This window comes from Cupressus sempervirens, chromosome 7 (genome assembly GCF_028749045.1).
Source record: "Cupressus sempervirens isolate cs-2001-9-10 chromosome 7, ASM2874904v1, whole genome shotgun sequence".
In the NCBI taxonomy this organism is placed as follows: Eukaryota; Viridiplantae; Streptophyta; class Pinopsida; order Cupressales; family Cupressaceae; genus Cupressus; species Cupressus sempervirens.
The window spans coordinates 418,312,849-418,384,937 of NC_143124.1; the positions used below are offsets into that span (position 1 = coordinate 418,312,849).

A 72,089-nucleotide genomic window follows, 5' to 3' on the forward strand; every position below is an offset into this window, starting at 1 on the left:
TACATGTGTGACTCACTTAAAAGTTAAGAGCCTAGTTGACTATGTTGATTTCTCAAGCATGTTGGCATGATCCAAGCTATCATCAACACACCTTGCTTGAGCTTCATTGGATTAAGACATTCTAAATTTATCCATGTCCCATTACTATACTATCTAAAGGATTTACAGGTTTGAGTTCACCCTCTAAAGGAGAAACACACCCTTTAGACAGACCCCACCAAAAACAATTAACCAACCTAATTTTTCTCTTCACCCAAGACCCACAAAGGTGAGGGGAGTAGATACATATATCGATTGTTCACTTTTTTTCACTTATATTATTATAACTTATTCTAAACATATAGCTCAAAAATAAGTTATGAGAAAAAAACTCCTTCAAACACATCATACACATGAGTTCTTTCCAAAATGAACCTAGTTAGGAAAAAAATAGATTTTCTTACTAGCATAGAATACTTCCATAAAACAATAAAGTCTTTAAAGCATTCAATATTTCTATACTTTCTCAAAACAAGAAACTATATCTGTTCATTTAATTAACATGCATTCCACACATTCCTTTAAGGTATTCATTCTAAGGAAAATGTATTTATTAATTCATTAAGGCATTGCAGACATCATTTGTTTAATTTCCCATAGGCACCCAAGATTAAATTTGACTATTTTCCTTGGGCATTCAAGATTGACTTTCGATAACTTTTACTTTATTGCACCATATATTCTAAGATTATATTCAATACATTCAAGTTAATTCCCCCAAAATAACCAAACTGCAAGGAAAACTTGTTAGACACACAATTAGTTGTTTCTAGAGAACTCCACTCTGCAATGCTGCTAAAAAACTAACTTGATTAGCAACACCAACATCTACAAAATAAAATTTCATTGTAACAAGGTGGAGACACATGAAGGTTACAATCAATGGTCCTCTTGAATGATGTTAGAGACAATATGTTGATTCTTGAAATTAAGTCTGAAATTTCTTTAAAACTCTAAAAAATTAGAATCTTTATCTTAACTCCTATGAAGCTTAGATCACTCTGAAACATACTAAAAGTATATACATAAAATATAAATTAAGTCCCAATGCTAAAATTGGTCAATTGGGACTTGCAATGCTACAAAAGACCAAATATTAGTAACACAATTTTCTACAAAGAATTTCTTGTCATAGGTTGCATATGACATTTATAGGTCACAAATGATGATTTGTACATATGAAAATTTGTGTAGATGGCAATGACCAAAAATGATAGTCAAAGAGAAAACATACCAATCTTTTAGTAGTGTGCCTGCAATAGTTAGAGACATTGATTTGCACACATGACAACTAAAGGCCACACATGCCTATGTGTAAATTAGAGACACCAATGCATGACTAGGCTTGCAAAATGATTTTTTTTAAAGTTTGAAAATCTTCAGTAATGCGAGTCCGACCAGGTGTTCCAAAATATATGTGTGAAAATTTAACCCATTTTTTCATGATTAAACATGTCAAACGTTAGTGGGTTAGCAATAAACAAACTAAATTATGTATAGAAAAACCAAACAAATACAAAAGACTTCACACAACCTTTGATGGAGTCAAAACAAGCACATCCAAAGCTTGTTCGATTTTCTCTTTTGGGAGATGTGGGTGTGCTCTTCTAAACCCAATAATAAGATCCCCAAATGATGCAAGCTTTCAAAGATGGACTATGAAGCCTGAATGTAAAACTAATGGAGATCAAGAAGAATTCAAACTAGTACGAGGAATTGGTTGTAAACAATGATTCGAGATAAAAGAAGTATGTAGCTAGCATAAAATGCAACTATCAAACTTACATGGATTAAAGATTAAACTAACATGCTATGAAGATTCAAAGCTAAGAAAACAAACTAATGTGATATTGCTAAAATGATCTAAAATACTTCAAAGTAAAACTAGAATTAGCATTTTACATATGAAAGATGGATGAAATGTGAGGAGTGAGGCATCTGATTCATAGATTTTAAGATGGAAGGATTGGAAATGGGATGAGATGTCACCTGCATAGCTCATCCACATAGGAGACACATGGGCTTGGACAAGCTATGCAAAAGCGAGAGTTGCTTATGCGTGTGAGAAATATGGGATATGATGGGTGAATAATATGTAAGTGTAATTGTGTAAGAGTGTAAGAGATGTAAAAGAGAAAAGGCCAATCAATACTTTTATATAGTCTAAGAGGTGTGCAAGAGCTCCTTGTTTGAGGGAAATAAGGTAGTGATTAGAAAGATCATTCCTTGGGAAAGTTGCCGACAATTGCATTAACAAATTTAATTAGAGATTATAGGTTTGGAATCCTAAAATTAGCCTACATAACTTTAGTTAATTAGTGCCTAAATCTATTGTGATGAAAAAGATGGGCTTTTGGTAGGATCTAGGTTGAGATTAGAGTTAAACTAGATTAAATCAAGGTTTTTGAAGTAAAAGGTAAATGGTGGGACTTAAATAAATTGAAATTTTATTCAAAGGGGGATTTCTAGAGGGACATGTATTAAATTATATTCAACACACTAAAGAGGGATGCATTTTTATTAAATCTAAATACCTTACACAAATTAACCTATTTACTTAAATAAATAGGTGAATATGAAAAATATAATAAATTAATTAAATTTAACTATACTTTCAAGGGGATATTAATTCAAATTAAACTTAATTAATAAGTGTGCAAGGACAAGTTTGGACGTCTACATGTTATTGAATTTTTCCTCACTTTAACTACTTACCAGTAACATTCATCATGAATCATATTTTTAGTAAAACAAATTAGTAATCAAGCACATACAAAATTTATTAAGATTTTTCACAAAAATCTTAATTATTTAGATCATAGATACAATAATAATTTAATATCAATAAACAACAACATCTAACTTCTTGCCATTTACTAATTTCTAATGTCTTAAGAACAAAGTCTTGATATATTCCTAGTTACATTTATAAACAATTATTTCTACTTCTTTATTTGTATTACTCACACAATTATAACCCTTAAATATGAATGTTGTCACGACCTATAAAGGTAAGAAACACATGTTAAAGGGAGAGTGTGAGGTTTGAACATTATATGATCTGAAAAATAAACATATTACCCAAAATTAATTTGGGATAGGCTAATCTCCATCCAAAAAGACAAAACAAAGTCAATTTTTTTAAAAAAAATTCTAGATTCACAAAAATATAGTGAATTTTTTCCAATTTTTTTGTTTTTGGTAACTACAAACTATGTAGATCATGAAGATCAAATGCTAAGATTTTCAAAAAAATCCATGATGTTTTCAATTTTTTGAAAATTGGTCAACTATACAATTTGGATGGAGGATAGTTGCATCCAACTAATTTGAGGTTTCATTGAAGATAAGTCTTGATATTATGTAAAGATTCAATGATTTAAGTTTGACTAAATTGAATGATGTTTATAGTTTTATTGAGGACACATTATTCAACTCTAATGTCTTGGACAAAATAGGGGATAGAATATATTCTCTCTCAAATTTATTAAAGTTATTTTAGAATTTTTAATTGAATTAAAGTAGTTTTCTTAAATATATTTTTCAAATAAAATTTTAAGCAATTTTTTGAAGTGTAAGCTTGAAATTTTGATCGTAATAAAAGTGAGCTTTTGAGATGTAGAGATTCCTTTCAAAAAAGTTTGAAAATTTTTATAAGGAATTTTTAAAAAATTAAATTTATGTGAAAATTAGGCAAGAGCCTACAACGCAATGGTAAATTATAAGCCTCTTATTTGGGAGGTCTTGGGTTTGAATCCACTCAAGATTAATAAATAATAATAGTAATTAATCTTGGCTTTAGCATTAAAAAAAAATATTATGTGAAAATTTAAATGTTAAAATGTTAATAAAATTTAAAATATCTTTAAATAAGTTTTTATTAGTCTATTTATGAAATAACAACAATTTTTTTAAATCATCATTTTTTTTTAGAGTATACAAATATGAATGTAAAATATTTGATTAAAAATTTATAATATATTTATATAAATAATAGTATACTATGAAATTAAGAGCACATAGATAGGTGTAATAGATAAATAACACCAAAACTTACAAATCAATGATATATGATTTATAAATACAAATCTATATTTTACAATAATTAAGTTTATTCTTTCCCTCTGAGACCTTAAAGAGGCAGTTTACTCCATGGCGGATGACAAATCCCCTGGGTGTGATGGATTTCCCTGTGAATTTTATAAACATCTTTGGGAGCAAATTGGTCCTAATCTGCACAAAGTCTATCTTGAAGCATATCATTCTAAAAGCTTAGGAGCGATCATAAATAAAGGCAATATTAAATTCATACCTAAAGCTGGTGATCATGAGGACATATGCAACTAGAGGCCCATCACCCTCCTGAATGTGTCTTATAAGATCATTGCCAAGGTGCTCTCTCTCAAAATCTGCCATATGCTACCTTTAATTGTGCGGCCTGAACAAACTGGCTTCATCAAATCCAGATATATTCTTGACAACATCATTGCTGTCTAGGAAGGTATGGAATGGGCCTGTAAGTCCAAGCAGCAGGCTATCTTTTTAAAGATAGATTTTGCTAAAGCCTATGATCGCATTGAATGGCCTTTCTGTAATGTCTCTTTACTGATTTTTTTATGATATTTCCAGCCTCAAATCAGAACTTTAAAATCAAACAACCAATATTACAAAGATCTGCCAATTTCCCAATAAAACCCAAATCGGGTATGTCCAAATTAGTGCCAAAAACTTCACAACTTCACAAATTATTAATAAATCTGAAAATGGACATTTTTACAGAAATTTCAGTAGCATAACAGCCTACAAAATGACATTTCCAGATTTGTATAGCCTTTACACAACAGCTCACAAATGTAGGGCAAAACTATGCTCAATCGGGCTCCCGAAATTAACACAAAAAATGCCCGGAAACACCACAAAACACTCATAAACTATCTCAGAAGTTTAATCACGATCCAATACATATATTCAGCCCTATTTTAACATCATAAAGTCTGAAATACAGCAGCAAACCAAACTGATATGAAGCACTCAACTGAAAACCCAAACTCAAACAAAAAATAACCCCGAAAACACCCAAATCGGCACTATTCAGCACAAAGGAAAACTCTGTATGAGCATGCAAATGGAATGGCTTCAAACTCCCATCCTTAGCCTTCCTAAAAACTTCCAAACTCCTGTTCTTGGGTCTCCTTCTCCACAGGTTTGGCAGCCTCTGAAGAACAACAAGAAAATTAGCAAGAATCAAGATGTAGAATGAGCCCAAAATGCCTCCAAACCCCTTTTAAAGAGGGCATAACCCTAACTCACATCCAAGAGGGGTTAATAAAATATAATTTAATAATAATTTTTGTTTATTAGTCCATTGGTTTCCAAAGATTAGCCCCTTTTTCCGAAATTTCACCTTTTTGGAGCCTGCTTGCCTTAACAAAGTTTTTTTTTTTTTAAATTATTTGAATAGGGGACATGACACTTTCATTTTGGCTATGTTTAAGGCTTTTGGTTTTGGTCCTAATTTCCTTCAGTCCGTGGATATGCTCTTTGGTGACGCTAATGCTTGCATCACCATCAATAATTCACAATTTGAAGCTTTTGGACTTTTTCGCTCCATCAGGCAAGGTTGTCCGCTAGCTCCAGCGCTTTATGTCCTTGCTGCTAAAGGTTTTAGTTATTTACTTGCTCACTCTGTGTCTTCAGGACTGGTCCATGGCATTTCCTTGCCTGATTCTTCCTCCCAGTTAGTCAATGGTCATTTTGCTGATGATTCTTTTCTTACTCTTCTTGAAGATGAAGAAAACATCAAAAATGCTTTAAATTGTCTGGACACTTTTTGTCAAGCCTCTGGCTCTACCATTCAATGGCATAAAACACTCTGTTACCACAAGTCTTTCTTGCCAGCTCCACCTTGGCTCAGCCAATTTTAATGGAAATGGGTTACTCATGGAGAAATCTTCCACTTTCTTGGCATTCCCTTTGCTTTCCAAGCTTCCCCTATGGAACTTTGGAATGCTGTGCTTGCAAAGATTAGCAAAAAGCTGTATTATTGGATCACTAAGCCGCTTTCTCTTGATGGTAAATTCCAAATTTGTTCTAAGATTCTGGCTACCACCCATGTGTACTATTCTTCTTGTTGGGCTCCCTCCAAAGCTTCCTATCTCAAACTAGAACGTTTGCTCAGAGATTTTCTTTGGGCCTCTGGTTCTAACCATCATGGTTTTCATAGAGTTGCTTGGGATTTCTGTTGTCTCCCAAGGGAATCTGGGGGTCTTGGCCTACTTTCCACTTGGAAGCAGGGCCTTGCCCTCTGTGCTAGATGGATTATCAAAGCTATTTCTGGAGATGAAACTTGGAAGATACTAGTAAGGCATTGCATTTCTTTCGGCTTCCCTATTAACAGACCGGTGTGGAAGGGGATTGGTTTTCAGACCCTTCTCACTATGCATGAACCAGTGGTCATATAGGGCTCTTTTGTTATAAAGAGCATCTAGAAAGCCTTGGAAGCTGTTAAACCTTGGCTTCGTTGGGATGGTGATGAGTTTCGCAATGGGCTATCCTTAAATCAACAGAACATTTGGTGGTGTCCCCTGTTTGCCATCCAGGGTACTCCTCTTGCCAAGACTCAAGGTGCCAGTGCTTTGCGTTTCTTTAAACGTGGCATCCGTAATACCAAGGATATTTTTTCAAGAGTCACCATGAATTTTAGGTCATGGGAGGATATGCAAGTTCAGTACTGCCTTGTTAATTTCGATTGCCAGACTTATGACCTTTTGTTGTCTTCCATCCTTGTGCACTTAGTTCATAAAGTGGGAATTCAATCTATTCGTCCTTGGTGGCATGATTGGAAGTGGTATCCTACCACTCCATTTACCAATTATAAGCCCAATATGGGGTACAAATGGCTTTCACCCCACCTTCCAATGGTGGACACGCTTAATCAACGGTGGCATTTGCAATCTTCCCTTTCTCAATGGAGAAAACGTTTCGACACCATTTGGAGTGCCATTACAGAACCTAAGATTGCCCACTTTTCTTGGTGCCTTGCCTTCCAAGGTCTTCCCCTAGGGCCTCGGCTCAAGCACATTGGGGTTCCTGATCCCAGATGCCCCTTCTGTGATCAACCTGAGTCCTTTTTGCATATTTTTTGGTTTTGCAAGCGTGCTCAGAATTATTGGCACTAGATTCGTGATGTTTTCAAGCCTTTCGGGCCCGAACCTTTTTCATGGCACATGATCCTGTAGGGTGATTCCCCCAAAATTCCTTGGCAGTTCTCCCAGATTTGGCATACCTTCAGGATGGAAATTTTGTTTTCTCTGTGGAAAGATAGGAATCCAGTTTTATTCACTCACAATTTTTTGGATGTTAACATTGCAATGTACACTAAGGCATGCATTTGTAACAATTTCATTATGCAAATACAGGTGCGAGCTAATAAAGTTGTCCTGGAAGTTGCGCACTTACAGGAATTGCTAAATCATTGGGGCAATGCTCCATGCACCATTGCTAGAGTGCCTTCGAATGCCTCGGTCGATGCCTCTTCGTCTCAAGGTCGCCATTCTCGACGCTAGTCCTCTGGCCGCCATTCACACACGTCGCGCTCCCAAGGTCCCTGCCACCGCTCTCCTAGCGGTGGACATGGCAATTGGAGGCGTCGCTCTGCTTCCCCATCGCGTGGTGGTTCTAGCTGGTCCCCGGCTCCTGCCCCTGGGTGGGCTTCTGGCCGGTCCCTGGCTCCTCCCCCTGGACGGGTGCACTCTGGCAAGTTTCCTCGGCTGGCCTTGGCAATTTCTCCTCCGCGACCAAACAAGAAGGATGCGGAGACTGCAACTACCCCAGATCCTGCTGATGCTGCTGACGGCTGGACTAGTCCACCCCACAATCCCATTGATGCATGGGGATTTCCTGATAAAGATGATCCTCCCTCTTCTGGTACTGCTTTGGCAGCCTGAGGTTGTTAAAAGTTTTTTTTTTGATGAATAGTGAATAGTTTATGGCTGAGGCCATGTTGTTTTTTTCGGCTTCGGCCATGTGAACTCATTCGCGGGGTGATCTTGTATCCCTCTACCCCTTTTTTGTGAATTGTAATCTTAGTACATTTTATTAACTAAAAAGGACTATTCATCACAAAAATAATTAAGTTTATTAAAATAGAAAATAATCATTTATAATTAATGAAAAATTTATACACATGTAGATGGATAGCTACATACAAACAATATATATACACATGGATTAATAATTAAGTTTATTGAAATAGAAAAAAAATAATGATTTATGAATGATGAAACAAATTTACGTTATTAAATTTTTTATGTATGTAGATAGATACATACAAACACTATATATACATATGCCTTAATAATTAAGTTTATTTAAATAGAAAAAATAATCTTTTATGATTGATGAAAAAAGAAGCTAGCACATATTAATAAATTCTAAAATACTTAATTTGATTGGTAATTATGTGAGAGACATTCACAAATTCAAATCCAAGCACGGGAAAAAAAAGATTCTTGTTACAAATATTTAATTCAATATAAATTAATAAAAAATAAAACAAAAGGTAAGAGCCTACCACACAATGGTAAATTGTGAGTCTCTTATCGAAGAGGTCTTGGGTTCGAATCTACTTGAGATCGCACTTAATAAATAATAATAATAATAATTAATTACAACGCATAATAATTAATCTTGGCTTCAGCCTCTTACCAATCAAAAAAAAAAAAAAAACAAAAGAAAATCCCTAAAATGATAGTTGGCTAAAATAATAGGAAGAGAAATGACAAGGCTGAAATAATAACCCATAAAATAGGACTCGAAAAATTAGGACCCAAAAAATAGGGCCGAAATAATTGGCCTGAAAAAATAGGGTCTAAAAAACATGGCCGGAAAAATAGGGAGGGCCAAAATATATATTTTAAAAACTTTCGATTATGAAACATTTTTTTCTTTGTTAAATATATTTTTACATGCATATTCATTCTTATTTTTTGTGAAGAGTAGGAGAATTTGAAACAAGTTCATAGAATGTCAAGGGACATCCATTCCGAGATATGAGGAGCCTCTCACAAGTTATAAGTACATTGAAGTTTTGGAGAAAGTTTTTTGCAAGTGAGATTTGTATTTTTTTATTTAGATTTAGTGCTTCATTTAGATTTAATTTTAGTTATGCATTTAGATTTAGATGTAGATTTAGTTTCAAATTAATTGTGGTGTTCTACTTTGATTTATGTTTCAATTTCAATTAGTTTCATTTAGATTTATAATTGCATTTAAAATCTACTTGTGATAATATTTTTCATTTGCATATTTTTAATGTGCATATTTCATATTAGTTTTAGATTTGCATGTTTCATGTTAGCTTTAGATTTTCATATTTCAAAATGGTTTTAGTTTTAATGTTTTAGATTTTTATGTTTCATAATTGCTTTACATTTGCATGTTTCAAATTATTTATATTTGCACGTTTCATATTTAATCTTTTCATTAATGTGGATGGCAATACTGCCATGTTAAAGAAATTTATATATTTTTTAAGTTGATGATTTGTTTAAAATAGACTAATCATATATCTAGTTTACATTTTGACATTATTTAATTTGATTAGGTATTTTTTTATTTTAGTATTTTTCATAATGTGTGTGTGGAAGGAACTTCTGCCATATTTCAAATATTACAATCTAAATATTTCATTTAAAATAATTTTGATTTTAATTTATCTTATTGTGAGCATTATTCATTTCAAAACATTTATGCTAATTACTAATACATTTTATTTCTCATTATTTCTATATGTTGACGTTTGTTTATAAGTTAGTAGATTAATATTTGAGCTATGGATGCCTCAAACAAAGAATTAAATATTATTGATACTATCTTGACTACTTTAGTGGCCTCAACTAATTTCTTTGAAACTGAGTTTGACAAGCGCCTATGGACATTTGAAGAGTCGTGCACAATTATAATTAAAGTTGTGGAGAAATTAACATTGTCATTTGACTCTATTGAGGAAAATAAAATGGTGCAGATGGAAGATGTCGCAAAGTACATGTATGACGCATAAATGCAAAAGTGGATGGGTTTTCCTCAATGATAAAATAAGTATTTCATGATCACTAGACAAATAAAGGTATCAATACAATCCTAATCATTAAATTAATATGTCATATATTTACAACATTATGGATAAATATTGTGTATAGATTTCATTTTCATCTTTGGTTTAAGAGTTTTGCTTCTTCTAATTAGTTGTATTGGGAGTTGTGTTTCCACATTGTTCTTTGTAAGTTTCATAAAGAAAAAAGACAAGACAAAAATAATTTGTAGTTGCAAAAGATGTCTTCAAAAGATGTGTCTAATAAATATGTCAATTAAAAAGGGCATCTCAAATATATATGTTATATGCTAATTTAGTATAAACCCCATATTCTAATTATAGGCAACATTTTTTTCATAAGTGTAACCCTTATTCCACTAATTTAATAGAAAATTATATCTTTGCATTGATGTCCTTCATGATAGGCATATTTATTGAATACAATTCTTAATCATTAAAATATAACTTGCCTTAGCATTATTAAACATTTAACAATATATAATATTGTTTTCAGATCATAATGGAGAAATTTTTTCCATACTGTTGATTCCTTTATGTTCTTCCACACTTTTTACATATCTAAATAGTTGTGTTGGGACTTACAAATACTGTCATGTCTCCTTTTCAAATAATTAAAAAATAATAATCTTTGCTAAGGCAAGCAAGCCCAAGAAAGTGAAGTTTCAGAAAAAGAGGGTTAATCTTTGGAAACCGTTGGACTAATAAATGAAAATTATTATTAAAATATGTTTCATTAACCTCTCTTGGACATGAGTTATAGTTATGCCCTCTTTTAAGGGGTTTGGAGGCATTTTGGGCACATTCGAGAACTTGATTTTGCTCATTCTTTGTTATTCTTCAGAGGCTGCCAAACCTGTGGAGAAGGAGACCCAAGAACAGGAGTTTGCAGGTTTCCAGGGAGACCCAAGAATGGGAGTTTGTAGGTTTCTAGGAAGGCTAAGGATGGGAGTTTGAAGCCATTCTATGTGCATGCTCATACAGAGTTTGCCTTTGTGCTGAACAGTGCAGATTTGTGGGTTTTCGGATGTGTTTTTTGTATGAGTTTGGTGTTTTCAGTTGAGTATTTCATACCAGTTTGGGTTGCTGCTGTATATCAGACTTTTAAATGTTAAAATAGAGCTGAATATATGTATTGGGACGTGATTAAACTTTTGAGATAGATTATTAGTGTTTTTGTGGTGTTTTTGGGCATTTTTGTGTTAATTTCGGGAGCCCGATGAGCATAGTTTTTGTCCTACATTTGAGAACTGTTGTGTAAAGGCTATATGGATCTAGAAATTTCATTTTGTAGGCTGTTGTGCTGCTGAAATTTCTGTAAAAATTTCCACTTTCAAAATTATTAATAATAGGTGAAGCTGTGAAGCTTTTGGCACAATTTCTGGCATACCCGATTTGGGGTTTCTTGAGAAATTTGGTGGGTCTTTGTGATATTAGTTGTTTGATCTTGAAAATCTGATTAGAGGTGTGAAATATCATATAAAATTAGAAAAGGGACATTTCAGTGGTATCAGAGCCATGATCTTGCCAGCCTGAGGGTTTGTAGAAGCTTGCATGTCAGTTTTGACAACTACCCAGATCTTGCATGTCATAATTTATGATTGCATGTTGCTTCTAATCAGTTGCATGTCAAAATTTATGGTTGCACGCTACTTCTAATCATTTTCATGTTAGTTCTTGGTGAATTTGGTGGTTTTAGAAGTTTGCATGTCAGTTTTGACAACTACCCAGATCTTGCATGTCAGTTTTGACAACTACCCAGATCTTGCATGTTAGTTTTAACAACTACCCAGATCTTGCATGTCATAATTTATGATTGCATGTTGCTTCTAATCAGCTACATGTTAAAATTTATGGTTGCATGCTACTTCTAATCATTTGCATGATAGTTCTTGGTGAATTTGCTGGTTGCATGTTGCTTCTAATCAGTTGCATGTCAAAATCTATGGTTTCATGCTACTTCTAATCATTTGCATGTTAGTTCTTGGTGTTTGAAGAAGTTATATCCTATTGGGGTTACACTCTACTTTATCCAGAATGGACAAGTATAGTACAGAGTCTCAAAGGACACGATCTTGGACAATTGATATCTAGAGTCAAAATAGTAGAAATGATGGTTATTTAGACATTCGAGATAAATTTATGAAAATAAGCCATGGCATGTCTGAACAGTTGGTTGAGCACCACCGTATAATGAATGACATGTTTTTCGACCCAGCTAAGGTGGATAAGTTGACTGAATTTCTATTTGGCATATTTTCTCATAGGACAGATGACACAATTCCCAAGAAGTTGCATGAGGAGTTTGAGAAACTAGTTGATAGCCAGGTAGAGGTCTCAAATTCTACTCTGCCACAGGAGGTGGTGGGAAAGGATATTACACAGATTGATAGTAACGATCAACTTGATACTTAGATTGAGACAATTGTTTACAGGTCGTCAAAGGGTGATGCCACAGGTATTCAGGATGGTATAGTTACAACAGGCAGTGACTACAGTGTAGTGGGTTCAGATGATGATCATGAGGATGTTGTTGTGTAGGATGGTGAGATACCTAGTAGAGATGAGCAGACATTGAGCATTCATGACTTTGCTGAGAAAGAGTACCAGGCACAGTTAGATGCTTCATCACATGAGGTTGAGGCTGGTAGTACTTCACATGATTTGTCCAGCCAGCTGAAGGTGAATAAAGATAGTATTGTGACTTCATTATCTCATCATGACAGGTATGTGGAGTTAGTCGGTATTGGTCATATTACTCAGGTGAGGAGTTTTCTTGAGTTACCAGTTGATTCTAGTTTACGGATATGGACTCGAGATTGTTATATTGGTGTTTGGGATTCAGTTGACTGGAGATCTTTAACACTTTTTGGTAGCAGTGTTTGTTTGGGTGCTATCATGGAGTTGATTAGCAGATTACACGGTGTTGTCTTTTCTTGTGCCAGTATCTTGTCTGATGTTGGTATTAGTTTTTATACACCGATGTTGGGCTTTGTTCATATATCTAGTCGACCATACTTGCTGGAATGTGTTGATGATATTTCATATTTGGCAGTGTGTATAGATGAGTCCCAGGATCATATTGGCATTGATGAAATCCAGGAGGATGCAGTGGGCAATTTTGAAGACTTAGTTTCCTTGGGTATAGAGGAGTTGGACAGCAATGTTAATGTTTTTGATACTCCGTATGTTGATATGAGCTTCAGATTTGATTCACATGATATGGATGGTAATACTCTAGAGACTAGTAACTTTAAGGATACTCTTTTAGACAATGCATCAGAGGAGGTTTGTAGGAGACAGTCAAGCCAACACCATCATGTGTCTAATCAGTTGAGAGTTAGTGACCGAGACATTGCTATCACTTGCCAGCATTTCGATGCTGCTCGTCAGTTGTTAGCAGTTTATGGATGGGGTTCTCCTGCTAGTGATGAGCAGGAAGGCAATTATCTTTCCTTGACAGAGATCCACTCTTTATGGGAGGCTATTCAGATTTTGAGACATAATTATATGCAGTTGCTAGCCGATAGAGATTATCTTATGGAGTGGGGCAGTACAACATATGATGCATTGTTGGCCAAGGAAGATGAGGTGAGTGAGCTTACTGAGCAGCTTGAGGTGACTTCTGAGATTCTTGAGAGTACACAGTTGGCTTTCAAGGAGTCATAGTTTCATTTGGCTAAGGTGACCATGGAGTTAGAGTGACTACAGTCTTTACCTGATTCTATACAGTCACAAGCTGTGGTGTTTGGTGATCCGAGGATGTCCATGGTCGAGATTGTCAGAGATAGTGGAGATGAGGATGTATCCATCCTTGATACTAACATTGGCATATCAGGTTCATTCCCACTAGAGTCAGGTTCAGTTGAGTTGGGTGTTGTAGCAGATTGTTGTATGCCTGACATGGTGGTGGCCTCTAGTACTGATGGCACAGAGACTAGAGATGTATCAAAGATCGTGTGTGATGTTGGTGAGTTGACAGTTGGCATGGTTCCTGCTAGTAATACTACTCCCTTGGTGATATCTTCGGAGGTAGTAGTTAGTTCCAACATGGTTAATGATCAATTGCAGTTAGTTTCATCTGGATTACAGTCTCAGCCATTGACTGAGATTGGCGCATTCTATCGGCATTACACTATGAGGTACGCTCATCCATTTACCTTTGATGACCATGTTGATGAGATGATGATACAAAGATGTACTTTGGTTCCTAGTGCTTGTCATCAGTTATGGGATAGTTTGACGTCTCAGCATGAGAGTTGTGATGGGAATGACATGGTGATAGGTTCTACAGTTGACAGCTTGATAATACATGACTTAGAGCAAGAGTTTCAGAGTGATGCTTCAGCGGGTGTTGTTATTGATTCTACTCCTTTGGCTATGACATCTCTTGACTTAGCTGGTGATCAGTCACAGTGGGTTGTATCACTTGTTCATGGTGATTTGTTGACTGAGGTTGGTTTTTTTTATCAACTTTATATTGCAAGGTATGTACATCAGTTAGCATTTGATCCTTGTGTTGAGGAGTTGATGGCAGGAAAATTTGGTTTGGGTTCCAATTCTTGCTATTTATCTTGTGATGGCTTTTCACCATTAGGGGTGCATGGTAGTTATGGTTATGAGATAGTGGTTGGTGATCTACAAAGTTGTGTTGACTGCAGGCATTGTATAATGTGTGGATTCTTCATACTTGGTACAGTTTCATTTGGGAGCATTCACCATTGTTGCAGAGTTGGATTGTACATTCCGTATAGGCCAGTGGAATGCATTGATGGTATTTACTGTGTTGGTAGTCCACTTTACTTGGATTTTGATGTTCTAAGAGTTTGTGTCTCATGGGTTTTTGACTGTGGAAGTTGTGATTTTGGAGTTTGGTTGATCTATAATTGTCAGTTTGATTATGGATTCCTCTTGGTCATATTGCAGAGGATATTGCAGGAGCCTGTGTTAATTGGTAGTAGTATAGTTCATGACTACATTTGGGATCCAGGTGGATTGATTGGTTTATTGTTCAGCCATTGCTTGAGGACAAGCAATGTTTGGGAGGGGAGGACTTGTCATGTCCCCTTTTCAAATAATTAAAAAATAATAATCTTTGCTAAGGCAAGCAGGCCCAAGAAAGTGAAGTTTCAGAAAAAGAGGGTTAATCTTTGGAAACCGTTGGACTAATAAATGAAAATTATTATTAAAATATGTTTCATTAACCTCTCTTGGATGTGAGTTACAGTTATGCCCTCTTTTAAGGGGTTTGGAGGCATTTTGGGCACATTCGAGAACTTGATTTTGCTCATTCTTTGTTATTCTTCAGAGGCTGCCAAACCTGTGGAGAAGGAGACCCAAGAATGGGAGTTTGCAGGTTTCCAGGGAGACCCAAGAACGGGAGTTTGCAGGTTTCCAAGAAGGCTAAGGATAGGAGTTTGAAGCCATTCCATGTGCATGCTCATACAGAGTTTGCCTTTGTGCTGAACAGTGCAGATTTGTGGGTTTTCGGTTGTGTTTTTTTGTATGAGTTTGGTGTTTTCAGTTGAGTATTTCATACCAGTTTGGGTTGCTGTTGTATATCATACTTTTAAATGTTAAAATAGAGCTGAATATATGTATTGGGACGTGATTAAACTTCTGAGATAGATTATTAGTGTTTTTGTGGTGTTTTTGGGCATTTTTGTGTTAATTTCGGGAGCCCGATGAGCATAGTTTTTGTCCTACATTTGAGAACTATTCTGTAAAGGCTATATGGATCTAGAAATGTCATTTTGTAGGCTGTTGTGCTGCTTAAATTTCTGTAAAAATTTCCACTTTCAGAATTATTAATAATAGGTGAAGCTGTGAAGCTTTTGGCACAATTTCTGGCATACCCGATTTGGGGTTTCTCGAGAAATTTGGTGGATCTTTGTGATATTAGTTGTTTGATCTTGAAAATATGATTAGAGGTGTGAAATATCATATAAAATCAGAAAAGGGACATTTCAAATACCTTTTCATGAACAATATTCAATTAAATTTGTTTCACAATTCAAGTCATGTTTAAAACCTATATATCAAATTTGACCATAATTCTATGCCAAATATTGCAACAATACACCTAAATCTCATATTTATCTTAACCACATTCTTATTTTAGTAAAACACTAAATCATTTATCAACCCTAACCATAACACTACGGGTCCTCTAAATAACATTTTAAACCTTCAATCTTAACTCTAACCTTAACTCTATATGTGATGGTACTAAGCATTTAGTAAATTACATACCTAACCTTAATCCAATCCGTAATTATAGTACTTACTAGCAATAATATTATATTTTTGATAGTAAAGAGAGAGAGAGAGAGAGAGAGAGAGAGAGAGAGAGAGAGAGAGAGAGAGGAGCATATCTAGAGATAAGAGAGGGCTCATATTATGTTTTTATGGACACATTTTTACAAGAGAGATATATATTAGAGTTAAAAGTAGATATAGGCATATGATAGTAAGAGAGACAGGGGGAGAAATATTAGGCGATGTATCGAGAGAGAGAGAGAGAGAGAGAGAGAGAGAGAGAGAGAGAGAGAGAGAGAGAGAGAGAGAGAGAGAGAGAGAGAGAGAGAGAGAGAGAGAGAGAGAGTGCCTTTTAAAAAAAAAAATTATCATAGGTGTCACAATAACATTAATCATATATGTTATAATAGCACTAACCACATAAAAATAAACCTTACAATTAACTCAACACTAACCTAAAGTGCAATAATAGCATTAATGTTAACTGCAATAGGAGCAATAACTCTAAAAATAACCTTGACCACAATAATAACTCAAACCCTAGCAAGCTTCTTAAATAAAACCTAGGAATTCCCCTAACAATAATGTTAGGCATAATAATAACACTAACACTAACACTAACTATAGGTTTCAAAATAACAGTAACTTACATAAAAAAAACCTAGCAATTAATCTAACACTAACCTTTAGTATAATAATAACAATAATGTTCACTGTAATATGAAAAATAACCCTAAAAATAACCTTAACTATAGCAATAACATAAACCTAACAAAATGATTAAATATAGCATAACAGTTCCCCTAACACCAACCTTTGGTATATGAATAATACTAACACCAACCATAGGTATCGCAATAACAATAAGCGATATAAAAAAAATCTCATAATTACACTAACACTAACCTTAATTATAATAGAGCACTAAGATTAACTGTAAGAGGGGTAGTAACCTAACAATGACCTTAATTGTAATAATATAATGACCTATAAAAAAAATTCTCAAATGTAACCTAATATCCCCACTAAGACTAACCTTAGTTGTGTAACAATAGCACTCCCACTAACCATAGGTGTCATAATAGCATATTAAGTGTTATTATAACATTAATTATAATCCTAACATTTATCTCGTCATAATTGGGTTCCTAACCATAACTCCATATCTAACCATAAATCAATGAGTAATCCTTATCCTAACCCTAATATATGTCTAACCTTTTGTGTATCTTATGTCTAACCCTTTGTGTATCTTATGTCTGACCATATTCCTAATCACAACCCTAACCCCTAACCCTACTTCTAATCATAAGTTTAACTCTTACCCTAACCATGTACTACTAAATGTAACACTTTTTTGCAATTGTAATTCTTAAGCCTTAACCTTAAGCTTAACCCTAATCCTAAGCCTATTAATCATAAGTCTAACTCTAACCCTAACCCTCCTACTAAATGTAACCCTTTCCCTAGTCGTAACTCATAAGCCTTAAATATAACCCTAACTCAATTAGTATTTCTTGATCCCAACCCTAATCTTATGCCTAACCCTTCACTTATCCTAAGTCTCAAACCCTAACTGCACCACTAATTATAATCTTGACAACTTCCCTATTATAAGTGTCCCCCTAACCATAACTCTATATCTAACCCCAACTCAATGAGTAATCTTGGTCCTAATCCTAATCCTATGTCTAACCCTTTAGTTATCCAATGTTTGACCCTAATCCTAACCCTACTCCTAGTCACCAGTCTAACTTTGACCCTAACCACACCAATAAATGTAACCATTTCTCCAACTATAATTTCTAAGCCTTAAATCTAACCCTAACCCTAACCTTATTCCTTAAATTGACCCCAATTGTAAATCTAACTCCTTCCTTATTATAACTTTGCCACTAACTTTAACTTGAAGCCTTATTACAAACCTAACCATAACTTTGTGCCTTACCGTAATCCTAACCCTAACTATAACTATACCCTAACTCTAACCCTAAATGTAATCATGTCTTTAAGCTTAACACCAACTCTAACCATAGGTATAGTCCTATCCATTACAATACTCTTAATCCTAAGTCTTTCCCTAAGTCGTATAAAAAGCTCAACTATAATAGTAAATATAATCTAAAACCCTAACCCTAATTTTACTCCTATCTATAATTATAATTATAATCCTACACACCTATATATCTGACCCTTATCCTAATTATAATGCTAATTCTAACCCTACTCCTAATCCTACTTTGTATAAATGCTAATCCTACTTCTAAACATAACCCTTTCCCCAATCATAATTCCCAAGCCTTAAATCTATCCCTAAATATATCAATGATCCTGGACCTAACCCTAATCATATTCCTACCCCTTTCACTTCTCATAAGTATGAAACTCTAACCCTAACCCTTTTTAAAGCATCACACTAATTATATTCCTAACAAGTGACCTATCATAAGTAAAACCTTCACTTATACTAAGTTTGAAACCCTAACCCTAAGTCTACTACTAAGTAGCAAGACGTGGCACACCCAATCCCATTCCAACCTTGATGCATCAGTGAAACCATCTTGCACCATATGATACCGAATCCAGGCAGAATCAAAATATACACCTCTGGATGGCTGAAGAACCAAGGGGGATGCTGGTATAAGATCTAATCATGTTCCTAACCCTAATACTTTGTCTAAAGCTTCACTTATCCTATGTCCCACCCTAATCATAATCATAACCCTAATCCTAACTCTAGTCCTAATCATATTTGTAATGTTGCCTCTAATTGTAACCCTATCTATAAGCCCACTTCTAACCCTAAGAAAAACCCTAACCCTAAAAATAAGCCTACCTATCACCTTAAGAATTACCTTAATGTATCCCTGACTCTAAGCATAACTCTAACCCTACCCATGTCCGTAAAACTAACTGTAACTGTAACCCTTATAATATTTCCAATTCTACGTCTAACTATAATCCTTTTCATAACTCTACTCCTAACCTTAAACATTTTTCATAACAATATACTTAAAATAAAAAATTTAAAGTTACAAACATTAAACACGACATATAGAATTATAAATAAATTTATACTAACTTTAATAAAATAGACAACTCCAATTAAAAATTAATTAATAATTTGATACTAAATTTATCAACATAAACAAATAATAAAATATTTTTCCTCTTGCGCTGGCACCTATTTTCATCAATCCCGACTTCGAAAAAGTAAGGATTTAATGAAAATAAGTGTCTCAAAAATTGTCGACCTATTGTATATAAGTATAATTAAGCTAATTGATAAAAAGATTGCATTATCTTACCAATAATATGAACTAATAAGTACCTCCAAAAATTTGAAAACATTTGTCATCTCAATATAGATGAGTACCTCCTTAAAAATAGATTACCCACTTAAAAATAGATTATATGGGCATATCACTAAACAGAATAGAAAACGGGCTTTCAAAACCTACATTTTCTCCGTGGTAAATGTGGCGCCTTATCATTACCATATTTACCTATATAATTTCAAGTAACTATTTTTAAAAAATGTATATATAAACTAAAAGGAAAATAGTATTCAATGAAAAAACCAGTTGGAAGAGGTATTCGCAGACCAATAACAGGGCAAAGAATGCAGCCGTCACCGGAGATTTTGAATTTTGGAATCTCTCTCTCTTTCCCAAACCCCTATCCTTTTCACTACTGCTTTTTTCTTTCCTGACAGGAACCGTGACATACCTACTCGGGAAAGGACAATTAATGTCTCTCTAAAATTAAGGATAACCAAAATTAAATAACAAAACCTCCCACTTCAAACCCCAGGAGCTTGCAAAGTTTGAAGCTGGTATTGTAGGAAACAGCCAGGGTTTCTAATCGTAGACGCGAAGTGAAGCTGCAGATTTTGTCTTGCAGAAGCCAAAACTCAAAATGTGGCAGCTCTTCTTAGTTGCTGTTATAGGTGCAGGGACAGGATATGTTGCAGGACGTATCAAGCAGAACAAGAAAGCGACACGGAATTGTGTTCCTGAAAAGAAAGAAGAAGTTAAGTTTGGTCTTATAAAGTCATCCGCCAACTCAGATAAAGAGGAGCCTAAAATTGTTAACGAGCACTGCCAGCAACGCCAAGGTAATATGGTTCTCATCTGATTTGATTTGATTTTTATTAGATCTGTAAAACTATTAATTGTTTTTGGCTCTTTTATATCAATGCATTGATCTCTTTGGGTTTGAGTTGGAATAGGCTTGGTCTGTTGGACATTGTTGTGACTTGACGACAATGCCTCATAGCCAAGATCCCGTCAGATTGTTGGGTTTGTGGGTTCTGGGTTGAATACAATCAATCAAACCCCAGCTTGCATTAACACAAGGAGGGCATTTGCACATCTTTAAAGCGGTTTGGATGTCTGATTTGAAATACTTTACTCGAAACGTGTTTATGTTCTATACATTAGACGACTTGTTGCACTGAAATGTGTAGTTTTTCTTTGTTTTTTCTCACCTTAAGTTCTTGGTCTGGACACAAATGCCTGATATCGAGCTCTTCAGCATGCAGGATGTGATATCGATAGTGACTATGGCCATGTGCATGCCCTGAGTGAATTTAAGAGAATTGTTAATCCCCCAGTACTTTGTTGCTTTTATTTCATTGTGAAAATGGGCGTCCATCTCTGCTATCCGGGAGGCGTCTACATTACATCACAGTGATCTTGCGAGTACGGTGAAGCAGGCGTCCACCTCTAGTATCCAGCAGGCTCCCACTCTGCAGACCAGTCCTCGACAATCTATTGTAGCGGGCGTCACAGCAGAGAGGCTCGTGGTGTCTAACTTAGCGCAATTTTCTCCGCACAAGCTCTTGTATCCACATGCTCATGCTGCAGTGCATCATCTGAATTCTCGTGCTTCTGTGCCTTTGGCTTCTCAACCCGGTGACATTCCTGTAAGCTGTGATCGGCTTGGCTTCCCCACGCAGGCTGAGGTTTCCCAACGGCTAGCTCCTTCCAACGGCTCTTCCCTGGATGTCCTAGGTACGTCGTCTACCAAAGTGCCCTCCTCATTTTGCATTTATGGTGATCTTGATGTCTCTGAGGTGGTTGCTCCACCTCGAGCCCCTCTTAGCGCAGAACCTCATCCTTTGTCCAATGCTGATGTGACCCTCACATCTTGTCTTTCCATCCCCCCCAATTTTTCTTTGTTAGAGGCAAATATTGACCACGTGGCCAATAATCCCCCCATTGTCTCCACTCGTGCGCTTGTTTCCCATTTAGACCCCGGCTCCCCCTACTCGCTGATTAGGATTAGGAAGATGGGGACCGAGGCTAATCATCCAACCGTGCCATCTCTTGCCTTGGTGGCGTCTTTGCCCGTTCCTTCTAGACTGTCCTCGATTGTCCTCTCTCGAGCCTTGTCCTCTCTTGTGCCGCCTTGACCCACCTGTCACTCCCAATTTTGTACCCAATTGGGATTGCAAATTGGTTGTCAACCTATTCGACTCCACTCTCGACCCCCTTTTTTTTAACTTCTTGAAGCGGGGTCTCAATTTTGCGATGACGCCTCACATCATCCCACGACTTGACTTCCTCGTAGAAATTGAGAATGCAATCCGCTCTCTCTCCAATGATGTTGCTGAAGTTATCAGGCAAGATTGTGCAGTCGCCCTCAGACATGCCAAACCGCCTAGGCGCAACATCCCCAAGGCTGAGCTTTTCGCTTTCAAAAATTTTATGCATCATTATGACCTAGCAATCATCAAAGCTGACAAGGGCAATGCTACCGTCATTATGAATCAGCAAGACTATGTCTCCAAGATGTTAGACCTTCTCTCTGACTCGCATAGTTATAAATCCTTATCTCGTAACCCTTGTGGCAAAATCATGAAAAAAATCAAAGCGAGTGTCTTGACCTTGTCCTTTGATGATGACATCAAGAAAAAGGTTGGTCCCTTCCAAGGAAGTCACTCCTCGTATCTATGGGGTCCCAAAAATCCACAAGAGGGGCATCTCGCTTAGGCCTATAGTTGACACCATAGGCTCCCCTACCTATCCCTTGGCTGCTCATCTGGCCAAGTTAATCTCCTCGTTGGTAGGTAATTTTGACTCCTTTGTTAAAGACTCGACCCACTTCGTCCATTTCATTAAGGACACCCATCTGGATAACAATGATGTCCTGGTAAGCTTCGACGTGGTCTCGCTCTTCACCAAGGTCCCTATTCTTGATTCCATTGAGCTAGTTAAGCACAAGACCAATGCGGAGATTGCTAGTTTGGTTGAGTTATGCCTCAGATCAACCTTTTTCTCCTTCCAAGGAGTCATCTACGAGCAAGTTGATGGAGTGGCCATGAGCTCCCCTCTCTCCCCTATCATTGCCAACCTTTACATGGAGCATTTTGAAGAGGTGGCCTTGCGTTCGTTCCCTCTTTAGCCTAAGTGGTGGAAAAGATATGTTGATGATACTAATGTTTGTTGGCCTCATGGGTTGGACAAACTAAAAGAGTTCCACCAACACATCAACAACATAACGCCTTCTATTTCATTCACCAAGGAGCTCGAGTCTGGCAACCAATTACCGTTACTTGATGTTCTGCTCATCAAGAAGTCGGATGGCTCCCTTGGTCGCCATGTGTTTAGAAAGGCCACCCATACTGACCTGTACATTCACTCATCCTCCCACCATCATCCTAGCCATAAATTGGACATTCTTAAGACCCTGGCTTTGAGGGCCCATAGGATTTGTGATGATGATCACCTAAACCTTGAGCTTAACCATCTCCGCTAGGTCTTTAGGCTTAATGGCTGTTCTTCAAGGCAAATTTCTAGGGCCCTCAAGCAAGCCAGGTCCCTCCACCTTGCCCCCTTGAATCCTAACCCTTTGCTTCTCCCACCTCGTGTTTTGCATGCCTCCCTCCCTTTTGTGGAAGGCATCTCCCAAAAAATTGCCAAGATCCTATCTAAAAATGGTTTGCGTGTTGCCTTCAGACCCCTCTCCAAGATCGGGAATCATGTCCCACCTATCAAAGACCCCAGAGATATGTATTCCAACTCAGGGGTCTACAAAGTGGTATGCTCTTGTGGCGCACCCTATATAGGTGAAACGGGTCACTCCTTCCACACTCGTATCAAAGAGCATGTGGCAGACATCAGTCACGATAGGGTTTACAAATCAGCATTAGCCGAACACTCTTTTTCTACCAAACATCACATATGTTTGGAGAATACACAAATCATTTCCAATGAGGACAACTATTTCAAAAGAAAGCTTAAAGAAGCCATCGAAATCAACAACCACCCCATCAACCTTAATCGTGATGATGGTTGGATCCTCAACCCCTCTTGGCTTCCCATGTTGTTCTCTAGGGACAGACACCCTCGTTGTATGGGTTAGTTCCCCTTTCCCTCCTTCCCTCCTGCTTGGCTGCTCTCCCTCGCCTTGTTTCTTGTCCTCTTTCCTCATTTCCTTCCTTCTTGGGTTACTCTCCCGTGCCTTGTTTCTGGTCTTCTCTCCCCTCCTTCTCTTGTCAGGTGTGTTGCACCCTCCACCTCTCTCTTTCACCTTCTTCATTGCTCTTTTGTCCTAGGTTCTCCTTTTAGTGTTCTTCCTTTCCTTTTGTGTCTTTTTGTTTTTGTTTCCTTTCTATATTTTTATTGTTGTCCTAATGTTATGCATACACACGCACACACTTACACACTTTTGTGTGTGTGTGTGTGTCTATATATATATAGGTAATTGCATTTTGTTGCTGTCGCTTACTCTTTTATTTTTCTTTAGAGGTTTGTATCTCTTATATAGATAGGGCTCGTGTATCTTTTTGTTTCTGTTCTTTTCTTTGTCGTCTGTGTGCAATGTTGGGTGCATATATTCATATAGGTGCAGGTATGTATGTATATATATTTGTAGGTATACATATCTATACATGCATACACAGTTATATCATACATACCTATATATATGTAATGTATATTCGCTTGTTTCAATTGGTTTTTCTTTCTATATATATATATATATATATATATATATATATATATATAATACATATATTAAATATATATATGTCATATACTTTGTTTGACTTATTTGCAAAATATTCAAGCATATTTTAAAGATATATTTAATATTTGCTTACTTAAATATATCATTCATATTCAAGTATATATTATACATACTATATATATGTTTAACATATACTTATATATGCTTAATGCATATAACTATATATCATAAACATATTATTTATTTGTATTATAGATAAGTAGATTAGTAGATAAGTATATATATATCGCGTTAAAAAATATATGTCCATACCACATATATATATAATAAATTCTTATATATATGTAATATAGATATATATATGTTACGTATATATATATATATATATATATATATATATATATATATATATATATATATATATATATATGCTTATTTTTATATGTAATATGTGTATTACATATATATATTAAGTATATATTATAAATATAATATATGCTTATTTATATGTATTAGGTGTATTGCATATATACGTGTATTGCATATATATATATATATATTATATGCTTATTTATATGTAATACATGTATTACATATATATATTAGGTATATATTATAAATATAATATATGCTTATTTATATGTATTAGAGGTATTAAGTGTATGACATATGTGCATGGATAAGTTTATATATATATATATATATATATATATATATATATATATATATATATATATATATATATATATATATATATATATATATATAAAAAACTTATATAGGTATTTATATTCTTGGTTATCTTATTTTTATTTTTATATTCTTGTTTACCTTATTCTTGTGTGAAGTCCTTTTGTTTAGTCATTCACCCCAATTGTTTTGTTTTGTTTTTATTTTTATATTTATTATTGTGTGGTTCAGCTTCGGGGTTTGTGCATTCCTTTTTTTCTGTTCTCCTTTATTTGGTGAGTCTTTGCTAAATCTGCTACTTACTTTGTTTGACATCTCTTGCTCTCTCATCCTGATGATGGATCACGTAGTGTGATTCGAAACGTTGATGGTAAAAATCTCCACACAATCTAATCCAAAAATTGATTTATATAACTATGATGGATTGTGAAAATTTGATCGCATTAATGGGGAACATGTTAATGTCCACCTACAGTAGTTAAGATTAACTTGCTAAAAGTGAGAGAGTGTAAAACATATAGTTTTCATGCTGGTAAAAGGGTGTCAATTCATGGTGAGATTCATGTGTATACGTTACTGCATGTGGCTAGTTAAGAATGTGATCAGTTATTGTTTGACATTAGTGAAATATGACTACTCAAAACCTAGTGGTCCAAGTGCTACAAGGTTACAAAGATTTACCAAGTGAAAATATAGACATAATATATCTTCTGAAATGGCAGAGAGGAATTTACAAGCGCATGGGAGAAAGTAATTTACTTGAACATTATTAGATGTAGTGTATATATGGATATGGAGTGATTATGGAAAAGGGGATTCTGTCTAATGCTTGTTATTCTTGCTAATTTTTGCTGATAGTTGAATTAAGTGTTTAAAAACTTTCTGCACTTACGTATTTTGTCATGTAATAGTTTTAATCCTATTTTTTAATGCTATGTCATTGTCCAATGTGTACATTGGGTTGAGGCAAAATTGTTGAGATCATAGTTGGAAAATTTGCCAAGGCCAACAACTCGCCAAGCCCCTAAAAGTTTATTTTGGCCAATTTTTTTAAAAACTCAGGGAACCTAAAGAAATTGTTAAAACTTCAATGAGAAAATGCATTTAATGAGTTAATTAAGGAGAACACAAAAGTAACAAGCAGAGTTTAGTTATATATAAATGCATAGTGGGTACAATATCATATTCTCATGAAGAATGTTGATGGCGGTAAGCAAAATAGTAAATAGTTTTTGTCAAACTAAAAGTCTAGAAATAAATACTAAATAGTAAATACATCAATACAATCACATCTTCCTCTTTCCAGCTTTGCTAGCAAAAAAGAGAGGGGGTCTCGTCCTCAAAGAGGTGCCCCTCACTGGGATTGGGCATGAGCTGCGTGATTGTGAAGTCTATGGCTGTACCTCCTCGCTTGGCATCCCTATTGACTGGCTCTGCGTCTTGGAAGTGGATGTATCTCCTCCTATGTGTGGCATTGGTAATGCCTCCTCCTTTGAGTCTGAATCCTCATCGTCCTCGTCCTCGTCCTTAATGTCATCCATTGTGAAATGAAAATCTGTTCCAGCACCCCCCTCCATGGCCTACCTTTCCAAATCAGCAACCTCCTCTGCTGAAAACAATGGACGTGGCTCTTGTGCCGTCCAATTAAAATCTCTCTCATCCAGATCAAGTGGACCAGGTACTCCTGAACTCTGTGCCCTTTTTATGCTCAACTTAAGGTTATAGTTCACATAAACAAGGTCATTGATCCTTTTTCAAGTCAATCTATTTCTTTTCTTTGTGTGGATGGACTCAAATAAGCTCTAATTGTGCTCACAATGGGTGTGCTACAAGGTTGACACAAGCTTCCGAGAGCAACATTCTTTAAGTTGGGGGTATTTCCACCCCAAGTTGATCACCAACCATTTGCACCACAAAATATAATAAGTTATAAAGCAATGAAAAAAGATAATAAAAAAACACAACTTATCAATTTGCAAAAGTTTTGAAGTTTAAACTTTTATGGTTTGCTTGGGGCTTGAGTGCCTCTTGCTCTCCTTGCTATTGTAGAAGAGATCAAGCTACCCCTTGATTCCACATAGACTTGTTGTTCGGTCACAACAAGGTCTCTCTCTGCTTTATTGGATATCATCCTCTCAATGCATCTAGATAGACCCTCCATGACCTCTCCATTAGGATTCAAATAGGAATCCCCAACCCTAAAACAAATAGAAAATGAAATCAAGTGTTAGTATACAATTTCAAAAAATAAAGTAAAAATGAAGTTTTAGTAAAATCTCAAGGAGAATCATAGTACCTGAATTTGGGGTTGAGGAAGTAGCCTGTTGTATGAATGAATTGGCAGAGCATATTATTCCACCTATCAATTATTTTCCAAATGGGGTCAAATTTGAGTTTGTTTGCATGGTAGTAATTTCTAACAACATCTTTGGCCTTATCCATGGCATCATAAAGACATCCCGTTGGGGATTGTTGCTCATCACATATGCAAGACTCTGACCAGGACATATGCAAGACTCTAACCAGGGGCTTGGACATCTACATTTGAAATTTGAAAAATACAAATTAGTTACTAACATAGTAAGTTACAAATTAATAATGAAACTTGAATCAGCTAAAAAAATAATGTTTTGATTCTTGAACTTACCTCCACAATCTCAGTAGCCTTTTCAAAAAATCTATCATCAAAGACTATTCATGCCACAACTTCTCCTTTAGGCTTCTTTGAGTACAGTGAAGCAACCCAATTAGCCCACACAAACATTCATTTCAGAGGCAATATTGTGTCGATAATACTTTGCAACGTCAAAAACACCGTTGCAAACCTTGTCATAGTGGGTCTCACAAAATCTTTGTCTTTGGTGATCCTTCTCATCAACTTAAGAACCCATGGGTGATTATAGATATATTTGGTGACTCCATGTGCATCTTCCACAATTGGACTCACCCATTCAAGTTTTCCTATGTCCTCCAAAATAAGGTCAAGGACATGTGTTGCACAAGGTGAACAAAAAAGTGTTTGGAGGATTCTATCTAAATGATTAGTAAAAAGTCATTAATTAGTTACTAACTTTCCATATTCACATCAAATCTAAATTGAATAATACCATTGCATTACATTCACGATTCACATTGAACATAAAAATTTAAATTTACCTACTACCACATATGCTGCTGCATTATCTGTGATGATTTGCACCACATTTTCTACCCCCACCTCCATGACAACATTATCCAACATTAAAGCCAATGTGTATTCATTTTTCACTTTATTGGAGGCATCAACAGATTTTCAAAACACCACATCATTTTTGCAAGCAACTAAGAAATTAATAATAGTGCTACTTCTTCCATCTGTCCACCCATCATATAAAATGGTGCAGCCATATTTCTTCCACTCTTTCTTTTGATTTTCTATCAATACTCTTGCCCTATCAACTACATTGTCAAGCAACCTGCAAAATTCAGGTGTAATAAAGTGTTAGTAAAAAGTAGGAAATACCAATTAAGATTTAAAATATAACAATGAACTCAAGTGGATTTCAATAAGTTACAATTACTAGATTGTAAAATACTAACCTTCCACTCAAATTCTTGCAAGAAGGGGGCTTGTACCCTTTGCTTGATATTGAAATTGCGTTCACCAAATTCAACCAATAGGGACTATCAACCACATACATTGAAATATTGTTGAAAAACCAAAAATCAGCTGCTGCAATATCGGTTTGCTCATGCACCTCTTTGTTCCATCCATTGCCCTCTAGTGATGGTTGTGATCCAGTTGTGTTCTTGGACACAAAATAACTCCCTTTGATGTAGATGGTAATGAAGAACTAGGTAATGTAGGAGTGGAACCGGCAAAAGAGGCACTTTGTTTGCGGATATACGGGCCACGAAGAGATCCCACTATGTTCTCAAGTGTTTCTTCTTTTTCGTGAGTATCAATAGGAGCTCCTTGAGATTCAGCTATGGCTGCCCTAATAGCTAATTTCCTCCTCTCCTTATTCAATTTTCTCTTCAACAATTGCAAGTAGGGCATTGATGAAATTTTTTTCTTTATTGGTTACCTTGAGACAAGGAGTTGAATCATGTTTCTTTATGCATGCAAGGTGGTACTTGAAGCGGTTTATCCCTCCAAAATTAAGTTTTTCACATGGAATGCATATAACCTTCCCAATATCATTTGGAGCTTCATAGGCATGCTGCCATGCCTTTTCTCTTATATTTCTAGGCCAAGTGCCTATATATCTAGAAGGGCATGGAGTTTGTCGCCACTCTTCCTGTGAACTTGTCATGTTTTGTAAAAAATTAAATGTTTAACTGCTGCCCTACACATAAAATTTTATAGAAAAATGAATACACAAAGTTAGAAGTTAGAACTTAGTGTGTCACAAAAGTCTGCACCCTTGTCCAAAGTTTTTACCTAAGGACAACCTTGTGAAACATTGAAACAACTTCCAAGCTGTGGGACTTGAACTATGAGGTCGAGTCTCTGGAGAAGTCTGACCTCCTTTACTACCAGGATGCACCTAACTACTCTTGGAGAGGAAAAGGGAGATGCAAGAATCAAACTACGTAATCTATCCTAAGGGGGTGATGCACCAAAATAGAGTGTTCAAACCAATCTCTACTCATACACGCACTTCTGAACCATCATGACACCAAAGATATACAAATTCAGACTTGCTTTAACCAAACAATCACATGTAGATCAGAAAACTAGAATAAATGACACAAGGAAAATGAGATTCACTTATATATCATTCATAGGTCAAAGAGATACAGTCATGCAAAATTGTAGATATTCACAATACACCAATGAGAGGCAAATAGGTTTTGCACAATACATCAATGGCTGGAAATGATAAGATAGAGTGTCACACAGTCTTGAGACAAAGGGGATTTAGACTAGCATGCCAAAGAAATAGAGAGGGTTTGACCTTAACAAAATTTACCAAAACTGCCTTTATAGCTTAGGCATAACTAAGATACCTTGCCCTAGAAGCCAAACTCAATCACTACACTCAACAATTATTGCAAATCCGGAAGAAATCTGATCATGGAACAATCCAAGATGCAGCATAATCATTAAAACCCTAGTTGGAAGGATCCTGCAGGTCACAGAAATGATGCCACTCAATGTAAAAAACCCCAAAATGGGCAATCAGACAATGGAAAAGTGACCTTCGCGTCATTTTGGCCTTGCATTCATTTGGAAGTGGTTGGGATTGATCAAGAAAATCAGATCAAACAAGAAAACCCAATTCCCATCGTTTTTGGCATATGAATCAGCAAAGTCAGCAGGTCAACTGAGTCCTGCAATCAGAAAAAGTCACGTGGACCAACCATGTTATTTTGTTTTGCCACCTAGCGAAGTCTTCAAGTACTTGACCGTATTATTTAACTAACTTTGCCATCCCTAAACTTAACCGCAACGGCTTACAATACTGCAAGGTTGCATGGGTACGTGGGTATGAGAACGGGAACGGGTACGGGTACGTGTATTTTTCAAAATAGGGGATGGGGGTACATGTGTATGCCTAATTTTTTCTATATAATTAATATTTTATAGAAAATATAAAAAACAAAATATTTGTCATGAGTCATGACATTGAGCATTCAAAACAAGAAATTTGAAAATATGAGCCATAAGTCAAAATAAAATAAAATAAAATAAATATATGTATGTATGTATGTATGTATATATATATATATGCTATTGCTGAATGTTTAAAGTATTTTTCATAATAGGGGAGGGAGGTACTTGGGTATCTCAAACTTTTATATTTATAAAAAATCTGAAATTACGAGTCATGACAATGGTTTTTCAAAACAAGAACAGTGATAAAGTTTGCAAATGTAATGTACTGTTTTCAGTTTCAGATTTGCTATATGTTTCAAATAATAATACATGATAAATGCTTAGATGCATAACAAAGAAGGCCGACTTAAAACATGAACAAGAAGATCCTAAACCATATGACAATGACATATTGCAAATGATAAACTTATGACTTGAACAGAGATAAAGTTTATTGTTAATGAGTATCAAAGTTTCAAACTGATTTGGTATTGAATTAAGTTTGATAAACAACAAGCTAATACAAAAACAAAAAGCCAAAAAAAATCAGAATCTTAATCAAGGTCCTTAGCTATGATGCTCTCCACCGAGTACCCAATACGCGGGATATGTGTACCCGGTAGTTGGGTACATGGGTACGAGTACCATGGGTGTGGGTACAAGTACCCATGCAACCTTGCAATACTGTCAACCCTAACTGTGATGTTAACTTAATTGCGCCTTCCTTTCTAATTGGCCCGGTGGGACGTGGCAGTTTGTCGCTTTCTCGCATTGTCTAAAGATCGAACAAGTCCATAATGCGAAAAAGCAACGATTGTTGATCTGAGAAGATCAAATGACCATGAAAGACCTTAATTAATATTGCACCACCTTTGACCTTTTTGGGCCCACTGAACACTCGACATCCACCTGATCAAAACATGTAGATTCTCGACCAATCAAAGCCTGCCGACCAGCCATGCTACTCTGACATATCCACATTGTCCTGACAAGTCTTAGTTTTTCGGCCCACCAAGGGGAATGATGTCACGTAGTCCATGTGTCACAATGTCGCTTTCTCACATTCCATAAAAACCTTGCAACTTCATAAAGAGACAAAGCGATGATCGTAGATCGTCTTGATCTAACGGTGAAGGTAGAAACTAGGACCATGCGGGCTACCCAGCTGAGCATGTTAGAGACTCGGCCAATGAAGTGCCCATCGTATGCCACCTCAGTCCGACTCATCACCTTGTTACATTGCAGCCCACATGATGGAAATGGACCCATAGTTACCACATGGCAGAAAGTCGCTTTCCTCATCGTACAATATTTTGACAATTATCAGAATGCAGGGAAGCGCTAGTTGTTGATTTGGGAAGATTCAATGACGGATAAAATATGGGCCCATAAGATACAAAGCGCAACCAAACAATATAACATAAGGTTTTAAAATAAAGTATTTTCGTGCCCCATTTATTTGAATTTTCAAATATGTGAACGTTTCTACGTTTGAATTCAAAATATGACAATTTTGGCGAGAAGGCAAAAATGACCAACACTTAGATCTATGAGTATGAACTAAACAAACTAAACGAATAGCTAGGGTTTGTTTTTAAAATATCTTACATATTCTTCCAAAAAGTTTGTCAAACATAGAGTTGAATGGCTTTCAAATGATTCTAACATAAAGTTGAAATGTTTTCAAATGATTTGAATTCATTTACAAGTACTGTTACACCGGCGCGGGGGTGTGGCAGTGCGGGGGGACGTCGGGACTATATATAACTGAAAATGCTAATTATGATATAATACTTCAATATAACATACCAAATATAGTTGAATATAAAAAATTGAAATGCGATTCACGAACCATAAGTTCAAACTTGAAACTTGAAACTTGAAACTTCATAACCATTACCAATGACCATTGAACTTAGTAAAATGCTAACACTTTTAAACATAATGATAAATGAAAAATATAAACCACATGTAGTTCCATGTAAGTCAACCATTGACTATCAATTTATCAAATGACAAAGATGAAAGATTCAAAATTCATTGTTTAAATATGAACATAAAAAATGAAATTGACCTCATGGGATGCACACCAAACTAGGGTTCCCTTGCTAAATAAAATAATAAAAAACAATTGCAATTTTTTTTTTTGACTTTTTAGCCAACATGTTGGCTGCACCCTGCGCGCACTCTAGCCGCACCTTGCACGCACCCAAGTGCACACCCCTGCACCCTGGACGCACCCGCATCTCCGTGTCCCACCTAGGTGCTCCGATCGGTGTGGTTGCACTTTTTGCATGGTGGGGGTACTCTGGTGCGTGACATACCCACATCGGGGATGTCCCACACCTGGTGCCTTGGGATTTTGACCAACACTGTTTACAAGTAACCACGCGCGCACCCTTGCACCCTAGATGCACCTGCATCCTCGTATCTCACCCGGGTGCTCCGATCAGTGCGGCCGTGCTTTTTGCGTGGTGGGGGTACTTGGGTGCGTGATGTACCCACACCGGGGATGTACTTGCACCCGGTGCGTTGGGTTTTTGACACACTGTTTACAAGTAACAAGAAAACAATAGAACATTTTTTAAAACTATAAAAACAATCTCAGCAAACCTACTTAGGAAAGAGATTTGTCTTCTAAAACTGGTTGGAATCCTCTAAATCCACTCAAATTCGCCTTCAATAGCTTGCAATCACCTAAGAATGTCTTGGAACTCTTCTTCTCTCCACTCCCCAAGCCTCTAAAACACACAAATGGAACTGGTGAAGAAAAAATCTATTTTTTTGGCCTATATCACTGGTCTGTGTGTGTGGATGAGTTTTTCATTAAAATTGGCCGAGTAATCGGCGATTAATCAGCGAATTTTTGCTGGTGGCCGAGTTTTTACATCCACAAGTTTTTGTTGGAAAAACTTGCCCGTCTACAAAACTCGGCGAGTAAACTGCGAATATGCCAACTATGGTTGAGATAATGCTCTTGCACGGGAAGTCCCATTTTGCATAGTTGAATGTTGCTCTCTCATGGTGAAGTCTTTTTGCAGGGAGCCCTGCATTGTTGTTTAAATGATATTGATTATACCAAGAGCCATGTAAAGAAAAGGTGAATCTGATGAAGTAAATATCCCTTAATGCTTAGGTGCTTCAAAGCCATTGACAAACAGTACAGGGGCACATTACACTTAACCCACTTTTAGTTGTTTTAGTATTGCAATTTTCTGTTGTGCTTTGGACTAGCTAAAGGCATGCCAAATTTGTGATCAGTCTCTCTCTGGAAAACCCCCTTTTGTATTCATATTTTATTAACAAGTGCAGTTTCTATTAATGCATTCACAGCCTGAGCGCGCTTAACTACAGAGTTTCCTCCATGGTTAAACCCAAAGCTTGCAAAGCACCGGGACTTCCCGGCATTTGCAAGCTTTGGGTTTAACCATGGAGGAAACTCTGTAGTTAAGTGCGCTCAGGCTGGAGTAGTACTGGGATGGGTGACCTCCCGGGAAGTCCCGGTGCTTCACCCCTGTGAGCATCACCTAGATCCAATGAGTGCTAAGTGTTCCATTTATTCTCATGAGAGATGGATTCAGGTTGAATCACTACTCATGAAACATGGGTCAATGAGTTTGACTCAAAAATCACACAGTTAAATTCTGCTAGCAATATCACAATTTGACTTGCTGTGGAAATTATCTCCTACTTATCAGTTTATTATTTTGTCAAATAAAAACATTGATCCAGTTAAATTCTTGTTCTTTTTTATTTTATCAGTGAGTGGGCTATCATTAGCCTGACTTACGTCAGGTGGGGTTAGAACTGGGAAGCTCATTGCTGATATGAACATTCAGCATAAATGCAAATAGTCCATATCTATGAGCAGATCAGTCCAATGAGGGTATGGAGCACAGAAATACATGCATGAATTCCTGTAATATCAACTCCTGATAAATGTTATTAGAATCAATATGAAGGTTTAAAATCTTGGTGAGAGTTCTTACAGGCTTACAAACAAATGTAGCAGATATGATTATTTATTCAAATTTTCCATTTTCACAAGTCCTTAAAACTTTTACTTTGGTTGTGTTGTATTTGCAGGTGATTTATGGCTAAGTTATGGAGTAGGGATTGGGGTTATGGTCATGATTTCCACTGGAAAACAGAAAATTGACGAGTTGTCTTTACTACTTAGTCAGACAGCAGACTTGCTTCAGGAATTCAAAGGACAGCTGAATGCCAATAAGAACTATATGGAAAATGCTGATGTATTCAGGACTGTTTGCCACCAAAACATTCTCACATTTCAAGAAGACAAACTAGGGATGGATGCAAATTGCCATGCAAACAGAGGATCTGGCTCTGTTGGAACTCCATCCGAAGAGAATGCATCTACTGGAAGTGTTATCACTGATGAATTTGTGCATCAGTTTGGTGGGATGGCTGAGGTTGACAAAGGATATCATGCTACGCAAGAGAACACACAAACAAAGTTTCTTGAACCAAATTTCTCAAACCATCAAAGAAACATGTTAGATCTTAGTGAGGTGAGCTGTCCATGACCTTCACAATTTGCGTACGCCATTTGTTTCCTTTTCTAGAAAGTACTATTTCATTGGTTAATTCAATAACAGGTCAAGTTTCAATCTGCTATATTTTCTTTGGCTTGAAACGTATGTGAAATTTTCAAGCTTTACCGTGATAAAAATAGATTGAAGTTTTTATTAACTACTCACAATAAATTCACGCACTCTTCTAAAGATTGAATTATGGCAGACTAATTTACAGGATGTTTGTAACATGTCAGAGGAACGATCATTTTGATCAGTTGATAAGTAGGAGATGATTTCCACAGCTAGTCAAATTGTGATGTGAATATCAGGATTTAACTGTTAAATCCTGATATTCACATCACATTTTGATCAGTTTCTGTAATGTTCATTTTCTTCTTTAGCAGCTCTAGATACATTTTGATTTATGTCTGACATCTTTCTTAGAGCTTAAACCTTGTTAATTGCACACATGTTTTGTATCGTTATGAAAGGCAGCCAAGTCTTTTTCTTTACAAAAAGTGGAGGTCTCAAAAATGTTCTTTTTTTCTATCTTGAATTTACTTCGTTCCAAGGAAGCAAAAATAAATAAATAAATAAATAAATATATATATATATATATAGTTCTGTTAGAAATTCAGACTTGTCTTATATATTTCATCTTATATATTTCACCTCTTAGATGAGAGGCTCACAACTTACCGTTGTATTATAGATTATTTTTGCTTTCATATGCTTTTTGAATTCAGGTGGAGGGGAGCACTAAGTAGACGGTCCTACATCTATTTATATATATATATTTGACAAAGATAGAGCGAACTGGGATATAATGGGAATCAAGTATTTGAGATTTTAACTAAAGTGATAATTTGAACTTTCAAGTATCAAAACTTTGGCTATCCTCATCAGAGTGGTTGCCTTGGTTTAAGTTGGGTTGTTGTGGCAAAGCTGTTTTTTCTGATGGACAAACATTCAAATCTAAGCTAGGTGATTGTTGGTTGTAACTTTGTTGTTTTTTTGGGTGACTTGCTGCTTAATTATCTAATATCACAATATTTTTTAGTTGTTGCTAGAAGTCAAGCTAAGATATCAAGAAAAAGATCAGTTTAAATATCAGCAGCAAAAGCTTCTTCTCTGTGGGTGTTTTGCTTGAATCTTAGCAACTGTTTTTTTTTGGATGCTCGTTTGCTTTGTAGTTTATACTTACATGAATTATGTCTGATGCAATCATACCTGATATACATTTTGTTTTTATTAAAAAAGAAAAATCTTGTAATTTTGTAGGCATACATCATATATCTTGGTTCTAGGCTTGTACTAATTTTTTTCTCTTGGTCTATCATTTTGCAGTCCTCAATTGCTATAGTAGAGGGCGGGCTTTGTGCTAATGGTTTGTCAGGCCACTATAGTAGTTCTGAAAACAAGACTCCAGTGGCACAATTAAAGATTTCTGATGCGGATAACTATGGTGTGTCACCGTATGAGTTAGATAGGCACCTACGTGATCTTTTGGAAAAACAGCAAGAAGAAAAAATTTCAGAGCTTGACATGCAATTGAAGTCAATGGAGGTGATGTTGTGTGCTAAAGAAAGAGAGCTTCAACAATGGAAGGATCGTGTTCGATGTCTCGCTGAACAATCATTTGGTGACACTTCAGGCATTGGCCATAATGCTCACCTTGCTTTAAATTGTTTCCCTTTTTAAAGTAGATAGTGTCATAACTTTCCTGTTAATTGCTTAGGCTCTTTGCAATTTGACATTGATAACAGTGGTGGTAAATAAATGCTTTCTAGGTACTACTTGCAGCGAAAACTACACCGATCCAGAAGCAGATTCTGGATTGCAAGTTCATTGACATCTTTTCTCCTAATGGTGCAGCATTTAGAGTAGTCTGGCATTTGATTAGAAAAAGTTGCAATTTTTCTGAAGTCTGTTTTCTTTAAAACAATGTACATTGGAAGCAATGAACTTAATTGACAAGCAATTTACTGTACCGTTCTATGCTAAGACTTTCATCTCCTTTCAGAAAATCTAATTCTTTATCTGGCTTGAAATTAAGCTTCACATTTACTACTTACATTTAAAGTTTTTTTGAATGGTTTTTCTGATTTAATGGACGTTCGTATGAACTATGATTTTCAGGTGAAGACTCCTCAACATTTGAGAGGGCAAGCAATTCCAATGGCAGAAGACATTATTTAATGCCCGCTCTTTCAGACAGTTCTTCCAAGTCATTTGTCTGTTCAGCACAGAAGGAGAATTCTCAATTGCCATGCTGGCCATTTAGTCGTTGCATAGAGGGACCTTTGGAATCCACTGCAGATTCTAAGGAAAAACTTGATGAGAGTGAAATATCAGCTTGCAATTATGCATTGCCGAACGACCTAGTTTATGCTGAAGGCGTAGAGGCAAATAGATTGGTGTCCCATTCCAGAGATTCAATAGATGCGTCCTGCATAGATTTTCTGAATGCTCTGGCTTCTGTTGAATCTAGGTATCAAAATGATAGCAACCTTGGACAAATCACAGATGAGAGGATTTTCAAAACAATTAACAAGGAATCCGAAACAAGCAGTTGTTATACAGAGCTAGATCAAGCATGAAGCGAGTATCCACATCACTTGGTAACTATGTTTATGTATATGACCTTAAAGCTTATTCACTTGCTTAAATATCCTAATTTAGAATGGCATCCAGTCTCCCTCACAATGTCCAACTTCACTTGTCTAATTGAACATGGTTCAGGTAACCTTTACAATCTAAATTTTATTTTTGATGATCTGAAGTGCTTGACCTATATCCTTGAAATATACACCCCCTTTCCCTTTTTCCTACATATTGTGTATATAAAACAGCTATAAACTGAATATCACTTACACTTGCTCCCAGATTTTAGAAGCTTTGGTCAGCTTTTGCCTAACAGTTCTTCTGGCAACCTGGTGATTTATGAACGAGACTGCTACTTTGAATAGTTCTATGCATGGAGCACAAGATGACATTAGATACAATGGCTAAAGTCATCAAACGGTGAACATTGTAAGAGGAGAGCTTATGACTCCATGGTTTAAGGCAAAAAATGAGTTGTTTGATTGATGGCTTATTGTTATCTTTTACATTTGTAGAGAAGTACTAACAATTTTGATCTCTCATGGGGTTTATCCAAACGAAACTTTGAAGGTAATTTCTTAAATTATTAAACTGTTTTTTGCATTATGAAATTATAATTGTAATCTGTATATTGATATTATTTTGATGTCAAATTCTGGGTTAAGGCTGTTCTATAGCATTTTTTTCATTTGATTTACTATGAAGATATGTGGTAGTATCAAATGCCTTTCAGATTGTTTGAGGTATATAATGTAAATTAGTGTTCAGATTTTGTAGAGTGAAATGGGAAAGAATTTGAGTAGTTGAATGTTCTGATGAATATATATTGAAATTAAACATAACGATGTTTTGATGAATCTGTATTGAATTTAAACTTAGCAGCATTATTTAATGATAAAATTAATCTCTCAAACTATTTTCCAAGTTATCTATCTATTTATCATAGGTGGTTCCTTTGGAATCCACTATTGACTTTGAAGAACAATTATGCAGGGCTAACCAATCTACCACATGGCATAAGGCAAGTAGATTGTTATCCTATTAGATTATACATATGCATCTTGCATACATTTTCTCAATGCTCTGGATTCCTAGACAAGCATAAAATGAATACCACTTAGACTGTTGCTCCCAGATTGCAAAACCCTAGGTTGATTTCTCCCTAACAATTCTAATGGCAATTGACAATTTACTAATGGGACTGCTACTTTAATCGATTATCATTAGGTACACTCTGCTTATGTATAAGGACTGCTTCCGCAAAACCAATGCTACATCAACAATCTCTATAAAAAGTGGAAAATTCATCGAGTCGAGGTTATTTGAATATATTGACCAGTCAACATTAAAAGAAATACATTATATATGTACCAGTAAAAACAGAAAGTTATAAAAGAATGTATAATCAGAGGATATCAAAATCACCAAGATGGTTTGAATGGGACAACCAAGTTGAAAATAGCTACAGAACCTGTTGGGAAAACATAAGGAAGAGAATATTGTTGGAGTGCTTTAACACTCTACCACAGCTGTTAAGCTTCCCCAAAATAAAATTTCCAAACAGGAAAGATAACCAACTTGACATTGACGAAGACTAACCAAGCAACACTACAAGTAATGTATTTGTGTGCCAAGAAATTCATCTGCTAATATAAAATCATGGACTTACCGATGCACATTTCTCAAATAAGTGAAAGAAGTAGCAACTTATGCTTTCATATCATTTCATTTGTAATTCCATCTCATACATGGAAAAACTAATTGTAATTAAATGATCAAGAGGTCACTACAATGCAATCATACTTTACTTAACAAAGTTGTTAGTTTTCAATACATACAGTCTACATCTAATCTTACAATGAATCACCACACCCTTTTTTTTTTTTTTTGACTTCACAAGTATGTGTACTGTTTAGTATTTCCAACTCCAACTATTACCTCTAATCAGCACTCTAATTGATTACATAAGTAATATTCCAGTCCTCATGGAGAATCACATCAGATAACTAAAAGACTTTTCTAAGATACTATTCCACTTTCTTGTATTGCATAATGTTGCACAAATGATCACTCTAAATTGCATAAATGGAAGCTAAGTTAATTTCAGAGGAATATCCAACTTAATTTATACCGAGCTTATCACACCACTATTCCTCTGTAATTTAATCAACATGACACTTCATAGGAGCACAAACGCCCTTTCTAAATTTAACATATCAGCTGTACAGACCTCTGAACGTAAAATAAAGTCTAGTCAGCCTTTACAATCCATATCACAATTTGGGCCATAGTACAATTTATCAAATATCAGATTTAAGTATTTAATGCAACTGGAAAGAGGATGAGCACTGTTCAATCATCCACAAACTCACTATTTCCATGACCATTGGAAAATGAAACAACATTTGGCTATTTAAAGAAAAGAAACACCCAAATACTTCACAAACATTTCGCATAGATTGATCATGTCAAAGCAAAGCGGATATAATTGAATTCTGAGTTAATATGACACTCCAATACGTATATTAGGGATTTGACATTGAGAGTTAATATCTTGAATATGGGATCTGACTATTAGATCATTAAAGAACGAGGAATCTAAGAGTTGAGTAGAGTGCATACAGTCCTAATTTAGAGATAATCAAATTCTAAGTCATCATGCTGGCCGGATTAAGTATGAAGTTCTTTTCGGAGGAAATAATATTTGATGCTCAATTTCTTTGATCACAGGTTTATATATTATGTTATCTAATATAATATCATAAATCACTACAGATGCTTCTTCAAAGAGCCCGCCTCACCTTATCGATGTGATACTTCCACCTACCATAGTTTTCACTAGAAAGTAAAGTTTTGCAAATTGTTATATTGAAAGTGGACTATCAATGTCTTTCTTGAGGTCGACGCTTGGCAAAAGGCCAGATGCTAAACCAATAGAGCAATCGACCATTCCATGCAAAATGTGACATGTCATAAATTACACAATAATATCCAGCTAGCCAGCTTAGTTACAAAGAAAAGACGCCCAGGTCAAGACAAACTTGAAGAGTCTACAGGATTCATACTTAAGGACCTTCATAAGAGTCACAAATTTTTTCAAATATAAATAGCTGCATAGGGAAGGCAGGATTCACAATCACCAATGTTGGAATTCAAAGTATGCCATTGATAAATAGTTTGGAAAATCCCTCTCTTTGTGGTTGCGAGGAAAATGCCTATGAATAGTACCCTCTTTACAGTTAATCTGCTCACAAATCCATTCTTGCTCACAGTGTAACACAAAAAGGTTGATACAAAGAGTTGTAATTCCTCAACAAAATACATCCATGCACACTACTTACTTCATATGAACAAGGAATTTGATTAGTATATGTTTATCATTTATATTAAGATTTCTTATGAACTATTCACCCACAGAATTATTGAGTATCTCGGATTCAAGGTATGTAGAATGAAAGAATCTAGAGTCAAGCAGATTGTGACTAGTCTCACTGCACCAGATTGTCATGCCTTCTCCAGCTGTCCTTTCCAAACCCCTCTCACACCCCCTTCTTTCCTGTGTCTCCTATAAATCTTTTTTTCAAATTCAAGATTCAGTTTGTAAATCAAAAGCCACTTTCTCCCGCAGATGCGATCCCCTTTTTTGGAAGTGGTACTCCATTTTAATACCATTTCCCCATCTCAACCATTTTATTTTTATATCCCTTTTTCAGAAGTGGTTATCCATTTGAATACCATTTCCCCATCTCAACCATTTTATTTTCATTTTCCTCTTCTGCTTTCCCCTCTTTAGCTAAAGTCCAAAGATATTAATTCCCAACTGATGTTTAATTAGTTACCATCTAGATTAGTCTCAAATTCAATAATTTTAGATTTTTTTTTGACAAAGTTCAAATGGCAATTAAATATCAAAATATTAGGTGAAAGGGGTAACGAGTTGTGACAGATAAAAATCATGTAATAATGTAAAAAGTAAAAAGAAAATTGATGAGTATGGTTCAAGAGAAAGGAAACATTTACTAGCACTTGCATCTTTGAAGGGTGCAAGGATTAGGCCGATACTGTTATCTTACATATAACATTACAATATTCTTGATATGGAGTGACCAAGAATTTATCTTCTTCGCAAGTTTTCCAATACTTTTGCACCCCTTTTCATCCATAATGGGCTTAACATGTCTCTTGGTTAGAATAGCTTGCGCTTTGATTATCCTGCTCCAAAAGAAAGGCTGAAAGTTTAAACAATGCTCTATACTATACTACACTACCTTACTACGATAGTTTTAGTGTTGGTCATGGTCACTCTTAAGTTGATCTGCTAGGGCTCTAAAAAACAATTTCCATCAAGTAGCATTTGCACAATTCTCATCTGCAATCCATTCTATTGAGTTTTAATTTCTTCTTGGCTCTTCTCCACATTTTTTTCTTCATCCAACAAGATGCTTAATTGAGATTTCTTGTCTTCTTCTTTGGTGGGCATTTTAGACTGAAAAAGAGATGGTTTCGGTAAAAGTATTCTTTAAGATTAGATAGATAATGAGATGTATAATTTAAATTTAACTATAAGCTATAAGAATTTAATTTCAAAACAAAATAATTTTATGTTCATATATTTTGTATTGGTCTCAACCTCTACATAAATTATTGAATCTATTCATGTGTATTCTTAGAATATACAAATGTGATCAGTTGTAGAATTCATTTAAATGTAACCCTACATAATATAACTCAAACCAATTGAGGTTTAAGAACAAGTAGATAATAAAACTGCCTCTTATGGTGTAGGCAAAAAATAGTTACATATGAAGGTGATGGGAGAGCCTAAGCCAAGGCTAACTACTTATATGCCCTTGCATAGTGTGAGGCACTGAGAAGCATGTAATAAGATACCTATGATGTATAGACACAATTTTACTTGAGACACTGATTGATATGGTTTCCAAGCTCTATCACATTCACATGCATGTTAGGTTAATATTCATTTTCTAATCTCTTGTTTGCAAAAAGAGGGGTAAAAATTTATTAAGACAGAAAGGAATACAACAAGGAGAGCTCAACAAGGAGCTCGATCCTGAGCAACAAGATCATCAAATTCTTGCACCATCTCAAAGGACAGTTGCCTCCTATCCCTAATATTCCAACCCGGATCATGACTAGATGCCCATTTGGCTAAACAATCAGCAGTTCTATTCCATTCACGAGGAATATACGTGAACCTAATGAACTGAAAAGAGGAAGAGAAGAAAAGAATTTTCTTAACAACAGTAGCCAGCTGCCAACTAACATCCTCAAGCTCTTGCGAAGAAAGCATGTTCACCACTACCTGGGAATCAGACTCACAGATAATCTTACTCCATCCCCGCAAGCAACACTGTTCCACAACATATAAAATAGCTTGAGCTTCCATGAGATTGTTAGTATAATCACCCTTATGAACTGAGAAGAAAAATTTAACATCCCCAGAACTACAACGAGCCACTCCGCCAATACCAGCCGGACCAGGATTCCCACGGGAAGAACCATCAGTGTTAATTTTCAGAACTCCACAGGGAGGAGGAGTCCAGTGCCCATCCCGGTTAACTCAACCCTTCCTCTGATGATGAAGCTGCCTGGACATAGAAGGAAACCTATGAGCTGCAGCCCCATCTTGCAGATGAAAATTGAGGCGATTACAGATAGCAAGATCAACCGGATCCATACCCCCATCAAGCTCACACTTCACAATAATAGTTTCCTGAAGAGAATGTGATATTTTCCACCAAAGATGCAAAACACCAAGCCGAACATCTTGGAATATGTGACAATTCCTCTCCAACTTGATATGCCAAAGCATGAAAGATGGGCCAACAATCCAAGCAGCATGGAGAAAAGAAGACTTGGAGGGAGGAGTACCCAAGCGGGCCTAGAACTCAGGCAAAGAGGAAGCATGCCAACAAGAGCAACCCCAAGCGCGCCACCAAAGGTGCCATATCTGAGTAGAATAGGAGCAATGGAAGAACAGATGGGAGACAGACTCCTCTCCATTACCACACAAAACACAATAAGAGGGGCCCTGAAATCCACGTTTACAAAGATTATCCCAGGTAAGACAACGGTTGTGAGCCACTAGCCACATGAAAAAATTGCACTTAGACCAAGAAACTTTATTCCAAACTTGCTTCCACCAAGGGACCTCAGCATCCCCAAATAATTGTCTAGTTATCTCCTGATACCCAGCAGAGACATGATATTTACCAGACAAGGTACAACCCCAAGCCAAAACATCTGGACCAAGCAAAGAAGAACACTCTCTAGAGGCCAGAATTTGAGAAAGCTCCCGACGATCCATGTCTGTACCTCCAGGAGGCCAATCAAAAGAATGCTTCCATCTGTAACCAACAACAGGTCCCAATTGATAAGGAGTCTTGTAATGAGCCACTTTATCCCATCCAGCGGCAAGAAATGAGTCACAAAGAGGCTGAAGATGAGAGTATATGGATAAAATGGAAGGGAATCCATCTCTTGTTTGGTTAATATTCAACAACTTCATTTTATATGAACTCAATAGACATAGAAACAATAATAAAAAATATAATAGTTTCTAAATGGTAATGTTTATTTAAACTACTACAAATTAGTAAGTAGATGAAAATATTCATAACAACTAAATAAATAAAAATAAAATAAAAAATATTTTGTTTTAAAAGATTTGTAATAATAAAAAGTCTTATACTTTTATATAAGACTTTTTCACAAATTTTATTTTAATTTTAATTTTTTAAATTCATTATCTATATAGAATGAAGAACAACTATTGCATAGCCTCCCTATAGTTTTTTTAGCAGTATTGGAAAACATAAAGGCTCTTTTGACTTAAATCCACTGCTTGTAATAGATTTAATTTTAGATTTTGTTAAGTTATTTTAATTCATTATGTAATTATGATAAATTATATTATGAGTAAAGTGTTATCATTATAAATTTCATGATGTCATTGTGTAATTCTATAATTTTAATTGATTTTAGAATTCTATATTTTTAATTGATTTTAGAATTTAGTTATAATGAACCTTTGATTTTAGAATTTAGTTATAATTATATACTTTTCAGTATATTATTTCTTTTGTGCAACATTAATATCTCCAAGAATCTTTTAAACAAAAATTTCAATACGTATGTTTGGCTCACGTTCTACATTTTATAGAATGTTAGGTATTCTTTTCTATTTTGGTATAAGAATTTTTTTTTAGTATGATTGTGGTTATATATATATATTTTTATTGATATTAAAAAATATTAAAATATTTTATATATTATAATATTATTTTTAAAAATTATATTTGAAAACAAATATTATATGTTCTTTAGCTAAATCATTTTTTTATCATTTCATTATAAAATTATTTTTAAAAATAAATTTAAATAGTTTTGTAATTAATTGATTTAATTGTACAAAGTTTATAACAATCTTAGGAAAAAGTAATTTTATTTTGAAAAATATAATTATTTTTCATTTTTGAGAAAAATAAAAGACTCAATACATTTCATCCTATAAAAGGTGTAAGCAATCGAGCTTTCACCTACATGCTATGCTTAAATGGAAGATCGATTATCTTTTATAATAGTATAAATTTATAATTGTTTATGTATTTTCATTTTAGATTTTAGATAGATCACATTTGTTACAAGTCCTCTCACAATTAAAAAGAAAAGAAAAGATTAATTGCTGAAAAAATAAAATTAGATATTCATATAAAAATAATTTAAAAACTTTTCACAATTTTTTCTTCTTCTAAACAAAATTTTACATTTAAAACTATCTTTTAAGTAGAAAGAGTAAAAGTTTTATTATAAAAGAGATTATTAAGCTTAGAGGCTTTCTACAGTGGCAGCAATTTTCAATGTAAACATTTTTCATTTTGAAAAAAATTTGACGTTCATTTACATGTCAAAAAACAAAATAGAAATAGACTAAATATAATTATAATTAAAATTATGAGAATTATAGAGGAAATGGAAGTAAAAGGAGGCAGATCAAGAGTCTCAAAAAATTTCCTCATGCCTTTAGACTCACATAAATATGGCATGATGGCACCTTGAGAAGGATATCTCTTGGCTTATTATATATATATAAAATATATAAGCTAGTAGTATCTGTTGTGGGATTGACAAACACTTACTTTAATGATCAAAATTTATTGGGCAAAGAAAAATAGAATAACTATATAACACCCATATAGAAAGCCAAAATAAATGAAGTAGATACCATGGGCAACGTCCTTATTCCTAACCAAATTGGCCTTGGTAGTCCTTGATTCGTGCTCTGGAAAACAAATTCAATCCGTCTGAATTATGTTAAAACATTGTAAATATAGTAGAGATATATCACATCGACTATAAATGACATTAGGAAAATATACAATTGCTTTATCCAATAAAAAGTTTACACACACACACACACACACACACACACACACACACACACACACACACACACACACATTTCAATTCCATTGACTTTGTGAAATATTTTATTATATTCTGTTTTAGGTGTTAATTATAAAATCAGTGGTGGAGAGCAATAGTCGATTTGCACGAAACATGTTTTGCATCCCTTACCCATTTGGCCGTGGGCATAGGAATGGAGAATAGGCATGTAATATTGGGAGCCATTCCTATAATAGGTATTTTTTGGAATGGGTATAAGCTCATTTTAGAGGCAAAATGGGAATACGTATTCCTATTCCCTATTCCAAGTGACGAACCAAACAAAAAATAGAAAACGTATTCCAAATTTTCTATTCCTATTCCAGCAACCAAATGGACCCTTAGTGATCTTAGGCATTTTAAGTGGAATGGATTATAAATGGCAACAGACAAAGGTCATACACAAATAAGGAAGCTATTTGCCTGAAGAGGAAAAGAAATACTGTAAATATGTTCAAATGTTGTTTTGGACGAACAACTTATTAGCAAGAAAGACATCATATATCCATATAAGAAGAAAATTAGCTTTAGATAATTAGCAATAGACTTTCTCTGAGCGAATTTTCATAGATAATTAGCGGTACGCTTGGAAAACCTGTCTCAGCTAAAATGAGTGTCAGATATGGTTTCATGATGTCAATGATAGAAAAGTGGTAATGCAGTGCATTGGTATGCAATGATGCCATTCTGCCTTGAAATACATATAATTGCAAATTCCAAATCCCAAATCTGATGGTTGTGGAAAATGTGGCCGCTCATCACTCCATCTTTACTCTCCACTATACTTCATCCACATTTTTCTGTCCCACTCTATACAAATCCTAACAATGATCTTCTATACTCGTAATCTAGTCTTGTACAGAGAGAGAGGAGCTTTATTTGTTCAGGAACAAGAAGTTTTTTCAACCAATGAATTGATTATTTGGAATGGTGCTAGCTAATCTCCAGACAAAATGTACCAAAGACAAAAAAAAATATTCAAACATGATTTTTTTTAGATTCATTAAAACATAACAAAAATTTCTCAAAAATTTTGTTGTTTTCGATCACAAAATATGCAAATCATGAAGATCAAATGTTGAAAATTTCAAAAATTTATTGTGTCTTCATTTTTTTGATATTTAGTCAGTGTTGCAATTTGTAGGGAGGATAGCTGCATCCATTTGGAATTTGGTTACAACAATTATTGTTGAGGCAAAAGCGAAGATAGATTTTGTGGTTGTGCATGACACTTCTAAATCTCAATTCATCTCCCTCCTCTTCTCTCCATTCATTGGTCTAATAATGCTTACAACTTTCCCTAAACCCCACATTGATTTTAGTATTTATGTTCCAATATTACAATCTAGGATTGCATTGTGTAATTACAACTTTGCCTAAATCGCAACATAAATGTGAGAGATAAACTCTGAACAAGGAGCGAGCTCTTGAAAACATGAAGTATTTGTATTGACAGGAAGAAGAAGAAATGAGAGTAAAATAAATGCAATATAAATTTCTCTGAGGAAGGTTGCCTGTAGCTGTTGTGATTTTAAGGTCGTTGCAATCCACGTGGTCCAAGAATGTTTGGCAGAGAACACTCTTTTTTGACATCGCAAATCTTTAAGCCAACGTAACAGTACTGGAAATCCAGACAATCCAACCACTTTTTCTCAAGGAGAAGATGCCTATTGGCAAAATTAATGGCTTATTGTATTCAACTTTATTTTCAATATAGCTTTTACTGTAATGATAGCTCATGGAACACGATTTGAAATATTGATGCAAACAAAAGTTATATACAATATAATTCAGCTACAAAATAATACTATACTTTTTTAGAAAAAGAATTTTTTTTTTAAAAATATTTTTATTCAATATTTTTTAGACAAAGTTGTGTACATACATAGATATATGTAATGTCCTCTCTATTAAGGTTAGCTTGGGACAAATATACTTGCAAAATAAATGTTAAATTCAAACAATAACAAGTCTAAATATACTATTCTGCCAATAGTGGCATGTTGTGATGGTTAAGTTGTTGTGTTGTTATCCTTGCCATCAAGGTTCAAATCTCATGGGGATGAGGTCCCCCGTTCGTGGCTTCACTGGTTCATAGCTCAAGGTCAAAGCATTTACCCCTCTTTAAAAAAAAAAAAAAAGTCTAAATATACTATTCTACCCTCTATCTTAAAGATATCTCCAGACCAAGATTTCTAAACTTGCTGAGGATCTTTAGGTCTTGAATGATATATTATTGATTCTAATACAATTTTAAGTTACTTCTCAATCTTCTTCAGATTGCTCCTTCTAAGGTTCTTCCTCGAATAGTTATCCTCTCTCAAGGGCCCTTAACACATATGCATATATTGAAATCAATGGAATAGTCTAGCCATTATATCATTCTCATCTAACCATTCATACAAGACTACCAATCTCTTGCATTGGAACAATAACCACTCATATGAGATTGCACCAACCTTCTACACTGACACTATGAGGTTCCACTTATCCCATCTTTAATGTGGAGACAACATTGGACCCTACACTAACACACAACCATTCATATAGAGATGAGTGCAGTCCCTATATAGATACACAACCATTCATATAGAGATGAACCCAAACTCTACATTGGCACAAAGCCATTGATATAGAGTTGGCACAAACCTTACATTGTCACTATGAGAGTTCATTAATTACTTCTCGATTAGAAATGATATTGATTACTTATAGCATATATCAATCAACTCTATATGCCATAATAAGGATAATATCATCCTTTTAAATTTATTAATATAAAAACTTAAAATATTATTCTTGTAAATTTTCAGTGCGCGCGCGCACACACACACACACACACACACCCATCCATTTTCATATTAATAATGTAAACAAAAGTTTTAAACACATAATATGCTTCATATGTTATCGATGCTAGATGCCTTTGATCTTTTTGTTAGGTGTGTATGTCTAATGTATAGTTAAGCCGATAGGCTTATACGTGGCAACTTTGCTCCTAGATTTTAAAAATTTTCACGAAGTCAGAATTAATTTTTTCTAGCTATTTTAGATTTTTATTTTTCATTTCCTCTTATTGAGTTACTATTCCTATCTTGTAGCACCGTAAAGTTTCTCCTTCACTATTGTTAACATATCTTTCTTACAATTCTAAACATTGCTATTTCTTACTCCTCACAAAGTAGAGTTCTCTGATTTTTCCTTTGCTAGTCTACTTTCATCTATCATATTTCCACTATATTTCATATTTCCATTTTATTTTCCTTTGAACTATGTTTTTCCTTCTACATGCTCAAGGTTTTTAGGTTGCCTTATTTTCTAGTTGCCCTTCTACTCTCTATTTTTAATGGTGATGTATGATGCATTTTCCATCCTATTTATCAACATATGGAATAATTACATTACTCAACATTGTAAATATTTTCAAAAGAAATGAAATAATTTCAAGGTACGCTCATTTATGTCCATTCTTCTAATTTATGGTTATTTCTTTACTGTACAATTTTTATATTTACGAGTCTGAAAATAGGTTTTTTAATATTGGTTAGTGAATTTTTTTGTTGTATTTATTACATTTATGCAAATTGTAGGTAATGGAATTTGTGTCAGAGGTATTTGAAAAAAATTTGCAATAGGAATGTGATCTCATAGACCAACATGGTTGTTGGGTTTGTGAAGAAAAGAGATACTAGTAACGATTGAATCTCTTCAATCAAATGCTATTTACATACACAAAACCCATTTTTTCCACCATGGTGAGTGCACCTCTTCTGTCTAATCACTTTCTATTTTCACAGCTAGTGCAGGGGATGTATGGGTACATAACTAAAAATGGGTGGGTTGGAGTGGCATGCTTATGACCATAGTACTACAAAATTTGTGTTCTCTTTGTCTAACACACTTTTACCAAATTCACATCCTTTAAAACAAATATTGGATGTATGAAATCCGACCTAGACTTTTTGCTAGATCAAACCTAATTTTTAAAAAGCTAAGAATGTATATGATAACGTAGATAGTTAATACTAAGTTTGTATAGATAATTTCTGTATATTGGTATGAGAGTCTTGGTTTTTGAGAGAATAATTTTTTTAGTGGCGAATCTTCACCAATTGGCAAATTTGTCTCTTTGGGAAATCACAAATTCACGAAGAAAACCTAGATATGAGGTCAACCACGTCGCCGAGATATTAAATAATTTGGGTCCAAATCCTAGGCTAATCACTTGTTAGTTTACACATAATTGGTCCCAAATCCGGGTCCAATCACCAATGTAGTCTACATTTAGGACACAATTATTTTAAAATTTTCACCAGTCTTTCCTAATTGTTTTCTTATTGGACAATGTTATTTTACCTTTCGAATAAAATAATATTTTCCCTGGGGTTGAGCATCGCCTACCATTTTACCCATGTGTGTCTCCAACTACCTTAGTTTATCCAACTATTTTATATTTTGGGCTTTGGGCTATGGGACACATGTCCTATTTTTAGGAAGAATTAGACTTTATGTTATAATGTTTCAAATTAGACCCAAAATAGAGACAAGGCCATTGATCTATCTTACATCAATGGTCCAAATCAATTCCTCACCATAAAAATGATAACATGAAAAGTGATGATGACCAAGTTGGCAATAAAAAAGAACAACTTATTAATTTAATCTTAATGAATTGATAGACTACAAGTACATTGTATAGTGTACACTTGGTATGTGGGCCATGGACCACCTATGACTCTATAAATTCACCAAAATATTCCATAATCTCTTTGTAGTAACCGACATATTAGCTAACTATATTAATATTTTTTGTTATATGAAATAATTAATTCGCCTCTTACATTACAAAAATATTTATGGCTAACAAAAAAATCACCTACATTTATTTGCATACTCCATTTTAAAAAAAAATTCGCCACAATTATTATTAAATTTTGATATGGAAAGGAAAATTTTGCTTAATAGAAAAGAATTTTCTCCCTTGCCTCAAACAAAACATTTGCCCTTGATTAGAAATTTTTCTTGTACATTTAATGTTGAATTCACCATTATTTTACATATTTTTCTCCGGAGAGGTTTCTTAAAGTTATCCCTGCTGAGAGAGTGTTTGTCAATCAATATTATATTAGGTTGGTTTATGGAGAGAATCCTTTAATGCCAATTCAATGAAGCAATGATTAGGCATTAAGAAATCAATTATAAGGGATAGTATAAGGTTGAAAGCTAAATGCTAATATTGGGTTTGATACACACATACAACACTATGCTTATTTTCCCAATTTATGCATCACGAGTCTTTTGTAATAGCACATTATTTCACCAAAATAGAATTTAGAAGGATGGTGAGGTTATGAAAACTACACATGCACAATAAATTTTTGACAAAATGCCTCATAAAGTGACAACTCAATTTTTTTGATAGGTAAGCATTGAGACGTGGTAAGAATATTGAGAGTGTACACTAGATGTTTGATAAAAACAACAAGGATGGAAGTTGGACATGGTAATATAAATAAACTCTTCAATAGTTTTCAAAATATTGTTAGTTGTCTAAAGAAATACAAAATATTTATGACAAAGTAAGAGGATCCATATAAGAATCTTGCTAGAAGTTTTTGCCAGACATGGACAAGCATTGTGATATTGCTATCAAGATTTAACTATGTAGTTTTTGAGTCAATCTCATTTACCCATATATCATGAGTAGTGATTCACACATGAATCCATCTCTCATGAGAATAAATGGAATACTTAGCACTCATTGGATCTAGGTGATGCTCACAGAGGTGAAGCATTAGGACTTCTTGGGAGGTCACCCATCCTAGTACTACTCCACCTTGAGTGCACTTAACTATAGAGTTCCTTCCATGGTTAAACCATCTCTTCTTGCAACCCCATTTGCAAAACCTTCACCAATTTTGGGCCTTATAAATCATTAATTGGAAATCTCCTTAAGCTCATCAATTGATAAGTAGGAGATATTTTCCACAAGAAGTCAAATTATGATATTGCTGTAAGGATTTAACTGTGTAGATTTTGAGTCAAAATCATCGACCCATATATCATGAGTAGTGATTCACACATGAATCCATATCTCATGAGAATAAATGTGACACTTAGCACCCATTAGATCTACGTGATTCTCACTGAGGTGAAGCACTTAGACTTTCTGGGAGGTCACCCATCCTAATACTAGTCCAACTTGAGAGTGCTTAACTATAGACTTCCATTGATGGTTAAACCCACTCTTCTTGCAACTCCATTTGTAAAACCTTCACCAAGTGTTGTGCCTTATGAACCATTCATTAGAAAGCCCATTAAGGTCATCAATTGATTAGTAGGAAATATTTTCCATAGCAAGTCAAATTGTGATATTGCTATCGGGATTTAACTGTATAGTTTTTGAGTCAAAATCATTGACCCATTTATCACAAGTAGTGATTCACACATGGATCCATCTCTCATGAGGATAAATGGAAAAATTGGTACTCATTGGATCTAGGTGATGCTCACAGAGGTGAAGCACCGAGACTTCTTGAGAGATCACCCATCCTAGTAACACTCTAGTTGGGATGGGTGACCTCCTGAGAAGTCCCAGTGCTTCATCTCTGTGAGAGTCACCTAGATCCAATGAGTGCTAAGTGTTCCATTTATTCTCATGAGAGATGGATTCATGTGTGAATTACTACTCATGATATATGGATCAATGATTTTGACTCAAAAACTACACATTTAAATCCTAATAGCAATATCACAATTTGACTTGCTGTGGAAATTAATCTCCTACCTATCAATTGATGAGCTTAAGGGGATTTCAAATGAATGGTTCATAATGCACAATGCTTGGTAAAAGTTTTTCAAATGGTATTTCAAGAAGAGTGGGTTTAACCATGGAGGGAACTTTGTAGTTAAGCACACTCGAGCTGGAGTAGTATTGGGATGGATGACCTCCTAGGAAGTCCTAGTGCTTCACCTCTATGAGCATCACCTAGATCCAATTATTGCTAAGTGTTCCATTTATTCTCATGAGAGATGGATTCATGTTTGAATCACTACTCATGATATATGGGTCAATGAGTTTGACTCAAAAACTAGACAGTTAAATCCTCATAGCAATATGGAAATTTGATTTGCTATGGAAAATATCTTCTACTTAACAATTGATGAGCTTAAGGGGATTTCTAATGAATAGTTCATAAGGTACAAAACTCCATGAAGGTTTTGAAAATGGGATTGCAAGAAAAGTGGGTTTAACCATGGAGGGAATTCTGTAGTTAAGCACACTTGAGTTGGAGTAGTATAACTAGAATAGGTGACCTTTTGAGAAGTCCTGGTGCTTCACCTATGTGAGCATCACCTAGATTTGATGAGTGCTAAGTGTTTCATTTATTCTCATGAGAGATGAATTCATGTATGAATAACTACTCATGATATATGGGTCAATTACTTTGACTCAAAAACTACACAATTAAATCCTAATAGCAATATCATAATTTGACTTGCTGTGGAAAATATGTTCTACTTATCAATTGATGAGCTTGAGGGGATTTCTAATGAATGGTTCATAAGGCATAAAACTTGGTGAAGTTTTTTGAAATGGGGTTGCAAGAAGAGTGGTTTAAACTATGGAGGGAATTCTATAAGCACACTCGAGCTGGAGTAGTACTAGGATGGGTAACCTCCGAGGAAGTCCCGATGATTCATCTATGTGAGCATCACCTAGATCCAATGAGTACTAAGTGTTCAATTTATTCTCATGAGATATGATTCATGTATGAATCACTACTTATGATAAATGGGTCAATGAGTTTGACTCAAATACTAGATAGTTAAATCTTGATAGAAATATCATAATTTGACTTGTGTGGAAAATATATCCTACTTATTAATGGACAAGCATACTAGATGTAGAATTGGAGAGTATGGATAAATAATAAATTGTTGAGAAGAGATTTTTTTGAAGTGAAGAAACTATAATGGAACAATCATTATTTTTTCAATGATGTCAAACCTACTACTTACTAGTGAGACAATTGGTTTATGGTCTGAAAGCTATCATTTAGTTGATTGATGAAGAGGATTTGAAAAGAAGAGATAAGAAAAGCACATGGAGAAATGTTGATTTATTTGGTATATAAAAGAAACACTAAGACCAAGTAAGAAATTGATACTATAGTGTATTGTTTATCTACTTAAAGTCTCAAATGAAAGATTACTCAAGTTAATATTGAAATAAGATCAAGTAAGAAAAGTGTCTTCCAAGTCTTGCTGAGTAGTTAGTGCAAGCTGAGCAGAAATCAATAGAAGCTGAGTGAAAATCAAGAGGTACCGAGAAAAAAAGACAAATAGTGCAAGTTGAGTGAATGTTAGTATATGCAAAGTAAAGTTTAGTTGGTGCTGAGCATCAGTAAACTTTAGTGTTCATTGAGTGAACTATTGCTGGTTGAGTGATAGAATAGTATAGATGCCAACCGACAACAAATAGTGTTAAATCGAAGATTTGATGAATCTGAGCTGGCTGATTTGATTTCTTGAATTGTATTAAGCATGTGGAAGATAACTATGATGAGATGGTGGTACAAAATTCAAGGTAAACCATTTTGAGGTGAATTCAAGGAAGATTGCAGAGGAAGTTTCTAGAGGCACCAAATGGAAAAGTGGGTGGATTCATTGAATCCTACCTAATCCTACCTAACCCTAAAATGGATAATTGTGGTTAAGTAAAAAAAGATCTAAATTCTCTATTTATCGAGATAGTTGGTTAGAAGCAAAGGTTGGTGTCTCCAAGAACCTAAGAAAGACAAGGAGTCTAGGGTATTGCTTCATCTAGTGGTTGAATAGAAGAGACTGCAGTTGGCATACAAAGAAAGAAGGCTTAAGGGGATGAATGCTTGAAGGGTGAACAAGCTATCAGATCTAAAGAGTATGAATTCCAAGCAAAATGGAGGATTGAAACAAAGATTTATAATTTGCAAGTGAGTTGTAAGTTTTTATCAGATCAAGTCCTATTATAACTTTCTAGTAACTATATCAGTGTGGATAAAATCCTTTGGATTAAGGTTGACCTAACAGTCATTTGTAATTCCTTTAACTAGGTGAAATTCTAATGGAATGGTCTAAAGTCCTCTAACAAGGCTCACTCCTAATAGGGTGATTGAAATCCTTTAACCAGGTTACATTTAATAGTGTGTATTGTAACCTTTAATAGGGTTGGCTTTTTACAGGGCATCACTTTAGAAGAGTGAGAATTAGTAGCATGTTATTAGTGGTTTTTACCAAATTGGGTTTCCACATAAAATCCTTATGTCAAATTGTGTGAATGTGCTTATGGTATTTCACGTTTACATTTCTTTGAATTTATTTTGACCTAGGACAGTAACCTACGAAGTTAAAGTATTGTATGATCTAATGGATGCATGCATGTTGAAGTTTTATGGATGTGAATTTGATTAGCATTTAAAAAGTTTTATTTGTACATCTAGACCTTGGATAACTGATTCACCCCCCTCTCAGTTATTCTAAAGAATTCCAACAATTGGTATCATAGCATAGTGCTTGAGAGGAAATAGTTTAAAAGTACTAAGAGCTAAAGATCAAGATGTATAAAAAGGAGGTGCCTAAACCGAACAAGGAATTTTTTTTTGCATGACAAATTTTGATGAAGTTACACCTAGGATGTCTTGGAGACTATGCACAATCTACCATCACCATTAAGCATGTTGATCCCACTAGAGACCTAACTGCTGATGATCCAAAAAAGAATAAAGAAAACAATTAGGTAATGTTGGAGATTGCCTCTGCCCTAAGTTACTCAGAGTTTGATGAAATTAAAGATTGTGATATTGCAAAGAAGATGTGGGATGCTATACAAACAATTTATGGAGGAGATACAAAAGTTTTAAGAGCCAAATTTGAAAGTCTAAGAGGGAAGTTCGATGAAATAAGAATAAAAGAAGGTGAGAACATTGTTCAATATTGCACTAGAATTAAAGATGTTGTGAATGTTATTAGAGGAGCTAATGGTATCATTGATGATGAGACTATAATCAACAAAGTACTAAGAACACCATTGCCTATCTATGCTATAAGAGTTTCTAACATACAAGAACTAAAGTATATAGCTAGTAGCAATATGTCATTTGAAGGATTGATGGGTAGGCTCACTGCTTTTGAACTCTCTAATTTTGATAATTTCAAAACTGAATATGTTGAATCTACTTTCAAAGATAAACTATCATTAAAGGAACCTAAAGAGAAAAAGAAAAAGGTCAAATCTATTTCTAGTGACAATGATATAGATGAGGAGGATGTAGAACATCTCAAAGCATTGTTGGCAAGGAGATTTCATAGAGGCAAAGGAAAATTAAAAGGTAAGCTACCTATCATGTTCTTTAATTGTAATGAGGTTGATCATATTGTTACTAGATGTCCAAAGAAGAAGATCAATAGAAATGGAGACAAATATAGAAGTAAAAGAGATGAGGACAAAAAAGATTATAAAGATAAAGGAAAGAAGTCTTTCTACATTGTTGAAGAGGAGACCAAATATGAATCTGACAACCATGATGATGAAGTGTTGTATTTTTCAATGAAGGATGATTCTAATTCTGAGGCAATTGCACTAGTATCTTATGTGAAGAAAAGTGACAGATGGATCATTGATAGTGGTTGTTCACATCACATGACTGGAGATAAAAGTAACTTCATTACCCTTGATTATTACAATGGAAATAGTATAAGGTTTGGTAATGATGCACTTTGTTTGATAAAAGATAAAAGATTAATCAAAATAACATAAAAGATCATGAGTGACAATGCATATTATGTAGAAGGACTTAACTATAACTTGTTGATTATGTCACAGCTAAATAGTTCAGGTTGCAAAGTTGAGTTTGAGAACAAGATAGAAAAGATCTATGACACTGATGGGAAACTAATTGGAAAAGGTGATCAGACTAGAGGTAATCTATTTTATCTTGACATGAATGATGTTACTTGTCTTGTTATAGAGTTTGATGATGTGTGGCTATGGCACAAGAGGTTATGCCATGTTAACTTTGATAACGTAGTGAGTATCAGTAACATGAAAAGAGTCAAAGGTTTACCTAAATTGAAAAAACCTGACAATATGATTTGCAAATGATGTTAGTTAGGCAAGATGGCAAAATATAGTTTTACAAGTAAGACTCACACCTCAAAAGAAGTTCTAGAAATAGTTCATATTGATTTGTGTGGACTAATTGATATGCAAAGCTAAAAAGGTGACAAGTACATTATCCTATTTGTTGATGATTATTCTAGGATGATGATAGTTATGTTTTTGAAACAAAAATTTGATGCTTTCCAAATGTTTAAGTGGTACTTAGCTAGAGTTAAAAAGGAGATGGGAAAAAATATTGAAATTTTTGAGATCTAATAGAGGTGGAGAATTTACATCAAATGAGTTTAAAATATTTTATAATGATAGAGGAATCAAGAGACAAACTTCTACACCTAGGACCCCTCGACAAAATAAGATTGTTGAAAGGAGGAATAGATCTATAATGGATTGTGCTAGAACACTTATGATGGAGAAAAATGTTCTTTGAAATATCGGAGAGAAGCTATAAGTACATCTATCTATACCCTTAACCAAGTACAAGTCAAGAAAGGTGCTCATTCAACATCTTTTGAACTATGGCATGGATACTCACCCAATATAAAATAATCTAAGGTACTTAGAAGTAAGTGCTATATTTTTAAGGATTTTAGGAATGGTAAATTAGATGCTAAAAGTGAAGAAGGTATATCCTTGGATATTCTACAGTAAGTAAAACTTATATGTGTTTGAATACTAACACTAACAAAGTTGTGGAAACTACAAATGTGAAGTTTGATGAATACACATAGGTACATGAAGCTGAACCTATGAAGGAACCTAAAGAGTACAAATTCTTTATATAATTTTATGAAGGTATGCCTACTAATGAAGTTGCTATAAACCAAGCTGTAAATCAACAAAAAGTTTTAGTGACTGCCAAGTCACATACAATGAATGCCGAGTTGCATTCAAGAATTGAGTTACAGTCAGGAGCCAAGTTGCGGATAGAAGCTGACATACATTCTAATTCTAAAATAAGTGTAGATGAAAGGAATTCTGATCTACCTAATAGAGAAGTGAATAGTGATTCTAAAGTTGCCAGGCTCATTGAAGAAAGAAGAGCAGAACCAAGATTATCAAAGTATGTCAGAAGACATCACCCTGTTGAACAAATTATTGGAGATAAAGAAGCTAGACAAATGAGGAGGAATAGGATGAGAAGTGGTACATGTTTGTTGAGCATGCATCAGCCTAAGTTAGTGAAAGATGCCTTGGAAAATAAAGTATGGAGTAAAGCCATGAAAGCAAAGATTGATCATATTGAGAAGAACAAGACATGGACTCTAGTACCCAGACTAGAGGACAAGAATGTGACTCGAACCAAGTGGGTATACAGAAACAAGTTAGATGAGAATGGTGAAGTCACAAAGAATAAGGAAAGATTAGTTTGCAAGTGGTATGCACAAGAAAAAGGAATAGACTATGGAATTTTTTTTCCCCCACTTGCAAGATTGGAAGGAAGAACTTGGCTTGCTTACTCTACATACAAAGATTTCAAAGTTTATCAAATAGATGTGAAGTCAAAATTTCTAAATGGTTTATTAGAAGAAGAGGTTTACATAAAATAACTTGAAGGATTTATTGATCCAACCAACAAGAAATGGTATGCAGACTACACAAAGCTTTATATGGTTTAAAACAAGCCCCAAGAACATGATATGAAAGGGTTCACAATTATCTTGTGAAGATTGGTTTTGAAAAGACTGATGATAACATCAATCTGTGCTTAAAGACAAAAGGAGGTAAAGGTATTTTACTAGCTCAAATTTTTGTTGATGATATCATATTTGGAGGTCAAAATACATTATGTAAGTCATTTGCAAATGAAATGAAGAAAGATTTTGAGATGTCTATTTTTGGAGAGATCAAGTTCTTTGTTGTTTTGTAAGTATATTAGATGACATATGGTATACACATTTCTCAGTCTAAGTATGTGCATGACATATTAATTTTTTTGGATTAGAGGATTCAAAACTAGTTAGCACTCCTATGGTAATAGGACATAAAATTTAAAAGTATGATGATTCTACTGATGTGAATCAAACATTGTATAGGTCTATGATTGGCAAGTTGCAATATGTAGTACATAGCAGACCTGACATTGCATTAGCTATTAGGGTTGTTGCAAGATTTTTTGCAAATCCTAAGTAGAATCATTTGATGGTTGTAAAGATAATTATGAGATATCCAAAAGGAACATAAGACTATGGTCTATACTACAAGAAAAATGATAAATTTGAGTTAAGAGCCTATATAGATGCTGATTGGGCTATAAACATTGATGACAGAAAGAGAACAATTAGTGGAGCATTTTCTTAGGAAAGAGATTAGTCACCTAGACCAGTAAGGAACAAAAATGTATATCTCAATCTATTGCTAAAGTTGAATATGTGGCTTATGCATTAAATTGTATAAATGTGGTATGGATCAAACAGCTACTCAAAGGTATGAAGGAGGAAATCACTGAACATGTAGTACTTTATTGTGATAATACAAGTTCTATAAACATATCAAAGAACCCTATGATGCACACAAAGACTAAGCACATTGAAATCAAGTATCATTACTTGAGAGAGTTGGTTCAAGACAAAGAAGTGAGGATGGAATATGTGAATACAAAAGAATAGATAGCTGATATATTCACAAAAGCTTTACCTAAGGATGTACATGAATATCTTAGAGGTAAACCAGGGACGATACCCCTATCCAAAGCTACTTAAGAAGCATGAGTAGTGCCTTGCATCAACTGAGCTAAATGTTGTATCTTACAACTTGATGTAGTGGATCTTACTTTAGGAATTGCCTAAAGTACTAAAGGAGCTGAATTAGAAGATTCATAGTCACATGCAAGGTGGTACAGGGAGAACTTGAATTGATCATATCTGCATACAAAGATGACAAGTCTTTGGCATTGTTGTCAAAGAGGGAGATACAAGAAAGAGGGAGATAAGTACTTGAATATCAGAAACAAGGAGATATAAAAAGAAAAATAACCTATAGAGGGAGATATAAGAGAGATACATTGAAGGAGATTAATAAAGCTCACATTATCCTATACAAAGGAAGGACATATACTGATAGAGGGAGAAATTTCAAAGATATTATTTTCCTTTTGGTATTATTGTTCGCATTGGTTTTCCATCAATGCCAAAGAGGGTGATTGTTAAAAATATATTGTTTTGAAGTGAAAAACTTGTAATGGAACAATCATTATTTTCATGTTAATGATGTCAAACCTGCTATCTGTTGATGAGACAATTTGTTTTTAGTTTGAAAGCTATCATTTATTTTATTGATGAAGAGGTTTTGAAAAGAGGAGATAACAAGAGCACCTAGAGAAATGTTGAGTTATTTGGTATATAAAAGGAGCACTAAGACCCAGTAAGAAATTGATACTATAGTGTATTGTTTATCTACTTAAAGTTTGAAATGAAAGATTACTCAAGTTAATATTGAAATAAGATCAAGTAAGAAAAGTGTCTTCCAAGTCTTGCTAAGTAGTTAGTGCAAGCCGAGCAGAAATTAGTAGAATCCAAGTGAAAATCAAGAGGTACTGAGAAAATAAGACAAACAGTGCAAGATGAGTGAATGTTAGTATATGCCGAGTAAAGTTTAGTTGGTGCTGAGCATCAGTAAAATTTAGTGTTCATTGAGTGAACTATTGTTGGTCGAGTGACAGAATCGTATAGATGCCAAGTGACAACAAACAGTGTTAAATCAAAGATTTGATGAATCTGAGCTAACTAATTTGATTTCTTGAATTGTGTAAAGCATGTGGAAAATAACTATGATGAGATGGTGGCTCAAAATTCAAAGTAAACCATTTTGAGGTGAATTCAAGGAAGATTGTAGAGGAAATTTCTAGAGGAACCAAATGGAAAAGTGGGTGGATTCATTGAATCCTACCTAATTTTACCTAACCCTAAAATAGATGATTGTGGTTAAGTAGAAAAGGATCTAAATTCTCTATTTATAGAGATAGCTAGTCATAAGAAAAGGCTTTCATGTGCAAGAACCTAAGAAACACAAGGAGTCTAGGGTATTGCTTCATCTAGTGGCTAAATAGAAGAGACTTCAGTTGGCATATAAAGTAAGAAGGCTTAAGGGGATGAATGCTTGAAGGGTGAACAAGCTATCAGATTTTAAGAGTATGAATGCCAAGCAGAATGAAGGATTGAAACAAAGATTTATAATCTACAAATGAGTTGTAAGTTTTTATCAGATCGCAAAAAGGAGTTTGTATGAGGGAGATATCATTTTTTGAAAATCACCTATGTAATTATTTTTCTTGAATCACCACCGTTGTGGCTACAAAAATTAGTTGACTCTAGATTTCACCTCAAATTCTAATTTTGGTGAAACAAAAGTCAATATGGGGGTTTTTTGACCTTTTGAATGTGATGCAAATATCTAATTTGCACTAGTAAGCACTAATCTTGTACTAGAAAAAATCTCTTTAGCCCGATGACCAAAAATTTTCAAACAAAATATGCAGATCCTAAAAATAATGCAGACAAATCGTAGAGACTAAAATAATAAAATATGCAAATCTAAAAATTAAATTTAGAGATCTGAAATGATCACAACAATTTCACAAATCTGGCCTTTGGGTTCCAGTTTGCAAAAAATTTTTGCTTCAAATTTGACTATGGCCTAATGTAGGCAAATTTATAGTCAATTTTCATCGGATCGATGCTCCGAATGCAACGGTGAGGTTTGATTTGGCTCTAGATGCTCCCAATATATGTGGGTACTCTAGATCTGGGTCGAGGTGTCCTTAGAGAGGTGAAACAAGATCGGTCTCCAATGGCTATGAAATGACACCTCTATGGCTCTGATACCATGTAAAAATTTGGTATAGCTATGATACCATGAAGAATTTGCCTTAGGGAAAAATCACCCAATACCAAGAAGCACAATAACTAGCACAAAAGACCACTAGAGTATGATCAGAATAACAATATGATATTGAAGTCTTTATAATTGATATGATAGTACACTAGAGGTGCATGTATATAAAGGCCTCTAGGATGCATTTAGAATGTCTAGAAGTTAGCCATATGATAAGCCTCACAACTAAGCACATGTCCACCATGAGTGGGTTATCCTCCATTAAGCACAGGAGCTAGTGCGATGATGTGAGGATAAGCCTACAAAGGTGTGTCACGTAAATTTATGTTGTAAAAACCATGTGCTTAATTAAGAGTGCAAAAAACTATGTTGTCTACATGATGACTCAATTGTTTATGCAAACTCTAGTGGTATAGACACCATGTGCTAAATTAGAGTTGCTTACTCCTAAGTTGTCAACATGACAACTCATATGAATGCACAAACTCCTAGGTGTCTAACCTAATAAATAATAAAATAATGCATTTATCCTAAGTAAACTTAAGTAAAGTGTCAATAATAATTATTTACACTAAAAAAAGTAACTCTGAAGTGATTTCCTTTGTTAACCAATAGAAGCTCAGTTAACATTGCAAACTTACCAAAATCCTTTGGCAACCGAGTGAGCTCGGTTAGCATTGGTTCCATCCAAATTTCCTTCATTACTTGAGTGAGCTAAGTTAACACTCACTTTCTACAACTTTTCCTTTGACACCCACGTGAACTCAATAGACACTACCTTCTGAGTTAGGCAAACATAGGAACACTGAGTAGACACTGAGAATTGTCTTCACTACCCAAGTGAGCTCGGCATATAATGAATTTAAATGATATGACATTTATGTAACATCAAAGACAAAAAAAAATTAATCAATTGTATCCAACTTACAGAGGATTCCAATGAGCTAATAATAGTAGATAATTCTACTTGATTTATTGCAATTTTTTGTGCAACTTGCTCCAATACTTTGTTCTCAAATTTCCTCTGTGCTATCTGTAGTCACTTTTCTTGTCTATTCAGATCTTATTTGAATTTTTTCACAACTTCTACTAATTGAACCAAAATAGGTTGTGTACTATCAACCTCAATTCTTAGTGCATCTACAAGTATGTTCTTCACATCTTCAAGCACTTGGTTTTCTTTTCTCTTCTCTTCTCAAAGCTTCTGCTGCTTAGCTCTCTTTTGCAATAGTTCACCCATGATTTTAATTTGATCAAAATTCAGAGTAGAGATATCCCAATTTGGGATAACTATATCCTCATCTAGATCATTGTCTTCTTCTTTACCTTTATCCTTACTAGAAACTTTAGTACTCGATTGAGGCTTTCTCTCAACTATCCTTGTACTTGCTATTTTCACACTTGAAATTGTAACAATAATAGAAATAGAAGGGATAGTAATAAAAGTAAATATTGAAATGAAATTTGAAATGCCTTGTTGGTATGTAGCCAAATTTGATGATTGTGGAGGCACTAGCTACTCGGTAGATGAAGTGCTGATCACTTCAATCAATATGCTACTCATTTGAATAATTGCAAAGATTGGTTGGGTGCATGGTGTCGTAGTGGTTGCCACAACCAGCTTGATAGAAGCTTTCTTTTAGCTTGATGGCATTAAAGCTTTACTCAGAGAGTGAGGAAATGAGGCTATTATTGCTGCTACAATCTTCTTTGGGTCAGTTTTCTTAATGCTCTGAATCTCAGGGAGATTTTCCTATTTAGCTTCCTATTCTTGCTCCTCATCATCCAAATTTGCATCATCTTGTATTTCCACATCATCTTCATCATCTTCCTTGATGTCTCTCTCAATCTTCCTTATTACTAACATGAACAACAAAATCACCCAATTGATGAAGGTTGTAAATGTTCTTCCATGTGGTAGTAGTTGTCTTCACTATGGATTCTATGTCTTTCATCAGCATAAGAGATGTAGTGAACTTCAGAGTGAGCTTCTTCTCTTTTTTCTTCATGGAATCTTTTACCTCTTTGTTACTGAGGCTCGACATGAGTTGCCTTAGAGTCTGTTCATAGATGTATTTTGTAGTCTTCTTAGCATTTTCCCATCTTGGCTTGATTGCTTGCATAAGCTCATTTCAAATTTGCTGTGCAAGTTTATCAAGAGAGTATTTCCATTTGCCCAACTTTTTCATCATCATCTCTTTAACTTGCTTTTTATTTTTTGTAGACCTAGTTTGATATATGAGTGCCTTGAAGTTTTCCATTCTAGCTCCTCTTTCTATTTCATTTAACTTTTCTTGGAATGTAGGTGGAGACTTTTTGAAAATAATTTTATTTACATCCTCCTCACCTAACTTCAATTTCTTTCTATACCTTGATGATCTTCTAGTGAATACTGAAGTAGATGACTTGGTAGGTTTGGTTATGATAACCTTACCTCTCTTCCTAATTGGATCTTCTTCTTTAGACTTTCTTTCTACTACTTCATCCTCTATTTCATCTTCTTCTACATCATCTCCTTTTCCTTCAGTTAATAGAAGAGTTGAACTTGCTTCCCTCAACTTTTCTATTCTCTTCTTTCCTTTGCAAATTACTTGAGAAAGCTTGATTTCAAGTTCTATTCTAGCTTTGGCTTCATCATAAGTATCAAAGTATGTGGCCTTGGGATCCATAGGTTTATTAAACAATGCCTTAATGCTACCTTTTGTGTCATCAGTGTTACCTCATAGCTTAGAGGCTTAACCCAAACCACTTCAGGTTTGAATGCTTGAATGTGCACTTTGTCATAGTCCACCATGAAATAAACATCATCCTTGTAATATTCTACAAGTTTATTTGGAATTTTATATCTGCTATTCATCTTTTCCTCAAATGAATCAAAATAATTGTCCATGATATTGATAAATTTCTCACCCATCTCTACTATATGTTCATTAATCTGATATAATACTGGTAAATCTTTTCTCCGTACAACTGAGCCTTTAGAAGGGAAAAAAATTTGCACAAAGAAGAATAAACAAGTCAAGAGTGAACCAAAATTACATGGATTATTCTTTGAATTTCTGATGCTCTCCATGTTCTTGTTGAAGTGATTCAACATTAGCTCCACAAGGTCAAAATACATGTTGTTCTTCACTACCTTGAGAGCCTGATCAACTGCCTCACACAACACACTGTTGAGATGACTGGAGCTATAGATCTTATGGGTAATCACATGAATTCCAAATTTTAGCTCCATGATAGTCATATTTCTGATCTTCATTCCTCTTCCATCCTTCTTGAAAAGAGTCTTGTTTTCTAGTTCTACCCTACTTAGGGTTTTGGTAGTCTTAGGTTTGTTCAACATCGAGAGCCCTATTATCCTATGAATCATTTTCTTTGTGATTTGAATAGGTTGCTCCAACCATAACTTCCCATTGTGTTCATTACTGAGAATAAACCTAATCCATTTAATTTAAAAATCTTGGGGCATATAAGACATGTGTTTAAACACTTGGTCTCCAAATGTTGATGCTCAAGTTTCAACACACCATTAACACATAAATTGTTCAAAGATTCATCCATCTCTAGTGTTCCAAGTTCTTGAATCAAACAATAAAAATGTGAACAAATATCGTTAACAAGTAATACCTTGGGTAGAATTTGTGATTGAGCTCTAGTTGGGTTAAGCATTTTTGCAATTATTAGACTCGACTTGAAGTCTGGTGCCTTCCATTCAATTCCATGAACCAACATCTCAGATCCTTTATTAGTTTTTCTATTGGAAGACACCATGCTTAGTAGGGTTTATGAAAACACAAAAGTCTTCAACAAAAAACACATAGATCACTTGGAAGCATAGAAATTGCTCTTTGCAAATAGCTCTTCAAAAATTCACGGTGAAAATGAATTCAATTTCCTTCCTTTTAACAAATTTTTACTTTTTAAGCACCATAAATGCTTGGTATGATCACTCATTTAGTGACAGATTGTCTTCCACTCAGTTCAACCTTAATACTTAGCAGAGTCATTCATAGCTCGATGTCCACACAATGTTTTTGGTGTATCCCGACCTAGCTTGATAAGGTCTTGCAACTCGACCTAGCTCGATAAGATCTCAAATTTTTGCAATCACTTGGTAATCCCTTTACATCTTGAATGTTGCTATGGATCTCTTCTTCTTGCTGGCTGGAACTAATGTGAGATGTTTTCTTCAGAGTCTTTGTTCCAATTATTCCTATGGGAATTCAAGTTGACATGCTTGAGTCACCCAAATCTTGAGTGGCATCTACTTTATGACTTGGACTAACATTCTCATAAGATTTTGGAATCCATTTCTACCTCATTTGCTTTCTAATATTATCAAATCTACCTTTCTTTTCATCTTGAATTCTTCCAATATTCATATAGTTCTTGGCAAGGTGTCCAAGTTCTATACAAATAAAACATCTTCTAGTGGTGTCTCTTTTTCTCATGTGATGTTTAACACAATTTTCTCCAATGCACCCAAATTCTCTACAGTAGTGGCATCTACATCATGTGTTGTAGTCCCATCCAAATGTAGCTTTCAAAATCTATTTTATTGGATTCAATATTTTGGTTTTGTATTCAGAAGATTTGTGTCATTGTTTGTTGCATTTGTGACATTTACCTTCAAACTTAGGTTTCTCCTTGCATTCACTTGCTCTATGACCATGCTTATTGCAATTGTAACACTTTCCATTGAATTTTGCTTTACCATTACTCCAACATTTGTTTTATGTATAAGCTAACTTACCACAGTGATTGCAATTAGGCCTTTGATTCTTTTGAGCTCCTTGCTTGGATGATTCACCTTCTTCTCTGTATCCTATTCTAGCTTTTCCTTTGTGTCTATACTGACTTTTCTCATTCAACTGATTCATGTCTGCTTGAGATCTCAACATTCTTTCATTGGTTTATTTTTCAATATTTAGATCATTCTATAATATTTTATTCTTTGATCTTAGATTTATGATTTCTTCATTTGCATTAGTAAGTTGATTAATGAAGTCTACCTGATAAAGGGATAGATGCTAAATTTTATTTTTCTTTCCTTCTATCTCTTCTTTGGCTTTGTCTTTTTCTTCCATGACTTCACATAATCTTACTTATTGGATTTTCTATTCTCTTTTCAGCTTTCTAACTTCTTCTTGAAGATTAGAATTCTTTTCAAGTAGATCTTTAATTGCTTCATCAGCTTTATATGAGTTTCTTTTAGGAAAAACATCTTCAATTCTTTCTCTAGTGTAGAGATTTTCATTCATTTGTACTACAAGGTCTTTCTTTCTTTTCAATGATTGAGAGAGTTTCTCCTTTTCTTTCTTTAGATGTCCAATATCTAATTTAATATCCAACTTTTCATTGTTAATAGCCTTATCTATCTTGTATACCTCCATTGCCTCTGATCTTTGCTCAGGTTGTTAAACTTTTTTCTTCTGAGAACCACACAATCCGATACCAATTGTTGGAAATGTGAGGTAGGAAAGGTTACTATGACAGGGGTGGCAAATCAAGAACCAATAAAACTTCAACTTATTTCATCAATTAATCCTTCATATAATATTCTAATCGAATTGCATGCATGAAAGAATGAAAGCATTAAAACATTTATAACACTTTGACACAAGATATGGTGATGAAGAAACTTTCCAAATAGAAAGTAAAACTGGGGTGGGGATGATACCCACAAGCTTTAGTATTGTAGCATAAAGTTGACTTGTAAAAGTTTATAATTGATCACTTCTGATGATCTACCCTATTAGGAGCAATAAGGACTGCTAGGTCCACCTTGTCAAAGGATTTACAAAACATACAATGAAGTATACACTTGGTAAAGAGATTTGCAAAGACTATTAAGTCTACCTTGTGAAAGGATTTAACTAATACACCTATTAGGATGAACCAGTGGCTGATCGCTGATCTGCAACTTCTAATTTTTTGGTTGAGATCTCTTTGAAATGTAAAGATCACCTTTCTGTGATAGATAAATCTTTGCCGTCTCTTATACTACTTGTAGACTTCTTAATTCACACTTCTACTCATACACTTGCTTTCATTATTGTCTTCTTATTTGGATGTGATATAATACATTACATATATACTAACCCAAAATTCAACAAAGTTAGCTACAACACAAGTTTCACCAAAATACACAAAGTCAACTCAACTGCTGGCACACGAGTTCTAAAGAAAAAATCGGTGAGGTTTTGATACTCAAAAACCATTGTCAACACATAGAATTGTGATGCACTTAGTAGATGTAGAAGCTTAGTTCACACTAACCACTTCTAAATAGTCTACACTTTTTCAACACTAGTGACTCAGTGAACACTACAAAACTCTGCACATAAACTAAATCACTTGGTTGACATTGCATTATTTGGTCAACACTAATAATGTGAGATTGGTATAAACTGAATCACTTGGTTAAGACTCCTTGGCTTGGTCAACACTAGATTCACATCACTGACATTGTGAACTCAATAGACACTAGAGAACATGATTGACACTATGCAACTCGGTTAGTACTATGAAGCTCAATTTGCACTGCCACTAATGAACTTGGAAAATAATGCTCAACATGAATTGAATAATGATTCTAGAACTCGGTAGCAACTATTGAACTTAGTAGAACCTAGATTACTTGGCTAACACAATAAAATTCAAGATAAGCTTGGTAGCTATTTAACCAATTGACTAAGTATGAGTCACTAATAAACAAACTTTAATCATAATGTCGATAGATACTTCTTATAACTACCATACGATACTTTCCAATATCACAAGATATAACTTACTACTACCATGTGATACTTTACCAGTGTCATATGATAAAACTTCTTACTACCATGCAATACTTTCTAGTATCACATGATATTTCTCTCTAGGGTGTGTGATACTTTTCCAGTGTCACCCAATGCTAAAATTTTGTTACCCAAGATTGCAAAGAAGCAACCCAACAAGCAATTTAAAGGAGAAAAGAGTTAGAATCTCCACATTGGGGAGTACCAAATCCCTAATAGTTGAGGAGTAAACAATTAAAAGCATAAGGAAGATCACATAAAACTAACATCTCAACCATACATCTAATACAAGCATCTAATGTATTCATGCAGAAAGAAACATCACAATGAACATACATGTGCAGAAATCAACTATCTCTATGAACTAAAACAACATAAATCACACGGAAACATACTTTAGAAGATACAAAGAACCATGTGTGCCAGTCCCCAGTAGTGGTAAAGGTAGCTATGCCTCCCAACCATGTGGAACCCATAGGCCCACTCCCACTGTGCTAATGGAGATATTGATCCAACCTCAAATACACATAAAGATAATCATCCATGGCTAAGACTCATGCCAGACAGTACAGAGGACTAAAACCAAGATCACGAGACATTGTAATAAAACAGGTCCTAGTTAGACACTCTATGGGTTTACTAATAGGGATTCCAATGGAGAGTAGGTTTCTTGGGATCCTTAAGCTCAACATTTTTATGAGACGTTCCCATCAGGAGGCCAACGTTCTATCTCCTCAAATGAGTTGTGTGGATAATGTGGTATTTTATTATCTTATTTAATTACTCATGAATTTATTTAATTATCACTTAATTAGAAACTTCTTCATGTACTCACTAGGAACATGACCTAGGGTTACGAGAGAAGCCCCTCCACACCGACCTACCCTACATACCCATGCTCATCACATAATGAGTGCCCATAAGCAATGCAGTTTCCCAACCCAACCTCAATGAACATAACTCAATCGACAAGAAATCAAGAGCTCGAGTCTCACAAGCCTAACAAGTGCATGCTCATGTGCCTGTGTGTGGGTACACCAACTACATGATGATCATAGTAACAAGGGCTAAATGAGAAACATATAAAGAAAAAATAAAATAGATCACTCAACCAACCCATATCTGGGAGTACCACTTCAACACAAATCCCAATGCAACAAAAATACATCAAGGGTTAGATAGATATCCTTATAAATAATTTGTATCCACGACCAAATTTCATGCCAAGAAAACCTAAGAAAATTGGGTGACACGTAAATCAAGGCAAAAATAAAAAATGACAAAAACCTCAAAATTAAAACCCATTATGTCACTAGGTATAAAAGTCACAAATATCAAATAAAATATTGGTTTGGAGTCCGTATGCAAAAATGACCATACTAACAACACAAAACCCAAAACCCTCAAGTCCAAAAAGGGAAAAATACTCGTACCTGCCCAATCGGGTAGAGCTAGCATGCAAAAATGGAGGGGAACACTAGTTCTCAACCTCCAAATATTTTACTACCAAAAGTAGACCCTAAAATGGAGAGAAAACAAATACCCAAGAGAGCCCTATCTTGCAGCCGAAAGGGCTAAAATAGGAAAATGTACAATAAAATAATTGCCCCATGGTCACTGCCAAAAATATCATCAAAAAAAGGTCTCCTTGAGTTGGATCTAATGAGCTCAACCTCGCGATGATCCCATCCCCATAGCTCCTACAATGAACATAATACAAAATCCTTCAAACAAGATTTTGGAATTTGCTCTCCAAATTCCTATTTCACAAGTGAGAACTGAGAAGATAATTCCCTTTTGGGATATATTTTCACTTCTAAAAGTGGATATAATATTAGGAAATTAAATGGCTCACTAAAATAACCCCTTTTCAACCTAGACAAAATCAAGAAAGTCTAATTAAATGGAATTCAACTACGACAAAGCTACTGGGAATTAAAATAACTAAATCAAATATAAAATTTTCCTTAAACTATTAAATCATAAAATTCCTTAATAACTTTCACAATAATTGCAAACCTATAAATGGACAGACATGCTCATGGGTCTAATAACATAATGCAAATGAGTCCAGATTTATTAAATCACCAAAGATTTAATTAATTAATTAAATAGTATATGTCAACCATATAGGGACAACATTGGCTAGGTTAGAACAACCGAATCACTAACTCCATGTGCCATTGTCAGGGATATAAATCCTACACACTGAACAACATGATCAAGTGCAATTGCATCTAATAATATAGCTGAAGCGATAAATTCATTAAATCACATTAAAAAAATCTATTTAAATCACTCACTGCCTCATAAAACATCTCAAAGCAAGAATGAAGTAAATAGCTGTAGCATCGAATAAAAGTATCTAGAATCTAGTAAGTCCAACACATAATCATAAATAGAGTATACGTCTAAATACAGAATAACTAGATATCATCATAAAGCATCATGTCACAATAATAACCACCATTATGCAGATATGATCAAACTAAACAACATAGAATCTAACATCTATGATACTAGTAAATCAAAATATAGCATCTAACCATCATGTCATCTCGAATGTCCTCAAACATGAGTATCAAAGTATCTCTCAAAACAAAACATAACAAGGAAAAAAATGAAAACATGGGAGGCACTACATCCTCTCCCACTAAGCATATGCTTACTCCTAGAAGCCTACAAAAAGATAAAGGTACAAATCTCTCAATTGTGTAGCATCTTCCCAAGTAGCATAAATCTCATTGCTCAGGTCCCACTGGACACTTACCTACTCTATGTCTCAACCTCTAAGGATCAATTTATGATGTTTAAGGATATAGATGGGATTCAAAGAAAGCTGCCCATTCTCCACCTATAAATCATCCCAATCAAGTACATGGGTCACATTGAGAATGTACTACCTTAAAATGGAAACATGGAAAACATCATGGATGTGCAATAGGCTAGGTGCCAATGCTAGTCAATAAGCAACATGACCGATCTTCTCGAGGATCTCAAATGGTCCAATAAAATGTGGTGCCAACTTATAGTCTTT

At 34.8% G+C, this 72,089-nt stretch overlaps 1 protein-coding gene across 3 annotated transcripts; it reads left to right on the forward strand.

Moving 5' to 3' along the window:
- Nucleotides 1-19,978: 19,978 nt before the first annotated feature.
- LOC149547325 (uncharacterized) lies at nt 19,979-38,406 on the forward strand. Of its 3 annotated transcripts, none has more exons than XM_089791604.1 (5): nt 19,979-20,525; nt 34,740-35,185; nt 36,539-36,845; nt 36,982-37,060; nt 37,331-38,406. In XM_089791604.1, exons 1-4 carry the CDS (start codon nt 20,327-20,329, stop codon nt 37,041-37,043), a joined length of 1,014 nt encoding a protein of 337 aa, XP_089647730.1. In that variant the 5' UTR covers nt 19,979-20,326; the 3' UTR covers nt 37,044-37,060; nt 37,331-38,406. The 3 variants fall into 3 exon arrangements, with proteins under 3 accessions (XP_089647730.1, XP_089647729.1, XP_089647728.1); XM_089791603.1 differs by lacking the exon at nt 36,982-37,060 and having other exon boundaries at nt 37,331-37,812; nt 38,078-38,406; XM_089791602.1 differs by lacking the exon at nt 36,982-37,060.
- The last annotated feature ends 33,683 nt before the right edge of the window (nt 38,407-72,089 follow it).

Bases quoted from the DNA above. Each gene is read 5' to 3' on its own strand.
- LOC149547325 (XM_089791602.1), top strand. From the start codon at position 20,327: ATGTGGCAGCTCTTCTTAGTTGCTGTTATAGGTGCAGGGACAGGATAT. The intron at 20,526-34,739 runs GTAATATGGTTC...TTGTATTTGCAG, and splicing joins GCACTGCCAGCAACGCCAAG to GTGATTTATGGCTAAGTTAT. The intron at 35,186-36,538 runs GTGAGCTGTCCA...ATCATTTTGCAG, and splicing joins ACATGTTAGATCTTAGTGAG to TCCTCAATTGCTATAGTAGA.